The sequence below is a fragment of the Pollachius pollachius genome, assembly GCF_949987615.1.
Source record: "Pollachius pollachius genome assembly, chromosome: 14".
In the NCBI taxonomy this organism is placed as follows: domain Eukaryota; kingdom Metazoa; phylum Chordata; class Actinopteri; order Gadiformes; family Gadidae; genus Pollachius; species Pollachius pollachius.
Window position 1 is genome coordinate 20602504 of NC_136947.1, and position 72089 is coordinate 20674592.

The following is a 72089-nucleotide window of genomic DNA, read 5'->3' on the forward strand; positions in this document are numbered from 1 at the left end:
AGATTTCTGGCTTTGATTAAGGTTTTCAGGGACAGAGAGTGAAGGTGTTGGGTTACTTTAAGCCTTTCCGTTGTAGTACCAAATACAATTATCTCGGTTTTGTCCTCATTTAGTTGAAGGAAATTTTGGCACATCCAGTTTTTTTGATCAAAAGCAGAGATCGGAGTCTCAACAGACACATAGGATCGAAGCATCATGATAACAACACCTAGAAGGATTTTTATAAAGAATATATATTGTTATCAATTAATTAAATTGCGATAGATAAAGCTGTCTGCAGATAACTTAAAGGATAACTTTGGGATTATTCAACATGGTGTTATTTTCCCGTCATTTTTGCTCCAAGGGACTAATGCGGACAACCATCTCTGAAACCTCGAGGTCAGCCAGCCACTATCCACAAAATGGGCTGCAATGGAACTATTTTGGGCCACATACTACTGACACACTACACCTCCCCTCCGCACCCTGCGTTGGCTATGGGTGGCCTCCTAAATTTTATACAAGTCACTAGTTCTTACCTATGCTGTCGCTAATGGGTCAGGCCCCCCCCATACAGGATATCTTCAAGCCTTAGACCCCAGCCAGTCCTGCAAGCTCCATGACAAGCCATTTCTACTCCTTCACTACGTGAGAACCCCAGCAACCACTCAACTAGATCTTGATTGTTTGCAGTCCTGGCTCCACAATGCTGGAGTGAGCTCCAAACGGACACTAGAACAGCTTAATCCCTGCTCATATCCCGCTGCAGGCTGGAAACTCCTCTGTTCAGACAGCCTCTTGGTGAATGAAAAGTGGAAAGGAAAAAATATTAAAATAACTCTCTTACAGTCTCTCTGTCTCTATCTCTTGTTTATGTATTGTAGCATGTAAAGGCAGTTGATTCACTTATTTTTTGTATATAATATTTCTGTCACTGTTTAAGGGGTTCAACTTCATAGTTGAATGCACCGCAAGTTGCTTTGTAATATAATGTTATGGATGGAAATTCCTGAAACATTAAGATTTCACAGCGATATATTTCTTTTAGCAAGACTTTGTTTGAGCCAATTACAAACAGACTGGATCAAGCGAAAGGTAAATAAAAGAGATGAATAACCCTGTAGGGATCAACTCCATTCTGTCGTCAGACACACAAAAATTGGCATTGGCAAAAACAAGCCGCTTTAGAGGACGTACATTAAGGGGCGCTATGCCCCAAGGAATCACTTTGCAGCCGTTTTGCGGATTATGACTTCAGTGTTCTTGCTCATTACTAGACAAACAAAAAATGTTTTGCCCCGTATTAGACCCTATAAGAGGAAAACAGGGTCTGGGTTGAATAATCCAGAGGTTATCATTTAAAATAACTTGAGCAACAAGGTCAACAGGCCTATCCACCGCATGCTTAGACAGAAACAACTCTCCCCTCCCACCTGTTGATTTTCTGCAGAGCAATTCTGAAGGTAATAGTATGAGCCATCGCCATGGTACCCAGAGTTAATCGCCATGGCAGCAGACGAGGGCAGGCCCATCATCTTTAGCAGGGGCACGTTGTTGTTGAGAAGGACTGATACTTTGCTCTGATACTGAAACAAAATGTTACAACTCGTATAAAACAATTAGACATAATTAAGTCATTGACCATCTCTGCTTTTGATAAACATTATTTTTCTCTTTAAAATAGTCATCCTTGTGGAGTTTGTGTGGTCGGTGGCTAGTTTGAGCAGCCTGATTACTCTGCGGCTTGGTAAGGCTGCACACTTGTGGTGCATTGACTAATCTGGGCATACAGGATAAAACAGCCATCACTCCACACAGTCAGGGGGAGTTCTGACATATCAGCATGTAACGCCGCGTGGTTTACTGCCCTACATTGGTCACCGGTTTGGTAGTTGAACCTGCCACATACCGCCCAAGAGGCTTTGCTGAGCTCCGCCACAATCAGGGCACAGGTAATGAGTGTGAACCAGTTTATTGGCTAGATTTAAAAGTGGATCAGGCTGCTGACATGTCCCTCCAGAGTGTGTGTGGGGATGGCAGGGTTATCCTGTGTTCCTTGATTGGTCAATGCTCCACAGGTGTGTGGCCTAACCCAGCCCCAGAGTAATAGGGCAGACTCTTCAACCAGCCACCCATAACACACACTCATAACCATCCTAAAAAAGAATGAAGTGTTTTTCATCAAAAGATGCCGGCTTAACAGCACCGTTGTGTACCTTGGTTTTAATCAGGACTAATGAAGCCTGTAGTGTTTTCTTGTCTATCGCCATGGAAACCCCTGTCTCAAGAGCACCACGAGAGGTGACCACAGACCCTGAGAGCTGCATCCTGTCTGGACTCCCCCACTTCTACAACCAGAACAAGACGTCACGTTCGATAAATATGGTGAATGAAATCCATGATAAAAGAATACTTTCCCTGTAATCATTCACGTGCACACACTCAAACTGCTCTGTGGCTGCCAGAGGAAAGCAATGCCTTGATTGCGACCACAGCTGCACTCTACCTGTACAACTGTGCAGTTGTTGTAATACACCACTGACCCCTGCAGGCCAGGGCTGGGCAGGACGCCCCCCGTCACCCCCAGTGTACACTGGCCTATGTGCAGCAGGGCTTGGCCAGCATATCCCCGCTGTCCAGCCCCGGCCGACACAGACAGCCTGCCGTGTCCAGGGATCTCGTGGAGGAGAAGCACAGACATGTTTTGGCTCAGCTGGCCTTCCACCCTCAGCTCTGGTGCGGCCCATGCACTAAGACGTAGAAAACCCTGTTCATTGCCCAGACCAGTGTCCACCATGGCTGTCCACACGCCCTGACTGTCCTCTGTCACTGAGCCGTTCAGACGGGCCTGGGGGGGTTAGAGAAGGCGAGTTACATTCTGTACATATCTACAGCAGTAAAGTAGTACTACTCGAATCCCCTTGAAACAAGACGGTCCATCTGGAGGGATTTCCCACACTAGTGTTTTAAAATCCTCCCTTGCAGGCCTTTGTATCAAATGTAATTGCTCTCTGATCATTGTTTCATTGTTTTATAAAATATGTATTATTATTATTGTATTTTACATTATGTGTATGTAATTTACTACTTTATTTATCTACTTTGTTTTTAATGTCAAGTGATGGAAAAGTGCTGGCCCAAATACCGGTCCGGTCCATGAAGTCCGATTCAATGCTATTCTATTATATTCAAAGATCCACCTTAAGGGGTCTCAAAGCTTAATCGCCCTAAAAACGTACCTGCAAGAAGGGACATTTAGACTCCATAGCCCACAGCCACCTCACCCTCCCTTTCGTCCAAGGGAGGGCTTTAACCCCCAAGTGGCAGGACCCGCTTCTGATCAGCAGATCGGCGGTCTCCCCAGGGGCGCCGGGACCAGAGGCCTCCACTGCGGTCCTCAGGGGCAGGCCTCTGCTCCTCAGCTTGGGGAAGGAGTGTGTTAGGGCCCCAGAAAGGTGGACGGGCCTGCAGGTTTGCCCAGCCAGATCAATGGAGGCCTCGAGGTCTTCCAGGCGGAGGGCGCCAGCCAGGGTCAGCTGACAGGGTCCCATGGACAGGTAGCCGTGAACATCAGAGGACACGGGCAGAAGGGTTCTCTGGGGAGCGATGAGCGGGAGACATTCTGTGTGTTGGATTTGTGTTTGTGGGAACACACAACCACACTCACACTTGCTCCCTTACACACACACACACACACACACACACACACGTTTGTGCTTGTGTTCATTGTGATATGAATAAAGGCACAAACGTTGCACTCATTCATTACATGCAGCCATGCATGTGTTTTGTTATTAGTACTGTAAGGATTCACTATTATAATAGACTTGAGCCCTTTACAACTTGTTGGTTAATTACTTTTAACTCACACATCAACAATCATCTGCCACTCAACACATACGCTGCATTTTATCAATAAATTAGGTAATAAGACATTTATCTAGGATTTGTTCTGTCATGTTGAAAATGGCAAATGGACTCAATTGCTCTCTAATAATGTGTGAGGACACTGTGTACCTCAAAGCGTGGACAGGATAAAACATCGTTAGGTAGTTAGTTAAACAGGGTTAGGTAGTTAGTTAAACAAATTACTTATAAAACCAAAACAGGTATTTGTTGCACAACATAACTACGCCCCCTACCTGTAGAGCTGGGCAGTATTGGCTGACATTGAAAGCATACGCCGACTGGCCCTTCTGCATCTCATGAGACCTGCTCTGCCCCAGGAGAGACCTGAAATGGCACTGCCCCAGATCCAGCCCCAGCTCCACCCCACCAGGGGGGATTACAGCTGAAAAGGCCAGGACCAGAGCCCTGTGGGTGGGCACAGCCTGCATCGGTGCTGCCTCCATGGAGTGCTGAACGGACCCTCGGAGGCTCAAGTGAGGATGGCATTCTAGAGATAGACTCAGTCTGGCCTTCTCTTCGCCAATAGCCTGGATTTGGGTGTTCAGAGAGGTGGCACAGCCTTTTTGGAGAACTGAGCCATTTATAGAGAATTCCCGTGGAGTAGGAGTCTGTGGAAATTATATGTTGATGAAAACAAGGAGGGAATAAAATAAGGACACGCCTGCATTCACTTAATATATTATTATGTATTTGAATTTAAATGAATACATAAGTCATAGTCATAGAAAATATTTTTCCTATTCTTTCCTCATGAAATAAGGGAAACACGGACGCGTTTTCTCAATTTCAGATCTAACGTTCAACAAATGGTGAACATAGACCCTCCAAACAGTCCTCTGGTGGTCTGCTCCCCTCTAAAGACCAACACAGAGCACGTATCTCTCTCCAAGCCCCCCCGGGCCTGGCTGGATCCATCTAGCATGCTATCCAATAGCCTCCCAGCGGGGTAAACCTCCAGCAGCTGGGTGGGGGCTGTGCCAGAGTTTGGCTCAGACTCAGGCAGAGGCAATCCCCCCTTTAGCACGGTCAGGGAAGGCATCAAGTAAAGTTTTCCTTTATTGTCCCTTTTTGGGGGCAATTCTTTCTCTGCTTTTGACCCATCAGGGGGCCAGTGAACACATACACACACACATACAGAGACCTTGTCAGAGGTCACTCCTCTGAGCACACCCAGAGCAGTGGGCGGCCGCAGTGCAGCGCCCGGGGAGCAGGTGGGGGTTTCAGGTGCCTTGCTCAAGGGCGCCTCATCCGTGGATGAGGACGTAGGAGAGTGCTGCACAACTTCTCCCCCCGTCCACATTTTTGCCAACCGGTCGGGATCAACCCGGCCACCCTCCGGTTACCGGTCCAACTCCTTAACCAGTAGGCCACGGATGCCCTTCAATAAAGACCTCTGTCTTCCAGAGACAGAGGTGTTGTTCAGGAGCTGGGCTGAGACCTGGAGGTCCACTTTCTGTGGGACGACCCTGGCCAGCGAGGCCCATTGGTGAGCCAAACTCCTTCTCAGCTCCGCCTGGCGGTTCTTCTTCAGAAGCACCCACAGCAGACACTGAAGGATGTCCTGCTGGTTCTCCAACAGCAGAGAACTTTTGAGGGCGTCCTCCTTGGCTCGTGTCTGGATGATGAAGGAGGTCCTATCCCTGTCCTACACTTGCGTCCACTAGGGCTGTCCCCTGAAAGTCAATGATTTGAATCATCAGTCGGGAAACCCCGCAGTCGACTCAGAGAATCTGAGTCGACTCAGAGAATCAGAGTCGACTGCAGGGTTTCCCGCCGTCTTCCTTTATTTATTTATTTTTATTTATTTTTATTTTTTTTCCGTCAGTGAGTGGTGTGCATTAATAGCTCTAATGATAATAATAAAGAGAAGCTTTATTTAGACACTGTCCATGTCACTGTGGCGATTGATTCATTGTAACTTTGTTTGACAGAATCTCGCAGAGGGAAGCAGCTGTCTCCCCTTACATTATTGCTACATTTTCTCTAGGAGCGCAGTCAGTGTGGCGACACAGCGCTGTGTATTCTTTCGGGCTCAATAAATGCAATCAGATCGTGAACATGGGGCTCATATAGTGGATTATCCACTAGCCTATACATGAGCCCCGTGGTCATTATCGGACCGCATCATGGGCAGGGGCCTAATTAAAACCCGACAGGAATAAGTTGGCTACAATTCTGACGAGTTTGATTGACAGAAAACTGTTCAGGTGAGAACGTAATGAGCGCAACGCGCAAGCATATATAGAAGGCCTATAGCCTACCAAAACAGAGTGTTGATAGAAAGAAAACTCATTTTTTAAACCTCCAAAAGACCTGCCCCGCACGACCGCCGAATAGTGGAATCTCTGGACTGAAAAGGCAGATTTTATTCGACTAAGGGGACAGCCCTAGCGTACACGCCAGCCTGCCCAGCTCCTCACAGCATAAGTCAGCATCAAACTGTAGCTGACAACACCCCCCCGACATGTGCCCAGACGTGACACCATCTGGTCAGCCTCAACTGACACCTGAGCTCTCTCTTGTGCACACCCCCAGGGGTCCCGTATCCACCAAGAAAATGCCATACACCCCAGCCACCTCCGTCCTCACCCCACACTGTTGCTGGCTCTCCAGCGATCCGCCACCAACAACAGTCCCAGGGCTCCAGCTCAGAGGCCTGGGTCGCAGCAGGAGCCTGAGGTTGGAGTTGATGGGCAGGCCCACTGATGTGAGTAGGAGCCTGAAGAATGGCTTAGTTTAGCCCGTAGCTCGGCCCGATCAGCAGGGCCGATGCAGCCTTTGGCTTGTGCGTCAAGGCTAAGGCAAGCTATGGCAAGGCCGTAGCAAAGCCTACTTTGTGGACTAGAGACGGAGAAGGCTCGTACCTCAACTGAGTGGCTCGCCAAGCTTCCATAGCATTGACCTAAGAAGCGGTCCGTGGAGGAGTCGCTTGTGCAATTCGTCTGGGAAAGCAGGAAAGTTTGTTGTTTAAAGAATGGAGGCTTGGAGTGAGGTTGGAGGAGGCACGGCCCCTTGGAATGGCTACATTAGACAACATGGCATGTTCTGACCTCAAGATTATATGATAATGCAATCTGAATGTAATGAGTACATGTATAATTTATCAATCCTATCAAACATATATCCTCGCTTAAAACAATGTAATTACTATATTTACTACTTAAATATTTTAACAGAATTACAATAATCTCAGTGTAGAGTAAATGTGTAGATGGTTTTCAACAGGTTTCATGTGGGATGCATTTCACCTGCAGAGATGTGGGTAGAACTTCCCTGAGTTGCCGTATCTGTTGCCATAGAGACACAGATACATTCGCTGTGTTGTTGTTCCTTGTCGCAATAAAATGAGCATCCAGCTTTTTTTGCTCCTCTATGTGAAGAACCAGGTCTCCGAGGACTCTGCCCTCCTCTCTCTGTGGAATTGGAAAGGGACAGGGGAATAGGACAGTGTAGTGATTAGGGTGTTGGAGTCCTACCCGTAGGTACTGGGTTAGATTCCCAATAATAACAGCATACCTGTAGGCATCCTAAAGCAAGAGGCCACTAGAGCCTCCTTCTGGTCCTGAAGGACATGAATCTGAATTCTCCGTAAATCATTTAGGTTAAAGGCCTAGATGAAGATCCCACATTATTTATTTTATTTTCATTCTTAGTTTGTTGGTGGAGTCCACTGACACACCTGACATAATGGTAACTGACTCAATCATTAATTCACATTAGTTAACTTACACACCTTTAGCAACAGTTAACTAAAGGTCTAGTTATCAATTTACTAATGTTGTTCATGTTTACTAATGTCTGTTACTAGTGTCTGTGTTAACTAAGGTACTGATTTATGCATTATTTTATATGATTAATACTAAACAGAAGCTTAAGCATAGGGATAAGGGTACTAACCCCAACACTACCCCTATAACAACACTATGCTTATTACTGCATTAAATTAATGTTTAATAATGTACCATTCATGTAGAGTGCTTTCAAGTTGCTTCAGATAAAAGCATCAAGCTCAAGGTCAATGTAGTTGAAGTGTTTAAGCAAGTGTATATTTCCAACCACCTCCTAACGCCCAGCCAGCAGGACTCACCAGGTAGTGTGCTTCAGCCTGCATGGAGTTGGGCAGGCCCCGGGTGGCCAGGGCCCCGCTCTGGTGCTGCAGCCTGGAGTGGAGCTCCCAGCCGGGGACGACTTGGCGGCCCATCCTGGCCCAGCTCAGCTCTGCCTTCAGGCCCTCGGGCCCGGCCAGCAGCTCTGCTAACAGGGATGCTTGAAGTCCTCTCTGGTTTCTCCAGCTCACCTTGGCACTGTTGTTAGCAGGTACGCCTATAGGTACACGCCAAGGGAAGGAGAGTTACTATATATATCAGGGCTCCAGAGTGCGACCAATTTGGTCGCACATGCGACCAAAATATTTAAGGGTGCGACTAATATTCTTTATAGGTCGCACTGGTGCACCTGACGCTGCCCGGGTGAAAAAATAAATTTCCTTCGCAATCGCATCATCTCTCTGTGTTCTCCTGTAATCGAACTCACACTCATGGTTAGGGATTGGGATCGAAACCCGGTTCTGTCAAGGACCCGGTTCCAAATCATTAACGTTTGGGCTTTTTTTTTTTTTTTTTTTGTCCCGTAGGTCCTGTAACGTAATGTTGTGTCCCTCGAGTCGCGTCACGGCATTTAATTCAAATCAATACAATCACTGCAGCGTGTCCACCAATGTTTTTGAATGGAATTGTAAGCAAACAGGTATTACAAGTAAAACAAGTGAAGTCTGGCAGTTAACTTTTCTCGCGAGGGTGGCTGAACGTGCGAAAAGGGCGAAAATCATTTATTGTAAAGGGGGGAACACAACCTCAATGGCCAAGCACACAAGCATTGTGCATCAAATAAAGACCAAGTGCAGTACCTTCGACTGTCTCCAAGTTGAAAAGACTCTGTCTCCTCCTTCTCCTGTCGCACCACAGACGGGCCCGTCTTAATCATCCACTCAAACTACGAGCGGTAATCGCACACACAGACATTGTCGCTAGCCACGTCAGTTAACCTCATAAACTTGAGGTTCCCCAGGTTTGGGAAGACCGTGATCACTCTCGCAGCAAAAGGCTTACAACACTGCCCTTATTATGTAGAAATAGTCATATCAAATTAAACATGAGAAACTCCGCTGCAAGGATTTTTACACACACCAAACACAACTCAAACACCAAGCATATTAATTAGACAAATTAGACAATTAAAAATAGGCTGGAGTTTAAGACGTTAAAAATAGTAAACAAAAAATTGTGAAATCGGTAATCAGCAGCATACAAGCTAGATATCTTAAAAAGTAAATAAAGTTTTAGATGTGCTGCGTGATGATGTGTTGAGGTTGGCTCAGTAAAACGACCGTCATCATGATGCGTTCAAATGTAACATAAAGAAACGGTAAATTGAGGTTTTTGGTGAGAAACATGAGTTATACTGTTTAACTCATGTTTCAGTATTACTAATACAGTTGTATAGTGCTCTAATCATTTTAGTTTGTATAACTAAAACTACTGATGTCAATATTTATTAAGAATTACATATTTAATTTAAAATGCAATTATTTATTTCCTAAATATTTTCCTCATCGCTAAAAACGCTTCGTATTTCCACCAATTAATAGAAAAGTATCGATAGTGGTATCGTTAAAGACTCGGATCGTTAAGGAGTATCGGAAATGGTATCGATATCAATAAATATTAATGATCCCCATCCCTACTCATGGTAGGATCATATCGTGGTCTAAACCAATAAGAGAAAGAGCTTGGTTGGTTCTTTGCCTCTGATTGGCTCTGGTCCTGTTCACTGCTTGTGTTTTTTTTTCAAATTGCGAACGACCTAAGCGGCAGAGTAACTGAAACGGATAAAGAAAATAAACGCGACAAAAGAGGGGGAAAATTAAGCGAGGTAAAAATGTTTTTTCATTCAAAAAAACTATGCCTACTGTTCCAACCTGCCCTACTACTGAGAGTAGTTATTCAGAGAGTCTGAATTACCCGCCCAAGAAAGTTATGGAGAGTTATGGCGTTAAAGGTGACGCAATGAAAAATTTGGTGCACCTAAATTTTGTGCTGGTGCACCTAAAAAAAAAAGTAAGGCGCACCAGTGCAACCAACGCATAAAGTTAGTCTGGAGCCCTGTATATAAATATAGCTAAAGGCCTCTATAGCAGGTTTTATCTAAAAAAAAATTTTCCATTCACATATTTTCCAAGTTATTTTTCCATTGTTTGATTTGAAAATTGCGTCAGGTACTGTAAATGTTTATGTTCCATGCCAACAAAGCTCTGTTGAATCAAATTTAATCTGAAGAGAGGGAAAGAGACAGCGAGGTTGAGGGAGTGAGAGCTAAAGAGAGGGAAACAAGGACAGAGGGAGAGAGAGAGAGAACTTGAGAGAGAGCGAAATGGTTTGGCTGACCTCTAGCGCTGAGCAGGTCAGAGGAGTGAGAGAGGTTGGCGTGGAGCACTCCCTTCCCCCAGCTGTTGAGCTGCCGGCTGGCGTTTAAACACAGAAATTGGTCCCCATACTGAGCATACAGCCTGTAGCTTGCCCTGCACCCCGGGCCGTCCCCTGCTGTGTCATCCTCATCTTCCTCATGCTCCTCCTCCTCCTCCTTATCCCCATATCCAGCCCTCGTGTGTCCATGTTCTTCAATGTGCTTCATCTCCACCAGGTACAGGGCCTTCATCACCTGGAGTCTCAGCTGTCCTGGAAACACACACACACATACACACACACACAAACATACGCTATGACACATTCAAACTGAATAACTTCCTAGTCTACTTGATTAATAGTATAAGTCTGATATGTATTCAAGTATGCAGACTAGAATTTTCCCCTGTGATTAAACTAAATTGGTTTGTTGTTCTCAATTGACGCCCCCTATGAGAATTATGAATCCCTTTGTGCACCGCTATGAACCTTCCTCCTTCAGCCCCACCTTCTGTGAGTCCCTCCATCTTGCTCAGGGCACCCTCCAGCGCAAGGGCTGTTGGCAGAGCACTGAGGCCCACCAGAGAGTGCCTGAGATCCCCCGTCACAGAGAGCTGAAGCCCCTGGGTGTGGTTCAGGAGGCCCCTGGCCTTGAGCAACAGGGCCCTTTCCCCCTGGGTGTAGGAGCCGAGCACTGAAACCCTGGGGGATAAGAATCAGCTGTCAATGGTCACTGCTTGGTTGGAGACTGTCCTGGAAATATTAATAGTAACTATAATATACAATTATTTAGAAAATATATAATTATATATAATAACGAGTCAAATGAAAATGATTTTTCTATACATTCTTCTTGCACCTAGAGATATCTCTCTTTTCCTCTCTAATTTAAAGGTTTTAAGATAGTTTTCATTTGCATTTCCAGTGCAGCCCCAAGTCTGATACTAAGGCCACACCAACCTGCTGACTTCTTTGTTGTGTAGATTCCTTTAAAGGTCCTATGGCATGAAAATCTCACTTTATGAGGTTTTCTAACATTAATATGAGTTCCCCTAGCCTGCCTATCACCCCCCAGTGGCTAAAACTTGCGTTCGGTGTAAAATGAGCACTAGGTATCCTTCTCGCCTTTGAAAAAATGGAAGCTCAGGTGTGCTGATTTGGAATGTGGCCCCATATGTCGTCATAAGAGGCCAAGTTACCTCCCCTTTCTCTGTCTTGCCCGCCCAGAGAATTTGGCCCGCCAATGAGACAATGAGCTATGACCGTGCGAACGCCACATGTGTATGTATGTGTGTGTGTGTGTGTGTGTGTGTGTGTGTGTGTGTGTGTGTGTGATTACACACACTGTAAGGCAAGTGTTGTACAAGTCTTTGTTATTTGGATAACCGTTCTGCTGTTGGTGTTATTGCGCATAACACGTCGGTTCTTGGACGTCTCTGTTATTTCCACAACAAGATCCCAGTTTCGGGTTATCTCAGCCATGGTTGAGAAGGAATTGGGGGAAAGGTACTTTGGCTTTGACTCCCTGAAGTACATGAACTGCGACATGCTGCCTGCCGCCCGCTGCCACGAGGCACCACTGCCGCGAAGCACCTCCGCCCGGCAGCGGGCAGCCGGAAGCGGGCAGCGGGCAGCCTGCAGCGTGCGGATCAGTCTACTTCAGATTGATGTTGAAGTGGAAGAACCAGAGACGCGGAGAAACCAACGCAGTCGTTTTTGATTCATCTGGAGGCGCACACAGCTTTTGGCCGTGATAAGATGTATTATATGATATAGATATCTATGTATTATATGATATTATTTAGATATAGAGATCCAGGACTGTAACGCAAGTGTTGTACACTTCTTTGTTATTTCGATAACCGTTCTGCTGTTGGTGTTATGGCGCATAACACTCTCATCTCTGCTATTTCCCTAACGAGACTCGTAGAGGGGGTTATCTCAGCCATGGTTGAGAAGGAATCGGGGGAAAGGAACTTTGACTTTGACTCCCTGAAAAACATAAACCACAACATGGAGGAGGAGAAAGGGATTGTTGCCCGTGATTGTCTCCCGCTTGAGCCCCGCTTCCCGCTGCCGAGGGACCACTGCCTCGGCGCTGCTCGCTGCAGGAGGCGCTGGTGCCTAAGCACTGACCGCTGCCCACTGCCCGCTGCCGAGGTGGTGGTCCCTTGGCAGCGCGGCTCCCGCGGGAGACAATCGCGGTCAACAATCGTGGTCAACAATCGCGGGCAACGATACCTTTCTCCTCCATGCCGTGGTTCAGTCTACTTCAGATTGATGTGGACGTGGAAGAACCAGAGACGTCGGAGAACCCGACGCAGTCGTTTGAGATTCATAATATCGTCTGGAGGTGCACAAAGCTTTTGGCTGTGATAATATATATTATATGATATAGATATCTATGTATAATATGATATTATTTAGATATAGAGCTCCAGGACTCCCGCCGGAGCACCCGGAGTGTTCTAGAATATTTACAGAACTGTAAATATTGGCGAGGCTGTGTGCGCCTCGCCATTGTGATACATCCACTGTAAACAGCGCATGGTACCGTGGCCGCAAGCTGCTCAGGGCCACACCCCTGCACTCTTCCTTGACCCGCCTCTCTCCTCCACATTTGCATTAAAGCTACAGACACCGAAACGGCGCGTTATGGGAAAGCTCAATGTACGACTTGCTCGTAGTGGCTGTAATTCTGCACCACCGTAGACTTTTGGGAACGTGTTAGGGGCCCACTAATATCTATATTAAAGCATCCATAAAGTAGCATGCCATGGGACCTTTAACTGTCTCGCAGCCTTGCAAATTCATCTAAAAGCGCAAGATTTGGCACAGATGTTGCTTAGGTCATACTGAAATGATTTAGCTAGGGCGCCGGAGCCAGCGACCCTCGGGGCCAAGATGGCGGCCAATCCAATATGGGTCTGTCCTACAAGGGTTCCGACTATAGCTTTTGAACCACATGAGCTACAAATGCAAACTTGATGTATTTTTTAGCTTAATTGATCATGGGGCACACCTAGGAATGTTTATATTTATGATCCAGTATATCTGGACCCCTTAATCCTCCAAATCCAATATGGCCACCACCCGAAAAGGGATTCGGCTGCATATTTTGAACCAGATGAGATACAAATGTAAAGTTCACATATATTTCACCTTTTCTGGCTATGGGAAACACAAAAAAATATTTATATTTATGATTGGGTATATGTGGAACCACAAATCCAATCTGACTACTTTATGAAAAAGGTTTTTGACTACAACTTCTGAACCAAATAAGCTACAGATGAAAACTTAATGTCTATTTAATTTTATTTACCATGACACACACAGGAATGCTTACATTTGTGATTGCCTATGTTTAGACCCCACATTTGCATTTACAAGAGAACAACTACCTGACAATTCATACTTTCCTAATATTCCCAGCAATTTTTCTAATTGAGAATGTAGGAAAGGCATATATGAGGAAGTGTCAGAATTCCAGCATAGATTTGGGCAATATTGAGCAAATATTGAGAATACTAGTTGACTGTATGGACTGTGGTGTAGCAGCTGTGAAAAGGATGTTATTACATGGTCTAGTTTTAACTCACACCTTTTGAATAATGACACAGTGAAACACTGTGCTGAGATAGAAGTGTATCCCATATGCAGCCTCTGCATCCATGATGAAGCATGCAATGGCGCACACAGAGCTTGCGTGTTGCTGACGGATGTCACAATCTCTGTGTTCGTCAATCTACCTATCGAGTCTTAAAAACAAAATGGCGTCGACGGGTGATCTACTGATGGTATAGTGTGTATAAAATGTATTTTTTAATAAACAATCTGTACACTTACAAAGTTCTCAATGCCTCGTTTTATATGTTAAGACCCTTATTATACTACCAAAGACGTGTCGGGCTACTTTTAGCCTTTTAAGTGGTTTAAAATAACGATTTAGTTTTTACCTTAACCAGTGCCCCCATCGTTCTAAGTTTATAGTGTTTTGATAGAATCGGCTATAAACAGCCAACTGAAGAAAGCGTCTATATACGTTTTTTGTGCTCCAAAACGAACGCTTCAACTCGTTATCATACAAAACATATCCCAAATCCATTTTACACCGGAATTACCCTTTAATTATTCAAGTGTACTACACATGTGAGGGTGCTTGTACAAACAATGATGGTAGAGACGATGAGTAATCCGGTAATTGTGAGTGATAATGTTAATTCATGTGAGAGACCTTGAGAATTCACTGCTGTTTTTTATGTTATTGCTGTTTTTTTGTTATGCTAAGCAAACCTTTAAGAGTTTTGGACAAATTTACTATATTATTCTTTTAACAATTTGACATAATATAAATATTGCCTTGCAATAATAGTTAGTAATAATAGTAATAATAATAATAATAATAATAATAGTGTCTTATTCTTTCATATATGATTACCCTTTGAATGTATTCACCTGTGGTACACAGGTGATTTTCAACCACATTCTTGAAAGAAAAAAGGTTACATACTTACACAAGCGTAATATAAATATGCCAATGGACTTCCTGTGATCAATAAACATAAAATAGACACCACATCCTCATTTGTAGTGCATTTGGTTGAAAATTTGTAGCCTGAATTTAGGGAATTTGGGCGGGTCCTGATATACCCAATCATAAATATCAGTATTGGCAATGGGTTTCCTATGGTCAAAAAAGGTAAAATAGACATCAAGTTTGTATTTGTATCTCATCTGGTTCAAAAGCTATGGACGAATCCCTTTCAGGCGGCGGCCGTATTGGATTTGGCAGCCATCTTGGTCTCAGGGACCATTGGCTCGAGCGCCCTAACTAAATCATGTCAGTATGCCCTCAGCTACATCTGTGCCAAATTTGGTGCATGTAGATGAATTTGCGCGAACAATGGGGTGTAAGGCCCCAAACTACAGCTGAAACTTATTTTTTGGACAGTGGCCATATTGGAATTGGAGGAATAAGGGGTCCAGATGCACCAGGTCATGAATATTAACATTCCTATATGTTTCCCATGACCAATTAGGCTGAAAAATATGTAAAGTTTGTATTTGTTACTCATGTGGTTCAAAAGTTATGGCCGGAACCCTTTTCAGGCAGCGGCCATATTGAATTTGGCCGCCATCTTGGCCCCAAGGGTCACTGGCTCTGGTGCCCTAGCTAAATCATTTCAGTATGACCGGAGCTACATCCGTGCAAAATTTGGCGCTTTAGATGAATTTGCGTGAAAATGTGCTTAAATCCCCCCACTGTCACCTTTGTTTCCTTTGTTGTTATTGCCCACGATGTCAAGGTGTCCCTATAAGAATCATGTACACCCATTGTCTCTTTGAATGTATGATTGGTAAACTGCTGCCTGTATCTTCCCATGATCAGGATCTAAAATTAAATTAAATACTTTGCTGACAAGATGTGTCCTAAAAATAAGTTATCCCTTCTCAGAGATGGAGGTGAGGACTAGTGTTGTGTTATTTTTGGTTCTGTAAGCTAACTAGGTGGAGTGAACTGAATGTGGCAGTCCCCCCTCCTAGCTAGTGTTGAGAAGGAAGCCACTAGATAAACAAGGCCCATTGGTTTTAGGGTGAACCTTGTTACCTGGTTACCACCGATCCATATTAGAAACATCTCACAGAAGGGACAAATGAGTAGAGGAGGAACTACCCAGCATCCAACCAGAAATAAATAATATAATATAAATTGTGAAAAAGGGAACCAATTAGTCAATGAGAGGGTGTATGAGTGAATAAGTAAAGAATAAAAGACTGCAGAATGATGGAGACTGATGAACGAGTAAATTTGTGGAAGACTGAATGAGGAATGACAACGAGTGACTGCGTGAAAGAGTGAATTAGCAAATTAATTCATGAGTGAATGAACTCTCTATTCATTCCCACACTTATGAATAAAATAAATGCTGAGGTCAGAAAACAGCTAAACCCCTGACGTACCAGTGCTCTGACAGGTTAGCGGTCATCTGGAGGGCCAGGTCCGCTCCGGGGAACAAGCTCTGGGAGAGGTTGAGCTTCAGCCCCACAGCTCTGTCCCCCCCGCTCAGGGAGTGGGACAGCTTGGCCCCCAGACGAGCCCTGTCCTTCCCATCAGCCACCACACGTATGCTGCTAAAGCCATGCCCCGACCGCCATGTGTACAGCATGGCGGTCACCTTGATGGACAAAGAGGAGGACCCATGCTAGTCTGGACAGCGGGAAGGGTTTCTCAAGCAAAGGTTCTCACGTAAGGATATTTACTATGATGAAATACATGTTATAAACTTAATGTTTAATAAATACTAGATATAATTATATACATTGTTGTCATGAAGGTAATATTCACACAAGATGGTTTTCTTTTCTCAAATCAAGAAGAAATATTCCTTATTTATATGAATAGATATTTTATACATTACTATCGTCAGACAAAGTAATGCTATTTCAAACACATAAACAAACAAAGAAAGCATAAATAAAATAAGCCAATCACCCACCTCTACAGTTTTGGGGATCTTGGATTTAAAGGGATGACTGAGAGAGGAATACAGCCCAATTACTTTGGTGGTTCCATTCAGGTGCAAGGAAAACTGAAAAATAACAATAACATACAAAAACACATTTATTAACCCATCGGTCCCCCACATGTTCCTAACATGTTCAGGATGAGTAGTCCTCACCTGGCTCTCCTGTCGCTCTACCCTCAGCCTCCCCCTGGCCAGGTAGTCTAGAGCAGGGCTGTCCGTGGGGGTCCAGTGCACATCTCCCTCCAGCAGGGCAGAGGAGGGCAGCTGCAGCTGGAACAGTAACAACACCAGCAGATTAAGACCAGTTGGAACAAGTTCCAGTTGGTGGTCTCCCTCGCTATGATAGTAACACATACCACTAATTAAATGATTAAGAAGAAAAAAGAAAGCACGTCACAAAGACATTGGGAATTTTGTGTAGGTGGTTGGGCTACTGTGGTTGTTGGGCTGTTCAACTCCCAGCCAAAAGTTACTGTGTTCGATCCCCATTGGCTCTCACCCCTACAGAATTGTTAGTGACATCTGATATCTGAATTCAAAAGATATTTAGTAAAACTGTCTGCTCAAATATTAAAGATCTCCTATTATACTACTTTACTGGTCTTAATTTCTTATTAATGACTCCTATAGAGCAACCTGACAAGAATCACAACACAAAAAACGATGTAGATTTTCGGGAAACTCTTCCTCTCATTCTCAGTCAACACTCGGCTTCATCCTTCTCTGCCCCCTCGCCCCCCTCCTGCCAACCCCTCTCTGTTGTGATTGTTTACCTTCCAGAAGAGCATGTTGCAGCATTACCATACATGGAAAATCCAGATTGTTCTACGTAGATAAATCCTGTGGGGGGACGTGCGACGTCTGGCCTGCAGGGGGAGTATGGGCAGGTTGGGAGCGCATGGGATCGGCTGGGGGGATTGGACCTGATTGCGAGCAGGTGTTCGCACTCAGGCCAATCAGGGAGTGTGTACTTATGTGCCTGCTTTGTGTTGTAGGGAGAAAAGGAAAAACCCAGGAGCGAACGGACCACCGAGATCCAGAGTGAGTGGAACCTACCCGAATCCACAAAGGGACGGCTCTGAAAGGACCTTTTTGTTGTAGTTTGAGTGTTTGTGTTTTCCGTTAAAAGCAAATAAACCGATCTCCCGCTGAGAGAACGACAACTCTGCCTGCTCGTATTCCTTCGAACCCGTTAAAGTGACTAAAGCAAATTTTCTGTATATTTGCTGTATTGTATGGTTATTTTGCATCTCTCGTGTGTTCTCAATAGAAACAGATTTCGATAGGCTTTTTCCTCTGGGCTGGTCTACCTGGAGGAGGTGGGAGAGGTTGGCTCGGACCCTCATGCCTCTCTGTCCAGGCTTCTGGAGAAGCTGCCCATGGAAGTTCATCTTCTCCTTGCTGCCCACCCGGAGCCTCCCCTGAACCTCCCTCTGGGTCTGTGGGGGTGAGAGCATCAACCACTGGGTCCTCTGACTGGATTAATCATGAGTCATTGCTGATGGTCTACCTGGTTGTTGAACATGGTGAAGCATAGCTCTGAGTCAGTTGGAAGCATGTAAGAGCTGAATGGGTGCACCAGAGCCGAGCGAACCTGAAACAAACAAAGAAAGGATGAGCTCAGTATGTCTCACTATGAACGTTTGGCTCCTCCAGACTAAGCTAAAAAATTTGTGCAATTTCATCATTTTGATTTGGTCATTTTGGTCTAAACTCACAAAAGGTCTTGGTGGTTTGTATCCCAATGTGAGTGTGTGAATGACCTCGCCGCTGCTATGAAAACCCGCTCTGGACTCTAAGATGTAGAGATCCTTGAAGTGGTCAACAGTGAACGTATGGCGAAGGAGTAAACTCTGGGGAAAGTTCTGGAACGGCTGCCTATTGTAGGAAATGTTGAAGTTTTCACAATCAAGTGGATGGACCGTATCCTTAACATTACAATCAAAAATTCCTAATTGCAGACCTGAGCCGCAAAACGGCAGTTTTCTGGTACATTCTCAGGTCCTTCTTCAGTTCCTCCACCGTTCCTTCAAATTCCAGCTCTGTGGGAGAGCTCTTGGGCTCCCAGAAGACCATTTTTACCACCACTTGGCTCTTTTTCAAGTTCTTAAATGAAGTCAGTCGACCAGTGACAGGAGAGAAAGCAACACAGCACTGTTAGTGGAGCTCTGCACAAAACATCAGTTAAAACAGTAAAAAGGTTGTTTGAGAGACTAACATGTAGCATACGGCCGCAGGTCCTTTAATCAGAATCAAACCTGGGTTCAAGGTGTATTGACTACAGGGTTAGCACACTAGGGGCCATATTTTAACGGTCTGAAACGCAAGTGAGAAGCACCAAGCGCAAGTAGCTTTGTGGGCGGTTCTATGGCGGTGTCGCTATTTTATCGGCGCAAAAATGACTCTTGCGCCCGGCGCAAATCTAAAAAGGGTTGGTCTGAAGTAGCCTCATTACCCGTAGGTGTGGTTTGGGCATAACGTGCAATAAACAAATGAGAGTGCCAGCTCCCATCCACTTTAAGAGCCATGAGCGCATTTGAATCTGACAAGTTCATATTTTGACAGCGCATCTGCAGTCTCGGATGAGACAGATTCACATGAATTTCAAACTTCAAATGGCTCAGTTTATGGCCAAATAATATGGCCTAATTCACACATGGAATAAGGCTTTCTTCCACAACTTCAGTAATACTGAGTCCTCAAATCAATTTTGGCATAGAAAACTTAACACACATATGATATGCGGTAACTGTGGTTCTATTTAATGATATACGCAATACATTCTAAACATTGTTTCTTATCAGTATTATATGCATTATCGTTATCAACTTGTGTTCCTAATATGCATGTGTCCCCCTGTGTAATATACATTGCCATGGACTGTATTATGCGTTACGTGTTTAGTTTGCGTGTGTTTAAACAGATGGACGCACACACTCGCGCCCGCATTCATTAATTCTTTTTAACACTCACTCGCGGTAAAACAATGTTTTCTCACGATTAAATACTCATCAATCCTAAAAGTTATGGGCATGTACACGATGTCTGTGTCAAGAAAATATGTGTTTGCTGTACGGTGTTTGCAGATGCATTGATTTAAAAGTACAACTTATTACCGCTGTATTACAGCTGTTCTTTCCCAAATAATTTACCAAGAATGTGTGGCTAGGTAGATGAGAGAAGCAAAGTGTACGCGCGAGGTGCACGAGCAACATGATGCATGCGTCCTTAAAATAGCATCTGAACAACACGCCACTGACTTTAAACCAGGTATTTCCTGGATTGTGGCGCAAGTGGTTTCTGAAACTGCAAAATAGCACCAGGGAATGTTTGCGCCAGAACACGCCTCCTCCTTTCGCCGAACCGCCCCTTGGGGCGCAAGATCATTCCCTAGTTTACCGACACGTGGCGCAGGAGGGAAAAGAACGCTCTGCGCCAGTTGCAAACTAGCAACGACACATGCGCCAGTGATTAAGTCAATTGCGCCGGATGCAAGATAGGGCCCTAGGTGTTAAATCCAATGTTTTTAAACACCAATAGCCAGTATGGCATCGCACTGTTTCCACAATGACCATCCCAAGACAGAATAAGGTTGACCTCCTCCAGCAAACCTTGTCCAGGGTGTTGAGGGCCGCCGAGAGGCTGAGGTTCTGTCTGCCGTAGCTGGACACGAGCTGCAGGCCACGGCGGTCCCTGCTGCCCTCCAGGGACAGCTGTCCTTGGAGGGGGAGGGTCCACATGGAGCTGAGGGTCCAGGAGCTCTTCACCCCCTGCTTCCCCACTACTCCCCAGGCACCCACCTATCCGAGAGAGGGGAGGGCGGAGGACCACATTGGTGAGGCGGTTAAGATGGAGGGCGTTTTCTATTTAAATTACACATATTTCTTTGGTGACTATATTCAATTTATGATGTATATTGGTGTATATATTAGATTATATATTTAAATATATGTATCCATATTTCACTTTAAGTTTGAGCTAAGCCCCACTTCCCTTATAATATGGCAAATGGGATCGTTTACTGAGAGGGATGTGAATATAAGTCATCCCTTGCTGCTCACTTTGACATAGGCGAGCGTTGGCGTGTACAGGTGGAGCCGCGCCTCCCTCTCCCGCCCGCAGTCCTTGTAGAGCGCCTCCAGCGTCAGGCCGCGGACGCTCAGCCACTTGCGGGCGCTGAGCTCAGCACTGAGCTGCAGAGTGTGGCTCTGGTGCCGGCTCAGCTTGTGGGCCAAAGAGACGTACAGCCAGGGAGTGTCCATGTTGAAGGAACCTGCGGGGATCAGTGCCAGGCAGGGACTTACACCTGCAGCAGGGGACTGTTCTACCGCAGCTTTTTACAATACTGAATATCTGAACTAGAAGGTTGCTCAAGAACAAGATACACCCTTCCACGAGTCATCTATCCAGGGGATTCTTCTCCTCAAATTGGTTCATTCTGGTTCACAAACGCTTCTGAACCAGAATGTCTTACAATCAACCAATCACTGAAAACAGAGGCCTTTTCTCTTCTTTGTACCTTCCCACTTCTTGTGAGTGGCATCTCCGGGGGGGCTCCTCCACTGCAGGCCGGCCACCAGGGGCAGGAGGTCGTTATAGTGCACCTTGAGGTGTGTGGTGCTCTCAGAGCCCCGCCCCTTCAGGTGGGAGTGCAGCAGATGGGTCCTGTAGTTCAGGTGCTTCTCTGGCAGGAGGAGGCTGAACTGGGAACACCGGCAACATCGTTGTCGAGATAATATAATAATACGGAAGTTAGACAGGCCTCTTATTGTCAGTGAACTGGTTTGCTGGATGGATCTCAGTGTGTTCACTTATGATGTATGTTTATTAGACACATATTTTAACCAATAAGCAAACAGATTGAGGCAGATCAAAATGTGTGTAATTTATACAATTACACACATTTTCAATATATGATTAAGATCAATAATCAGTCTGGTTGGGTACAGAGTCCTGCTACTCCATCTCTTGTTGTCAAAGAAACAGTGAGTCAAATGTTTCTCTATATCTCTACGCTCTCCGTCCATGGCTGACTGGCCTGCTCACCTCCATGGTGTAGCTGGTGTGGTTCTGGCTGGTCTGGTTCTTGAAGGACTGGCTCAGGTGTAGCTTGCGCTTGTTGTTTACCTCGTCCCAGTGCTTACCATAGCTGGCATCCAGGCTGGAGCGGGCGTGGCTGTGGCTTTCCTCGTTTCTCACCACAATCTGGGAGACGCATCCAAACAGCCTGCTCCCATCAAATATCTTTTCAATCCATAGACTTAAATACCAGGGTCGAATAGTATTGGTGTAGCGCAAGATAGTGTAGTGGTTGGGGTGATTCCCAGTCAAAAAGACCCTGGTTCAGTCCCTAATATCTGCACACTACCTATAGGCATCCATTAGCACGACGTCTACCCTACCTTTGCCTTAATGAGATGTATCTCAAAGACACTATAAGTTGCTTTGGGTCAAATTGTCTTCCTAATACTCCCTATGATAAAAGAGTAATGCGTTCCAGTGACTTGTAGCCATGTATGAACATTCAGAAGATCCCATTGACAGTTAATGGAGGAACTATCAACAGTTCTTTGTTGTGAGAAGATGAATGTGGTCACCTTGTGGTTGACTGAAGCCGTGTTGGAGCAGTGGAACTCATGCTCTGCTCTCATGGTGGAGCTGAGGTCAGAGGTCGCCTCCCTCCTCAAGCTCTGAGACATGTAGCACTCCTGACGCAGATGACGCGCCTCCTCTGGGCAGAGATTAAATCGTGACAACGTTAACAGAATATACATGTTGGATCCCTGCTGTAACCGTCCCTCCCGCCTGTCTTATCTCAGCTAACCCATGGTCTTCAGAAGGCTCACTCGCTCACCTCCGACACCGTATTTCAGCTGGAGCGCAGAGCTCCAGAGGGGGGTCTTCTCCTCCATCAGGCCTAGCACCCTGCTGCCCAGCACCCCGGGTAACAGCACCTCTCCTTCCACAGAGTACCTCCTCCCGCTCTCCTCGACCCTGCGCTCCAGGGCCACTTGACACAAACAACAAAGTCACAGTCACTGTCCCAGTTAGCAGAGTGTTTGATTCACAGCCCAAAGGTACTGGGTTCAATCATCAATATGGGATATGGTTAGTGACATCTGAAATCACACCAATTTGTTAAGTGCCTTTATTTGGTGCCGTCTCCGTTTTAAGTTCAAAGTATATCATCAACACAACATACGGATTGAAGTTGAAATAGTGAAGAAGATCATTCCCTAAATTACCGACGCGTGGTGCAGGAGGGAAAAGAACGAGAGATAGGGCCCTTGTAGCATAAAGCCAGGGCCGCTGTTGGCCGTTTCGGTGCCCTAGGCGAGCCGGGGGGGGGGGGGGGGGGGGGGGTGCCTCTTTTTATATATTAGGTAAAAACATATAATTGCCGAAATTGAGTGATAGATTATGCAATTAAGAAAAAACAACGGTGGGCCTCTTCATCACTAATTGATATATTTTTTTAATTCAATAATGAAATAATTTTTTATTTTTTTTAATTTTTTTTACAAACCATAATTTTTGGTGCCCCCCCCCCAGGTACTTGGTGCCCTACAAACTCTGCGTACTCTGCGTATAGGGAGCGGCGGGCCGGCATAAAGCCACGGTATGTGGTGCATTTCATATGCAACACCTCTCATTATAACATAACATAATACAAAAGTATCACAAATGGATAATATTCCCCCCTCCTTCCTAGAAGTCTCAGCCCACAACATAGTTCTTTACATCTCATATTGTTTGAATTTGTGCTGAAACAGGGGGTTCAGTTACACTTTAAAATAAGAAGATTTAGCATTAAATTATTTATTTTTAAGTACCTTGGAGACATAACGGAGATGTATTTCAGATGTAATCGTCCAAGTACCTTGAATCGTTAGGGTCTCTCTAAAAACATTTTTCCCGACGGCAGAAAAGCTAATCTTCCTGCCCAGCCCCCGCGTCACGTTGGCAGAGAGGATCATAGGAGGTGTGCTGGGTGCCCACTTGGCCTCCAGGTGATATCGGCTCCTTTGTTCTGTCAGCAATGTTTTCGAATCAACCGAAGCCTGCAGGGACATATAATTAGTAACATACATTTGGATTTATAGTTTTAAAAAAATAGATCAAATGCATGTCTTCAGGATATAACATATCATGCAACTCACCATGAAATAATAGTGATGAACACCATCTAGTGAGAGCTCCACTTTTGCTTTTCTGGTATTTCTCTCTTGAACAAGTTGCCCTGAAGAAACCAACAGTCATGGCTTATTTAAATGAAACCAAACAAACGGAATCACTAAACAACATACAAACTAACTTTCAATTACTTAAAAACTCACTAACTATCTAACTCACCAACTAAATAACACACTAACAAAAAACAACAACAACTCACTTAATAAACTAAAAATAACAATTAAACAAGTACAGCATAGAGTAATTTGAAAGGTTTAGGTGTTCTGGACTAACCCTTTATGAGGATCGTCTTCAGGGGGTGGGAGACCTTGAGCAGCATGCGCTGGGGCTGGACGACCAGGTCCAGAGACATGTCCCTGGGGATGGAGGACTGGGGCGTGGCAAGCAGCAGGTGGAGTGAGGCCTCCCTGGGGAGCCACCACCCCGGCTGAGGTCAAGACGGTTGTGGAAGGGGAGGAAATGATGAGTCAAGCGACTCATAGAAACTCATCAAATCAAATTCTATTTCATCTAATTTAATCAGATCTGATCTAAAGTAATCTTATAAAAACTATATAATAATATAATATAATCTAAAGGAATGAAATCTAATGCAATTAAATATTTATAAAGTTTGCAGTGAAACTTTTATCAGTCAAATGTATTCTTATCTTATCCAATCTAATACAGATGAATATGGGCAATCTACTATTGAATATGGGTATTCTATTCTATTCCATTCTATCCTAGTCAACTTAAATGTAATAAATACATTAAAGTTCATTACTTTATCTCCAGCTATGGTTACATTTCCCCCCAAGCTGAGCTCACTGTACCTGAGAGAGAAGGGAGTAGGCAGCTTCCATCAGGTAGTAGTGCAGCCCTCTGTCCAGCTTCAGAAGCCTGATGGACATGTGGGTGGGGCCAGGGGGAGGGAGCCACGCCCCTGTTGCGGGTGCCGGGTAGGAGACATTGAAACACATCTGCCAGCCCACCATCTTGGACCCTGCAAGCGAGCACACATTAGGGAATCAAACCCAGAACCTTTCGGCTGGTCAAGTCAACCAATAGCAATTTCTATGTGTATTGGGCAAAATAGTCAAGATCATTGCAGGAGCTACGTGGGATGTTAAATCAGAAATAGAGAAATGTACAATGATAAAAAAAATATTATGAAAGTAATAATATAAAGATTAAAAATAAATATTAATGAGCAATATGCTCAGTAATGATGTTCGCATTAATTTGGGATATTTTGTATTAATTTGATGTTTTGTATTAATTTGATGTTTTGTATTAATTTGTGTTTCCTAAATAAGCACACTGGGAGCATAAGCAGCTTTGCTCACATAATCTTCCCATGGTTTCCCACTGGCCAAGGTTTTCTTGCAGTGATATTTGTGTAATTAATGGCCGCCACTCTTTGTTTAGGCACTGCTTGTGTATTTAACAATGTTTATCTGATTGCATATGAGATGGTCTGCAAAAGGTCTTGAACTTTAGTGGTACACCTAAAGTTAAAGGTTGGGAACCACTGGGCTAGGCCAAAATGTTCTGGGATCAAATCCCAATGTACGAAGTCTGTCTGGGGCCAGCCTCATTCAAGATGCCCTAACCACTAGTTTGATGACGTCACAACCACGGGGCCCCGGTGCGAGGTGTATGTGCAGGGTGCGATTTGCCGGTGGGGATGGTGGGGATTATCCCCCCCTCTGGTTTACACGTCCTACCCTCTGCTGAATTATTTTTATGCTCGGTGGGGATAAAAATTATCCCCCCCACCCAAAGTATTTTCACCATTACATCGTAATAATTAACAACCAAAATACACAGGGTCCGTCTTCATTTTGAAACATTTTAAAATGTTTCTCAAAATTATCCCCCCCTCTGGTTTTTTCACAAATCGCACCCTGTGTATGTGGATGTGTTTATCCTGATGGCCCATTTGCAGGGAGGGATGAGGTCATGAATTACCAAAACATGTATGCAGAGAAATGTCAGTCACTTTGGTTACTCGCTGAATGCCTCAATAGTAAGGAGTAATGTTTACCGATACTGTATATATCTTGATTCTATCTACAGAATATAAAGACTTACAGGTCTTTGGGCTGCAGCTGGTCTTCTCCTGGCGAGTCTTTGGACCTCTCATCTCCTCTCTGTGGTCTTCACTCACTTGAAATACTCGCGAGCTGAGACACAACCATTCATAAATACTACTGGGTGTACAAATATAGCAAAGTTAAAATGAATAGCTAAAGCTCATAAGTAAATATTAAACACTATTATCTATCCATGTTTAACCTTCACATTCCTTTTGAGGCCAATCAAAAGTATATTGAAGGGCTACAAAAGGAATACAGTAATTCAACAAGTCCTAAAGTTTATCGTCAACAGAACACCAGACATGAAGGCCCCTCATGGATTGATCATGCTGACTGTAAGCTAACCTAAGGCGTTGACAACCAGAGGGAAAACCAGCCGGACTCACCTGAGAGAGAGGAGGTCCATGTGCTCCTCTAGCGTATTGAGCTTGACCCGGAGGTCACGGCCCTCCTGCAGCTGAACGCTCCCGTCAAGACTGGTGGAGCTGCTGAGCTCTGAGGCCCACTCCACCCCCGCCTGGCCCAGGGCCCCATCCACCCCCATCCATCCAGACAGGCCCACCAATGCACTGTGGACACAAGGCCAGACACTCAGGATCACATCAAATAGCACTCATAGCCCAGCTGGGAAATCAGATGGCCCATTATGAGATGATGGATATATATCTATACCACCATGGTAGTAAATGTAGTGGGTTCAATCCCTGATGTCCAACCCAATGTGGTTCAAGGCATTCCTGGGCTCCTATCCTGCGCCGTAATGAATGTATTGCAAAATAAAATTGCCTTCCCATAAAATCATCTGAAGTGCTTGAATTAAAATCATCTGAAGTGCTGACATCCCTGTGTTTGCATGGATGATACTACCTCAGCTGTAGTATTTTTTTCAGGAGAATTTCAGGGTACAAATGTCAGTATATGTTGTTCAGACATAGGGCCCATCTGGAAAATATCAGGAGAATATCAGGACACGTATGTCTGAAAGCAGATTATGTGTGTGTCAGTCAGTTGTAGTTTAACCTGTCAACATGCTGCTTTCAGACATACGTGGAAGTCCTGATATTATCCTGATGGGCCGTATATCTGAACAACATATCCTGACATTTGTACCCTGACATTTGTGCTAAATGGTCTTCGGTCTGCATTTTTGAGTGTTACCCTAAACGATGATCAGACTGTTGCCTTTTGTTCTGAATGATGAATGATTTTAAAATATTTATCACAGCTGCACGCGTATATAGATTATTCTTTTTTTATTATTATTAATTACAACAGTTAGCTGAAGATTATAGGGTCCCGGCGTAGCACTCCCTGTTCTCTCAGTTAAACACAGAAATAAACTACATTTGATCCAGTGTTCGTTGTAAAAAATGGTCTCTCGATTCTCCATGCTGTCTGTGGTCAAACCAAAACAAACTACAGTGACAGCGGCCGCACTTATCCTGCCTCTTACGAACTTAGACCCTATGTCATATCCCGCCCCTTGTAAGCCCACCCCCCTAAACCACCTGGAGATTCTGCTGATGTCTGAACGACACTGATGTCCGCATATATAGCATCAAGTCTGAATCACCCTCTCTCCTGATGTAAAAATGCTTACAAATGCGGAGGACATTTCTGAAAACGGCTTATAGTTAATGTCAAGTTTAATGAAGGCACCATAATGATGTTTACTTCATCAAAGTGTTAAACAAGCTACATTATAGCTGAGATGCGCCATTGGTGAAGTGGGTTGTTTATTCACATTTGGCCGCAACATTGGTGTGTGCGAGCAGTTCCTACACTCTGACTTGTTTTTATTGAGTTACTTTGGCTTAATGAAGCCCGCCAGAGAGAGGTGGCTGGGGTCTCTGTAGTTCCCGCTTCCCTTCAGCCGCAGCGAGAGCAGGGAGGTCATGTTGATGGCTAGGCGGATGGGCATCCCCGACAGAGATGGCATCACCAACTCCTCCGCCATCAGAACTGCCCGGTAGCTGAGCTTGACTTCCTGGCCCTGGGAGAGAGGGGGGTATAGATCAAGGGGCTCCACCGACGTTTCCATGCTGTGACACCACCTGTTGAAGTGCTTTTGACAATGGTCATTAAAATGAAAAAACATGAGATATGAGAGAATATGAGAAATACATCTAAACAACTTTCGTATTTTTCTTCAATATATGAATCCCCTTTTCCGGCTTTCAAAACAATGACCCATTAAACTGTCGAAGATTGTAGCCCATACACAAATGTTTCTAAAGATAAATAAGAAAAGATGTTGACGATGGCCATCCTGCAACCTGCGACCTGCGACCCACCTAGTTGTCGCACCAACGTGGAAAACCCCAAGGTATAGGAGGTTCCCGACAGAACCAGTTGGTTGAGGAAATATATTATGGGACTGATTGGGATAGAGCATGTATCATACAGAGCCTCCACAGAGTAGAAAGTTATCGATTTGGATTAGATTAGATTAGATTAGATAACATTACATTACATTACATTATGATAGAGGAGCTACCTTGAGCAGCCTGAAGGCCAGCCCTGCCACCGTCATGGACAGCTGGTTGAACTGAGTGTGGAGGTCGTCGCAGGTGAACACGCTGATCTCGTTTCCAAACACCTTCACGCCGACCCAACACTTGGGAGAGCCCTCACTGGCTCTCCGGCCACCAGTCCACTGGGAACACAAACACACACGTACGACTCAGATCCCCTAGCTGTGGTCTATCACTTTTATTTCAACATTGTTCAACAGTTGATGAATACAATTTAGATCCAGTGTCTAGTGTTCACCAAGAATGGCATCAAAAATGCAATTATACTACACCAAAGAAGTCATTATTAATTGTTAATCTCACCATGGCCTTGGCTCGGTCTAGATAGCTGCTGATGCTGGAGGAACAAGCTTCATTTCCCAGACCATCATCACCGTCTCCACTCTCTCTTCTTCTTTTGCCTTCCCCGTTCTTCGACTGCGAACGCTCTCTGGTCCCCCCGGCGGGTTCTCTCTCAGAGCCGCGGGGCGGACGACCCAGCAGCTTCTTCAGGATTGGTTCTGCGTTCTCCACTCGAAGGTCCACCTGGAATGGAAACAACCAGAGGATGTTTCCTGCTCTATTCCATCAGAAATATCAAAACATATAGAAAAGTTAAAAATATATATATTTTGATAAATACATATATATATATATGTATTTATTTAGTAATTTAGCAGATGCTTTTATCCATTATAAGCAACTTGAATAAATTTTTGATACATTTAATCAAGGAGCAGCAAGGTTGTAGGCATCTTGCTAAAGGATGCTTCAAGGTCGGCTGCAGAGCTGACATTAGGGATTGAACACATTTGGCTATGGGTTGATCGGAGAATCTGCTAGCCATTTCACTTCCCTGGCCATAGCTGAATAGACAATAACAAGATGACAGGCAGGGTGCTACCTACTTCCAGAAGGTTATGTGCTCTGCCATGCAGATACACCGTCAGGTTAGCCATGGCAGAGCGCGGGAGGAAGGATTTGGGGGAGAAAACCAGTGATCCTTCTAGGTTTGCAATGCCCATGCCTGAGACACACTCACACACACAGACACACACACACACATGCAAATTGGTAGTAAGCATTATTGTAGTGAACCACATCACAAATCCACCATAACAAAAAGTGAATCCCGTTACCTGTGGCAACAGTGTAGTCGGAATAGGACGAATATTTCCAGAACTCCGCTTCAAAGTCTTTGCTGATGATGTCATCAGGTAGGGCCTCCATTAGAGTTTGTTTCATTGGATCATCACTCTTCAGGACCGCAGTCAGGTGACTCCATACAAAGGAACCGACTAAAGAAAGCACAAAGTATCTTAGCATCCCCTTAACATCTCAAAGACTTACTTACAAATACAAATATCAAATGGAGAAATGATAAGCTCAGCATTCTTTTTCAGTTAGAGAATGATCAATAAAATAGAATCAAAGTAGGGTAGGTCCAACTCATGCATCTCCTTTAAGAAGAAGTAAAGATTAAGTTTTAAATCACTTCCTCAAACCAAAGAGAGGGAATATTTAAGTCATATAATATGATTATCAGTAAGGTCAGTTGAAATCTTAGCGAAATAGAGCTTACACATGGATCTGTTAAAAAAAATGAGAATATGAAAATATTACATATTTCAAATTGTATTGTTTACAATCACACATTGTGCTTATCTGAAGATTTTCCTTTTCACATAAACTATGGATTTAAAGGAATGAGTTTTAACATTCAAAGAAAAATCAGAAATGTCTGTGTTTGAGTTTCATGACATAAGGGTCTGTGTTCCCGGCCCCCTGCTGGGGAGGGGCCAGACCTTGGCTGGAGCTCTCGTTGCCGAGGGTCACCCTGACCGCCCGCAGCGTGCGTGGATCAGGGCAGCGCATGAGCTGCTGGTATGCAGCGACCCGGACCTCTGCGTCCTCCTGGGAGGAGCGATACAGCTGCAACAGCACTGAGCGCTGCAGAGGAAACCAGCTGTCAATCAACGGTGTCAGACAACCCTCCACACCTCTTCTCCTCCTCCTCTCCAATGACCTCTTCCACCCTTCACCCAGATAATCATGTGATCTGGTTTTGAGGGGTGTTGACATAAAACACATTGACCACATGGACATAGCGACCAGAATACTGTTGTGGGGAATTTAGATTCAATTGATAGATGGAGCTGGATGAGTGGCTGATAAATAGGTAAGTAGATAGATAGCATGATAGACAGGATCCTCAGCGCACACTTATTATTGTTGTTGTTGTTGCACTATTGTCACTCACATCAGTAGTACAGGGCATGCGTCTGAAGGAGTGGATGGCAGCGAGTTGCAGCTCTGGGGCCTCTGAGGAGCCGAGCACACAGTGGCTCAGCATTGATACCAGGGCCGGGGCCGAGAGGCCTGAGTTCCCCACAGCTTTCAGAATGTACAGGAGCTGCAAGAAAGACAGAAATCAATGTGGGATTAGAAGGAAGGATTTCAAATTCAGAACATCTTGAATACACAATAGGGCACACAAACACGACCGGAGAATGAAGCTGAAACAATACATTAATACAACAATCAACTGTTATGGAGTAAGAAAGGAGTAGAAAGGTGAAAGGCACTTTATTGTGTACCAAGTATCAAACACTTCCTTTGAGCATGTTTGAGTGAAAATGTATCATATCTCATCACTTCAAGAAGCAGTAGGCAATATTCCAGCAGCTAGCTATCTGTAAATACAATGTTCTGCAAAATAACTCAATTCTATGTTTGCCTTACATTACATTGATTACATTTACATTTAGCGACTTAAAACCATTCATTCACAGTGTCAATCATTCATTCACAGAGTCAATCATGCAGGAAGACAGCCAGCTCTTCGGGATCAGTTAGGATGAGGAGTCTTGGCTCAGGGACACCTCGAAACTCAAGGGGCGAGCCGGGAATCGAACTAGTAACCTTCTAGTTACCAGTCAACCCGCTTTACCTCCTGAGAGTTAAAGTCACCCCCAGCAGTAGGCCTGCTGTTCCACCAGCTGGACAAAAAAACGTTTTTGGAGGTGTCCACTAGTTCAATTCTTTATAAAGTCATGTTTGCCCTTCTCCTCCCAACTATGCTGATCTGTTCGTGCACAATTGGAAATTATCTGGTGGCAGGGGCTTAAGCTTAATCTTGCAGGTTGGAGGTATTCCCTCTAAAGTCCTGCCTCCTTCAGTTAAACTCCTCATTATAATGCATGGGCAAGCAAAGAGTTAGAAGAGCTGTTTCTATTGCGCTTTGCATTTACCTCTGACACTCTCCTCGGATCCTTTCCCCCACATCCACTGCCTAGGCTGTCCTGCAGCGTCTGCACAAAGCTCTGGACCTGAGGAAGACTGGTGCATGGGCCAGTGGACCTCCGACACAGAGCATGGACCATTGAGGAGCCTGCCAGCAGGGCCCGGGGACGCAGCTCTGGGACTTCCAGCAGGGCCTGGCATGGAGGACCAGAGACACAGTGGATGCAGTTGGTCTCTTTCATTATAAACAGCTCAGATGAGATGGACTTCATGATCACAGACAGAGATGGTCTGACAGCAGATGACCGAAATAAGAAAGAGACCAGAGGTCTACAAAAATGTAAATCAGAAAAAGCTAAATATACAAAAGACATACAGGAAAATATATCTGTAGTGTATACACAACATGAGTGATAGAAATATAAACATAGAATGCAAATGTATGTAAACATTTGTAATGTAAACATTATTGACAGATTATGGTTAACCTCTCGCACCTGCCTCCACCTGTTCATAAGCATGTCACATCAAATGTTATACGTATATACACTTATATATTCAAACGGCATCATGAAGAACTCATCAGTATCAGTGAAATGGTAGTCCTGTTGCTCCTACATTGATGGAGTTGATGATGAGGGGAGACGGGTGGGGGATGAGGGCTAGGCTAGTGAGGTAGGACTGAGCCTGGTCCAGATCCAGGTCTCCTCTCTGCATCAGCTCGGTCAACAGCAGCACACAGCTCTCCGAGCCACATGCTGGGAGGGCTGACAGCAGCGGTGGCCTGTCCAACAACAAAGAATAGGACACTAGGTGTGAATCAATGTAGGGGAATAGAAGAGTTTTTACAAGATGTTATTTGAATATGGTTTAATGATTTGGTAGCACTTGAAAAAAAGGTGCCACAATAAATAGCAAACTAGTCATTACCTAACCATTTGTTTTTTTTCACTGACCACAGAGTGTCGCTGGTAAGGGTTAGGGTCGTGTGTTTGGGTTAGGGCCGTGTGTTATGGTTAGGGTTAGGGTTAGGGCCGTGTGTTAGGGTTAGGGCCGTGTGTTATGGTTAGGGTTAGGGTTAGGGTCGTGTGTTAGGGTTAGGGCCGTGTGTTATGGTTAGGGTTAGGGTCAGGGTTAGGGTTAGGGTTAGGGTTAGGGTTATGGTTAGGGTTAGGGTTAGGGCCGTGTGTTAGGGTTAGGGCCGTGTGTTATGGTTAGGGTTAGGGTTAGGGCCGTGTGTTAGGGTTAGGGCCGTGTGTTATGGTTAGGGTTAGGGTTAGGGCCGTGTGTTAGGGTTAGGGCCGTGTGTTATGGTTAGGGTTAGGGTTAGGGCCGTGTGTTAGGGTTAGGGCCGTGTGTTATGGTTAGGGTTAGGGTTAGGGTCGTGTGTTAGGGTTAGGGCCGTGTGTTATGGTTAGGGTTAGGGTCAGGGTTAGGGTTAGGGTTAGGGTTAGGGTTAGGGTTATGGTTAGGGTTAGGGTTAGGGCCGTGTGTTAGGGTTAGGGCCGTGTGTTATGGTTAGGGTTAGGGTCGTGTGTCAGGGTTAGGGCCATGTGTTATGGTTAGGGTTAGGGTTAGGGCCGTGTGTTAGGGTTAGGGCCGTGTGTTATGGTTAGGGTTAGGGTTAGGGTCGTGTGTTAGGGTTAGGGCCGTGTGTTATGATTAGGGTTAGGGTTAGGGCCGTGTGTTAGGGTTAGGGCCGTGTGTTATGGTTAGGGTTAGGGTCAGGGTTAGGGTTAGGGTTAGGGTTAGGGTTATGCAAACAACTGATATTTAATTAATGATGAAAAAATGATTAACTTGTGCCAAATAGATATTTTAGTAACAATTATCAAATATTAAAAAAGGGTTAGGTAATGACTAGTTGGCTATATATTATGGCACCTTATTATAAAGTGTTACCAATGATTAATTATTATGATTTATATGCAAACAAATATATATGTGCAAAATATATATTCAAAACCAAAAAAACAATCATGTATATCTAATAGCTAATTGTTGTATACTATTAACTGTATGCAAGTCCTGTGACGGAAAATCAGTTAGTTTTTTAATTTTATAAGCTTTGTTTCCTTCAGGTTATGTTATCTGGCCACCCATCTGTTCACTGGTGATACCTTGTTCCAATTTGTTAACCTGTTCCCTGGGGTGAACCGGTCACAAGAACTCCCTTATCTGTACCAGAAATACTACTGCATGTACTATGTGTATTCTGGGCTCACTCTGCTAGAGAGGACACTAGTGTATTCAGACATTGAAATAGGTTAATTGTCTACAACTATTGTGTGCTTTTCTGCATTTAGAAGTTTCATCTGTCCTAGACGCAAAATCTCATAAAGAAATTGCCACGACAGTACATAAAGAGTTAGGTCCCATATTAGTATGACCAGGTTTTTTGTCTCAGGAATGTCAAGATCAAGTAGTGACCAGCCAGATGCAGATTGTAAAAAATAAATAAAAAATGCTTTGGGCTTAAATGCATTTACCGTACAGGATATAGATTAACTCAAGACCAAAAGACATGTATATGTGCAATTCAATTGGAAATGAATTCACTCACCAGTCATCGCGACAGTTGAAGGAAGACTCTTGCCAGAGCATCTTCAGTTGAGAAAGAGACAGCTCTTTCAACTGGAAGACCAGCTGAAGGAAGAGTTGGGACATCTGACATGGCCCAAGGTAGGAGATTGTTAGGATGGACTAAACAGTCTACATTAGGATTTATTGTGAATTTGATATCAATCCATTATGCAAAATGTTTTGTAGCTCATTAAATGAAAATGTTTGGACAGAACTGTGAATTATTCCACAGTTAATCAAGTCATCCACCTTTTATTTCCCAAAGAATAAAACTTTTACAGAGAGCTATCTTGGTGTAAACCAACTTTTTGAAGGTTGGCTGATTCAGCTTGACTTGGACCTCAAATACAAAGCTGGATAACTTTCAACACCTCCCAGACTGAAAAAAGTCTCCAGGGGAGGCAAGCCGCGACATATGATGAAAGGTATACAAGTGGTTCGGCAAAACATTGACTCATTGAGAGTTTACCCCAAAAAATCCCTGGAGCAGCCAGACTGGACAGTATCTTGCTTTGTCTTTGCTTTATTATTCCATCTCTGTTATCATAATTCAAGGAAAATCATGCATACTGTTAATTAGAATACTGAGTCATGGAGCAAATGATTTCTTACAACGTTACTGACAGTGAATGCATTTATAAATTATTATAATTAATTAATTATAGATACTTATTGCTGAGCAGGTAGGGTTATGCTGCAGACATCGATGATTCAAACTCCAAACCTTTCAGCTAGGACTCATAACCCTTACCAGTCTATCCTGCACTCTGTAATACATTATCATCATGTATATTCCATTGGATGAGCAATTTGATCCAAAGAGTCATACAAAATGTTAAAGGGACCCTATTTTACCACCAGGTGTGAGTGTGATTATCCTTGACATGTCTTTCAACAGCATCCCTGCCCTGTGATTTAGTGACATCACAAGTGGGAATGATTTAGTGGGTTCAAATCCTACCTGTTGCTGATCCCGGGTGAGACCACATAAGAGGTTGATGCTTTCGCTGGCCTGCTGGCGTGTGGACAATGGGCTTCGACGTGGTCCTCCCTCATGGTCAAACATCAGGCCTGTCAGCACACCTGGTCCCAGTGATTCAGAATCTGAACAAGCGGGAGGAGAGGAGGAGGAGGAGGAGGAAAGGAGGAGGAGGAGGAGGAGAAGGAGGGGAAGAGAGGTAGAGAGGAGGTGGTGACGTGGAAGAGGAGAGGAGGCGGAGAGGAGAAGGAGGGGAGAAGATGAGGAAGAGTGGAGGAGGAGGAGCGGAGGAGATGAGGAGTAGGAAAGGAGGAGGAGGGGAGGAGAGGATGAGGGGTCCTTTGGTGAACACAATATTGTTCACTAAAGGAACCCTTTGATGTTGTATACCTGATGAGTATTGGGAGATACTCAACAGGTATACAACACACACAGCCTGCAGGTTTTTTCATTATGACCCGCAAGGTTGATGCCGATATTGTTACGGGGACAGGATAGTCTAGTAGTGTTTAACTCCCAGTCAAAAGTATTTAAGGTTTGAACCCAAAGGCAGGAACTCGACATGTTCCACATGGAAAATGTGGGTGTTGAAATGTGGTTGTGACAGGCTTTCACCCATGTCGGCAGGAAACTGGAAGTAAAAATAAAGTATGTTGCTCTGGATGAAAGCATCTGCTGATATATTTAGTAATTTGGTAGATGCTAAAAAGTAGTAAATAGTAACAGCTGTTAGAATACATGGCTGGCTACAAGCAATCAGCAGCACATTCACCTGACCCGGGAGCTGAGTCCGGCTGGGCTCTGAGCAGAGACAGCGTGGACAGGGTCTGGGTCGTGACCAGTCCTGCTCTTCCAGTTACGATTGAGACTGTTTCAGTGCAGTTGACCTCCGCCATCACTTTGGTCTTTTGCATTCGTTGAGCACATTGGAGCTTGGAGTCAACTGTCTGAAAACAAGCAGACAAAATGGTTGGGTTAGGAAGAGGTCTCATTTGGGGGTTTCATATGTTAACATGATGTCAATGCAGATGGTAGTGTTAACTGCAATGAGACTAGTGATGATATTACTAATGATGGCTGAACAATTAGAATTTTGGTTTACCAGAAACCCCTCAAAAAGAATCTCATCATTAATAGTATTGTATATCAGCCTGATAATGCACCGTAACAAAGAATGGCAAAAACCATTCAACCACAAAAGCAATAAAAAGCAACCTCAATTGCACCAATTGAGCATCTTCTAAATCTTCCCTGTCAACTTCCGCCAATCTCACGATGGCACTTTGTTTTCTCTGTGTGGTTACTCTTTAAACTGATTGGTAAGGATGAGTCTAAAATGAGCCCTCAGTATTTGGACTTTGTTTTGAAATAAGCCAAGGTGATCAACTCACGGTATCCTCGGTCAGCGATACAGAATGGGACCAGAAGTCTGACAGTCGGGGCTCTTGACATTCCTTCAGGTCCCTTGTCTTGATTAATACAGATCCTCTCTGTTTATACCTGCTGTGGCAGGTACCATAGACATCAGTCTAGAAGAAGTGACATGAAAAAACAACGTTAAACAGACAGACTGTGAAAGTAACTAGGACGCCTTCTTAGAATTCCTTGATTTCTTTAATAGAATTTAACAAATCACGTGAAAATATCAGTTGAAGTTTTCTCACCTCTTTCTCTTTTTCCTCTTTGGAGGCTGTGTGGGAGGTCTGGAGCATACTCAGTAGAGCTCTCTTGATGTTCATGGCCCACACCTGCTCGCCCTCCTGTGGACACAGTGCAGTGACCTTTCCCCTTCGGAGAGAGAACTTGAGGCGCGTTCCCTCCAGAGACTCCCTGGGGGAGAAAGAAAAACACACCATCCTCAGTCCCTGAGGGAGGTAGGACTTACAGACAGACAAGCCCTGTTGGTTCTGCTGAACAAAATTATTTGGGGCAGTGCATTGCACTTGACACTAACAATGACTATAGGATTATTATTTGATGTATGTCATATGTATGGATCGCAACAGCACCTCAGACTCTTGGAACGCAGTACAGAGTGCTCATTCTGGGAGGAGATCCTCTTTATCTGTGAATTTCTGATCTGGGATGCAAGAACACATCAAAATAACACTTTATTAATCACAGGGTTGAAATTCAAGTGTTATTACAGCAAAACAGTTAAAAGGACAGTACAAATCAAACATGAGGAAGAATAAAAGTGGAACATGAGCACAATAAATGTTTGGAATAGAAGAAACCGGAGTGAAAACACAACAGCGTGACCTCTCTCTTCCTAACGATTCTAGCTCTATGTCGAAGCTTTGTGGGTTTGAATCCCCTGCTGACCTTCAACGTTAAATGGCACTTGGAGATAGTTTGTATGTCGACCACAAAGTCCAGGGCCAGACCGTTCCTTCCCGAGTTGGCGCCGCGGAGGGTGGTGGACATGGCTGTGCTGTACCTGTAGCTGTACCTCACCCCTCTCTGATAGGACAGCTCTGGGGACAAGGACCCTGTGGACATGATGGGCCACTCACAATCACTCAAGTAAATCAATACATATATTCACTCCATTACATATGAATGAAAAAACATAAACGTGGAAGAAATAAAAGGATTATTATTTAACGTGCAGTAAATATGATGTCCACGATGGTAGATTCTCACCAGGACAAGCAGCGTCACAGAGATGATTCACCATCTGACGGCCCTCTCCTAATCCACACATAACAAAAATAACGGTCAAACATCCCTAACATCTATAGATATGTTCAACCTCAAATGTTTCCTTCATCTAAAGGAATTGGTGCTGTTGCTCACATGCATATCCGTCTTCTGAAATGAGTTAAGTTACTCCACACACAACAATAACGTATAAATAATAACAGATTTAAAAATCTATGCCCAATAGTAATAGAAGGTCTGTTAAACCAAAACACGTACCATGCAGAAGGAGAAGAACAAGCATGAAATAAAGGCAGTGAAGTAATGACAGAGACTTAGCAGCCATAGCAGCACTGAGTAGCTGCAGCCCTCTCTGCCAGGGACTCCACATGTAAGTAAGGTAAAGTAAATCCCAGCACTGTTCACAGCCAATGAACGACCCTGCGTGTGTGTAGGCCTTCAACGGTGACCCAGACGGTTCCAAGCATCCAATCAGGAAAGCCCTTCCCAATAAGAGTTACAAACACACATGCACTCGACCAATCAGTTCACACATTAGTGGGCCTCTATTGGGTCGGGGGTCTAGGGGTCTGGGGGAGGGGTCTTCTTGTGCCTGGATCACTTGAATGCTATGGCCATGTCCAAAAAGAACAGCACAAGTCATACTTCAAACAAATTAATCATTTTAAGGAGATCTAGATGCTAAAGTAGGAACGAATAGGAGAAAGAATGAAAAGGGGAAGGAAATTAAGTAAGAAAACAATACAGAAGATGGGCAATTACGAAGGTGAATTGTAACAATTCACATTAAAAGTTCCACTTTTTTTAAATGTTTGATATATTAGACACACAAACATGTTTGACAGGCAGTTGCAACCATAATAAATGAATCAATGTATGTAAAGTTTTACGAATTAACCATCTTGCACTGAAAAAAGGGGACACTTTAGAGGAAAAAAAGAAACCAATTGAAGGGAGTAAACACTTGAAGAGAGGGACATCTAGCCTGCGTGTTTGTTGACTATCTCGATTTTGTCGAGAGGGAGGGGAGGTTGTCTGTGATATGGGAGATACAAAAAAAAAAAACTGTCCAAAAAATACGCTAGAAAAACAAACTGTAGTCAAAGAGTTGCATGCCACACGTTTTTTTTTCAGAAGGAGATTAGGCAGATAATAAAACAAAATGTGTAATTCCTACGCCCTCCATACGTCAGGCCTAACCTCGTCCTGCGACCAAATGCTTGTAAAGGGGTTCTCCAAATGTGCATTACTAGCGAGACAGAGAGAGAGAGAGAGAGAGAAAGAGAGAGAGAGAGAGAGAGAGAGAGAGAGAGAGAGAGAGAGAAATAGAGAGAGACAAGGCCTAAGGTCGACTGCCTTTGGTCTGAAAAGCAGAAACCTAGACTTCATCAAGGAAATCCGAAATACAGACTTTGTCATCCTCCAAGAGACCTGGTGTAGAGGAGATGGTCCCACTGGCTGCCCTCTAAACTACAGAGAGCTGGTGGTACCATCCACCAAACTACCAGGGGTGAAACAAGGAAGAGAATCGGGAGGTATTTTAATTTGCTACAAATCCGAACTCACCAACTCTGTTAAATTAATCAAAACATGGCAATTCTACATCTGGTTATAGATAGACAAGGGACTTACCGCATCAGAAGAAAACATCCTCCTATGTGCAACATATATCCCACCACTAGAATCCCCATACTACAACAAGGAAAGCTTCTCTATACTAGAGGAGGAGATCAACCACATCCAGGCCCATGGTCATATTCTAATCTGTGGTGACCTCAACGCCAGGACAGGACAGGGGCCTGACACCATTAGCACACAGGGAGATAAACACCTACCAGGAGAGGGGGCCATCGCCTCCCCAAAGTGTCCTGCCAGATATAACTATGACAAAACTACAAACAAACATGGACTACAACTATTACAGCTGTGCCGCACCCAGGGACTGTAAATCGTCAACGGTAGATCCTGCGGAGACCCCTATGGAAGATATACCTACAGCTCATATCTCGGCAGTAGTACTGTAGATTATTTGATCACAGACCTTAGCCCTGGGTCTCTCAGAGCTTTCACAGCCCCTTAACACCACTATCAGACCACAGCAAAATCACATATAAACAAATGCTATAGATGGAAGGAGAGCAGTGTCGAAACATATCAGAACACCATAAAGCAAAATCACATTCAGACACTTCTAGATAACTTCCTAGACCAAAACTTTCCGTGCAACAACGAAGGGATCAACATGGCAGTAGAAAGCCTTAACAATATATTTGACATCTCAGCCTTGGAATCAAACCTGAAGGTCTCAAACAGTCAAACTAAGAACAAAAACAACTTTAACGATAAATGGTTCGACGACAAATGCAAAAATACTAGGAAAACGTTGAGAAACCTGTCAAATCAGAAACATAGGGACCCAGACAACAACAATATCCGTCTCCATTATTATGAGACCTTAAAACAATACAGAAATACAATAAGAGGAAAAAGGGACCAACATGCTAGGAACCAGATAAACCAAATTGAGGAATCCATAGACTCAAACAATTTCTGGGAAAATTGGAACAAACTTAACAAACAAACATGGGAAGAATTAAGCATTCAAAATGGAGATTTATGGGTAAATCACTTCTCCAATCTCTTTGGCCCTATTGTAAAGAACAAAGAACAAACACATATACAAGATAAATTACAAACACTCGAATCAGTTATTAAAGATTATCAGAACCCACTAGAATCTCTAATCACATTAAAAGAACTACGGGACAAAATAAGTTCTCTTAAACTAAAAAAGGCATGTGGTGTTGATGGTATTCTAAACAAAATGATTAAATATACAGATCTCAAATTCTAATTGGCAATTCTAAAACTGCTTAACACTGTTCTTAGCTCTGGGATCTTCCCCAATATTTGGAACCAAGGACTGATTAGCCCAATCCACAAAAGTGGAGCTAAATTTGACCCTAATAACTACAGAGGGGTCTGTGTCAACAGCAACCTCGGTAAAATTCTATGTATGATTATAAATAGCAGACTCCTTAACTTCCTGACTGACAATAATGCCATAAGCAAAAACCAGATTGGCTTCTTACCAAATTATCGTACAACAGACCATATATTCACATTAAGCACCCTCATTGACCACAAAATAAAACAAAACAAAAGCAAACTATTCTCCTGCTTTGTAGACTTTAAAAAAGCCTTTGACTCAATTTGGCATGATGGTCTGTTGTTTAAATTAATAAAAAGTGGTGTCGGAGGAAAACTTACGACATCATAAAGTCCATGTACGCAAACAACAAATGTGCAGTTAAGATAGGAAAGAAACACACAGACTTCTTCCAACTGTGCCGGGTTGTGAGACAGGGTTGCAGCTTGAGTCCACCCCTGTTCAACCTATACATTAACCAACTAGAAAGGAAATTAGAACAGTCTGCAGCCCCCGGCATAACACTGGTAGACACCAAAATCAAATGTCTGCTGTTTGCAGATGACCTGGTGCTGCTGGCCCCAACCAAAGATCTAGGTGCTGCTGTAGCAGCACCTAGATCTTCTCCACAGCTTCTCTCAAACCTGGGCCCTAACAGTGAACCTTAGCAGTGGCGGACTCAGGGGGGCGGCAGGGGGGGCGACTGCCCACCCTGGTGCCTCCATGGTTGAAAAAGTGCCCTCAAGAGTGGTGAGTACGAGAGAAAGTGCCTCATTGGCTGCCCTTTACATGTGAAAAAAATGAATGGGTGCCCTCTGGTGCCCCCTCATACAATAAATTATGACGATGTGCCCTCTAGAGCAAGAATGTGGCCCTTTTATTTTTTCGCCCCTGCCCTTCAAACACTCTGAGTCCGCCACTGAACCTTAGTAAAACCAAAATAATGGTATTTGAAAAAAGACCCAGCCTCAACCAATACACATTCCACCTAGACACTGTTACTCTAGAGCAAACAAAAAATGATACCCACCTCGGCATAAACATGAACGCCACAGGAAATTTCAACAAAGCTGTTAATGACCTGAGAGACAAGGCAAGGAGGGCATTTTATGCCATAAAAAGAAATATCAAACTAGACATCCCAATTAAGATCTTGCTAAAAATATTTGACGCAGTGATAGAGCCCATTGCGCTCTACGACTGTGAAGTCTGGGGCCCACTCACCAACCAAGATTTTATAAAATGGGACAAATATCAAATTGAAACGCTTCATGCAAAATTCTGCAAATCAATACTAAAAGTCCAAAGAAAGAAACCAAATAATGCCTGCAGAGCTGAATTAGGACGATATCCAATCGTTATTACAATTCAGCCATAAAATTGTATAACCACCTTAAGGAAAGCGACAGCAACACACTCCACAACAAAGCTCTTACCCACAGAGAGTTACACCCAGAAAAGTGTCCCCTTAGCCAGCTTGTCCTGGGAATCTGTCCAACACACAACAACCAACACATCAGGCAAAACCAAATTATAAGAAAACAAAAGGAAAAGTATTTGGCACATTGGAAAGAGTCCACCAAAAACCAGAGTAAATTGGCATGCTATTTGTCCCTTAACAGAGACTACACCGTGGCAGAATACCTGACCAACGTGACCGACCCAAAACTGAGGAAATCCAAGACCAGATACAGACTCAGCGAACACAGCCTGGCCATCGAGAAGGGACGCCACAGACAGACCTGTCTCCCAAGAGAAGACAGACTGTGCTCCCACTGCAAACACAACCAACTAGAGACAGAACTCCACTTCCTGACTTCCTGCCAGTCATACGAAGACATCAGGAATACACACTTCCCACGGACACACTACCCACTTCCCACCAAGGCATGCAAGGACTTCAAAGACACTCCAGATGCTCACAAACTGCCATACCTTTTGGGAGAAATACAACAATGTGCGAACGCAGCAGCAAGATTCGTCACCTGTTGTGATGAGAGAAGGACATCAAACTCTCCATAGACACATCCCCCTGGACTCACTCTGCACACAATAATTGCACTAATCCTCTGTAATGTAAATACTGTGTATTTAGAGTGTATCTTTAACTTATCTGTTTATATGAGATACTGTATTTTTTGTAATTTTTTATAATATCGCATTTTACTTTTTAAAGTACTTTTATAGTGTATATATATACATATACATTGTATATGTATATATATACTATAAAAGTACACTAAAAAAAACATTGTATATGCATAGATATTTTGTATTTAAAGGTTCATACTTATTATTATTATTATAATATATACCTTACCTTTTTACTTTTTATTTTATAACGCTGTTTATTTTATTGTTCACCTGCTTTGGCAATGCAAATGTATATTTCTCATGCCCATAAAGCTTTTTTGAATTGAGAGAGAGAGAGAGAGAGAGAGAGAGAGAGAGAGAGAGAGAGAGAGAGAGAGAGAGAGAGAGAGAGAGAGAGAGAGAAGGGGGAGGGAGAGAGAGGGAGAGAGAGAGAGAGAGAGAGAGAGAGAGAGAGAAGGGGGAGGGAGAGAGAGAGAGAGAGAGAGGGAGAGAGAGAGCGAGAGCGAGAGCGAGAGGGAGGGAGGGGGGGAAGGGAGGGAGTGGAGGAGAGAGCGAGGGAGAGAGAGAATACATTTCGTTACATGTTTCTGAAATTGCTTTGTCTTATTCATCTTCATAACGCTATATGTATTCTCAAGTCTTACTCTTAACATGTTTTTCATTGTTTTCGTTAAGGTAACTTTGCACTGGGTACTCTCAGATTCCCCGAGTGGTGTAAGCATGGAACTATTCAAGAACACACCACGCCCACAGGAGGTACGTAAACGGAAATGACGGTGTCGGTAGACCGGGATAACGCTCTCAACGATGATCCTCTTTCAGTCTACGTCAGCGTGCGTGGAGCCTACACAGTCTGTTCTGGGGGCGTGTGTTTCACCGGCTTTTCAGATAGTCTGAAACAATGAATAGTCAGACGATGTAAAGCACGCGCGTTGGGCTCGTTACTTGAGGACGTTTTAGCAAAGATATTGTTTTTCCTTTTGCTCGCCGCTATTCGAGTCTGTATTTATCAGGAACTATCAAGTGGATCTATACACTTAATGGCAACGAAGAATTAGCAGTAAACCCATTTTCTTCGACGAGTTTGATAAAACGAGGTCGAGCACCGACTAGCCCCTCCTCGCGACTCACACAAGGCGTCATTTTATTTGTTCCCGACTAGGCTAACAATCTGTCGCCAAAGCCAAAGCAGGAAAGCAATGGCTGCCTATTCTGATTATTTTGCTGCCGAGTGTCTGGTGTCAATATCCAGCGGCCCCGTCCTGCATAGACCCACCCCGGTCGTCCCCGCCACCCTGCCCGCCTCGGCGGGCCTGCTAACCCATGAGCCAGAAGGGTCGAGCGAGGACAGGGAGGTGCGCGAGACGCTGAGACTCGAGGCCACCAACATGATGACGGTGGCCGGGATCCTCACCGACCTCCACGGCAAGTTCCGCCCCATGTCGGCCTACTCGGAGAGCAGCAACTCGTCCTGCGGGGAAAGCGGCTACACCACGTTGTCCGACTCGACCACCCCCACCATGACCCCGTCGGCCACCCCGGTCCCCGGGCCCTGGGGAGGAGGGCCCCCCCGGTCCCCGGTCAAGCGACACCAATGCACTTTCGACGGATGCGACCGAGTTTACGGCAAATCGTCCCACTTGAAAGCACACATCCGAACCCATACAGGTAATGCAGCTCGGTGGCGTAGACATCGTGTCGCCCTAATGTGTTTGGGGGAATGCCTAGTTTAACACGTTATTTTTCACGGTAACATTTCTTTGTTTTGGAGGGATTAGTTATGGAAGCTGATTGGGTGGGTACCTTGCGCTGTTTACCCGCGTACAATCAGTGCAAAACAAAGGGGGTAGAACAACTCAAACAGAGGGCTCCTGACGAAGCCGTAAGTAACAAAAGAACAGGGTTAGACGTACAGAACAGCGATCTTCCTCTGGGACACATTTGCATGTGAAGTGTAAGTAAGATGAAACCCAACATTAGGCTGCGCTGTCACTGGTTCAGTCAGCATGTGTTTGTTTGCTACTCAGCCTACCCAAGCTCATTTATATATACTTAATCAGCCCACCTCGTGTAGTAATGGGGACAATCGGGTAACACAATGCTTGCTTTGTCAGACTATCATAATTATGTAAAACCCGCGCAACCCCAGCTGTATCAGTTGTTTAACTGCGCTAACTACACAAAAAGTATATTTAATAGGAGCAGGAAGCCGCGGGGTGGTCGTCTCGGGCTGAGATGTTACTTGGGACGGTAATAAAACGCCGGGAACGCCCACGGAGAGTAAACTAGCAGTAAGGAAAAACCCCACGGTCTGGTGGAGTGGTCTGGCACTTCGACGTGGAACAGGGCAACTCCAGACTTCCACTAAAACGACTAGTTATGTTCAATATTCAGAATGTATAATTGAAATAAGATATTTGAATATGCTACCGCATAACTAATAAACGCATAATAATAACACTTTTTCCGTTGACTTGTGTGCTCGTAAAACACTTTGTCAAAGTTGATATTGTATTTTTAGATGTATTCATTTCTGCTTACTAAACTAGTGTGTTGTGATATTATCAATATTTCTACTAAACCATCCTCATTTTCTAAGTGTATATGCTTATTAGATGTGTAATGGAGGTTTCATAATCTCTCTGCTGCAGGGGAGCGGCCATTCCCGTGCACCTGGCCCGACTGCGAGAAAAAGTTTGCCCGCTCAGACGAGCTGGCCCGCCACACCCGCACACACACAGGGGAGAAGCGCTTCCTCTGCCCACTCTGCGACAAGCGCTTCATGCGCAGCGACCACCTGATCAAGCATGCCCGCCGCCACCCCGACTTCATGCCCTCCATGTTGGGGCGAAACAAGGGGGCTGTCACCCCTTCCTCTTCCTCCCCTGCTCAAGGGCAGGGCAGTGCTTCGAGCCACACTCTCATATAGGCCAGTAACCGGTGCGGGGGGGGGGGGTCTTCGTGGGTCACAGCAGCACAAATGGGGGTTTAAAGAAAGTTAACCAGCTACAATCAGATCAATGGCTCGGACCTAGCATGTACACGTGCACACGAGAGTAGCACTGGCTCACCCTCACTGATGAATTTAAGTGACCACTACATGCCTACTTGACAGAATCTCACTTTCTCAGAACTATAAATGAAACAAATAGAAAGACACACAAAAAATTGCAGGGATTCTGAACATTTTCTGTATAAAGCTGCACATCACACACATCAGCCAAATTATTTCCTACGATTTATTTTATAATGACATTTTTTCCCCCCTTCCTGTAGTGCCCTCTACTTTTGATTAGTAACCATTTTTTGACGTTAGATAGTCAGGCAAAGAAAAAATGGAAGCTAACTAGCTTTCATTTTCTTTTAAGCTTTGCTTATTCCATAGCCTACGTTTTATTAGAAGTGGCACATTCCATGTTTGTTTTAACTGTAGCCGTTTCTTTTGAGTTGAATTATTAACTGCAACTGTAAAAGCCACGTCTTTAAAATATTTGTCCTGTTAAAAAGCCTTGGTTGAAGGACAGATCTCTTGGTAACTCTGCCGCAGGGTACTCTATAGAACAGCCGTCAGCTCTGCCTCCTTGTAGATCAACCTATCATCATGAAACGATGACCCGTTAAACACATGGTGGTATTCTGCCTAACACTGATGCAAATTAATTTACGCTTTACGCTTTTTAATGTAGATGAACGGTAATGCTACTTGCCGCGAGTAACATATGATTAATTGTAGTCCTTACATTAGGGTTTGAGTATATGCTTCATAGGATGACACTGCTTGCAAGTGTGTGTGTGTGTGTGTGTATATGTCCTTATTCACATTTCTGTAAGCAAAAGAACTGGGCATGCAAAAAAAAAAGACTTGCATTTTATATAAAACAAAGCTGGCACACTGGCACCCCCCCCCCCCCCCCCGCATCATGGATGTGAAGGCATGCAGCAGAATGCATTGCTGGAGCAGGCAGTGTCTTTCCTCTTCATGTTGCATTCAAAGAAGGATCACGCATAAGGCAAAGAAATTTATCATTTGGAAATTTCCCACATGATATTTTTAGGCTTTAGGATATTGGGATTTGAAATTTCAGCACGGTCTGCCTCTATTAAGAAAAGACAGTCCCTCCAGAAAAACGTGATTATGCGATCGCATAATCAGCCAAAGTCTGCATATTCATGCAGGGGCCGCATTTTTTCAAATATGCCGCACTTTCACCGCATAAATTGCCAATTTCCGCGCAAAATATGTGGGGCTTGCATGATTTCATAATTCCCGCATTTTCATTGCAAAAAAGTCACATATATCTTAGCAGAAAGTTGAAAAATATTGCGTTTACTTCACACAAGAGCAGCCATTTCCCCCTGTTGCCATCGGAACGTTATGAAGTGACGTCATTACGCGACGTGAACGTCATCGAAAAGCAGAATTTTTCGCAAGTTACCGCAATTTTTGAAAGTTCCCGCAATTACATTTTGGCCGCAACAATCACAAAAAAACGCCGCATTTTTCTGGAGGGACTGAAAAGAAAATATTGTGCCATGTGTACATTTGATTAAAACTGGATTTTTTTTTCTTGTAATTGATTTTGGCCATTCCCCAAATATAATCATCCACGTGTTTGTTTTTTTTGAAGGAGGAGGGGAAATGCCTCTTGAGAAAAGCGATTGAGTTTATCAAGCAAACCTCTTGACTAAATTACCATATGAAAGTACATACTGTGTCTTGTCTGGTTCTGGCTACTGAGACGTTTTATTTCGCCATTGTCTCCACTGTTTGTACTGTGTGACTGACTCGTTATTTCTTTATCTCAGTGAACAACACTTCAGGAATTTCGGAAAGCCTTAAAACTTCGTCATAGCTACAATGTACCATGTTTACAGCTACGGATCATGTTACAGGTATCTGACCCTCGTTAAGGGGGTTCATTTACAAATTCTCATATGCAATATCGCACTTTGTTTTCTCACAGGTGTTTTTAAAATCCTATTTCGGCTCACTAGTATGATGGCTTGCGTTGTTTCTATGCGCAAACACTGTGGCGTTCTTTTGATAATGTATATCAATAATCAATGGCTTATAAAACTGCCTTTGTAAAAGTGCTTTAGAAGATGTGGTAAAAAGAAATGTGGGAATTTTTTATTTGAATTGGGTTTGTTTCGTTCTTTGCTTGTATTTAGTTATTGGTGCCAACAGTGCATCGTTATTGTAGTTTGTGTGTGGCTAGACATGTTTTTGCTACATTTATTTAGTGTTCCTGGACGACTTGTTTTTTCTACAGTAACATTTAATGGCCGACTGCTAATGTCTTCCTTTTATATCCCAAATCAAACAAATGGCTTCATTTATTCATTTTGCTGTATGGTCTTTGTGATTGAGTTAACTAGATGTGTACTCATTGAAATTAATTGCAATGCGAGGGAATGTTTTTCTACACACACGTTTTTCTTTCCAACTGTAAAATCTGTTTATAGTTCTTGGTCGCTGCTGGCAGTAACCTCGAGCACATGGACTCTGTAGACACAGTCAGAAAACAAACAAAAATTTATATATCACTATTTCCATATGTATTCTTTACCAAATGAATCTATTTCCGTGTACCTGTTTTTATTATTTTGCAGATATGCTGTATCTCCACATATTATTTGTGGATCTAAAAGCTATATCAAAAATAAGGGTTTACCTCATTCACAAAGTGGGGCCTTGTCTGGCAACACTCAGGATTATCAATAGAAAGGATTCCCTCCAGACTTGATTTGACTTAAACTCATTGAGACTTTGGTTTGAACTTTAATTTTTCCTCTTTCTTATCAATCGAGTGTTCACTGTTAGACCAATGTTTTATAGTGTATGCTTTTCTGTTTCAAGCTGTTTATTTAATATTGAGTGATTTCTTTTTTTTATTTTGTGTGTCATACACATCCATAAGCTGTCTCTCTTCTGGTATATCTGAACCTATCATCCAACCTCTTCTAGCTCCTCTGGGTACTCCAGCTTACTGGTCCCAATTGCACATTCATTTTCTTGGCAGATTTGTTGCATTAGCTGCGTCTTTCATAAGCAAGTGAATTATCGAGCTGTAGCAGGTTTACTCAAGGTACTTATTTGTAAATGACAGGTTGATTTTGTTTCTTTAAACCTGCTTGATGTTGAAGAAATATCAGAGTGATATTCTGAAGTTCAAAGTTTAATCGAGGCTGAAAGGGCTCCATCTAAGTACTTAATGTTACTCTGTATCATTAATGCATCATTGATAATGTTAAAATCTCATCTTCATTGACTGGCTTTTTATTTTCATTTTCCCAACTGATATTTTCTTGATACACAATTTCAGATATGCACATTGTACAGAATGCTTTTTTTAAATTGAAGCCTAATATTTACATTAAAAGAAAAAATATTTGGATTCTCTTGTCAAAGCTTTAGTTATCTTCCATACAAGGAACTGTGGAACTTAGTACTGAAACATGCCGTCTGGATGTGAATACTTGGGTGTCTTACATTTCGAGGATTGGAGTGTCAATATTTCCGGTGCTGCACCGATGTACAAGCATGGCTTTCCTTTGATTATGCTGATTAATTTATTACATCGTCATTTGTGTGGTTAAATTAATTGTTTTCATAACAAATTTTCGTGAACTATTTTTAAATGGTTCCTTTTGTTTGCTTGGAATTAAACTACCAATGCTTTTTTTTTCATTTTTAATAAACTTATGTTGGGTATTTGGGGCTTATTTATTTAGAAATTGTTTCATTTGGGATTAAGGGACAATGTTGACCCCCATAAGACACATCAGATAAGCAAAGCAAAAATAAACCTGGACAACTCAGCCCTACTTGAGAATAGGGAATTTACAGTTTTTGTGTGTAAATTACAGACATGTGATCGCACTTGAGCGAACTATGGAATCGTTATGATATCCATTCTCGTAAGGGGTTAAAAGTTCATCCCTGTTGCCACTGGGGGGCAGTGCGTGCCCCTCCCTCTGTGCATTGGCAGTCGCTGCTGGTTCCTCTGTCAGCTGCCAGGGCCTCGCCCTGTGCTAATCGTGACCCCTCTCCCAGTACGTAACCACGGCCTCATCGTCCCAGATGTTGGAGGTCTCAGTGTCGCTAATGTAGTGGCTGGGGAAGAGCAGCAGGGAGTCCGCGGAGAAGGCCCTTGGGTCCACCGCTCAAAATGTTGCAGGTAGTAAAAATAGGTGTCGGGTGACTAAAAGGCCCCTCTTTTATTTTATTAATTCATTTTTTAGTTGTGATGTTGACTGTGCAGCTGTTTTAAAAAAAGCTATGTTGTCACACTTAAGTATGAGTTGTCAGAAGCACTGATTGGTTATGTAGGAATTAGTGTATTGACTTTGGGTACTGGTTGAACATGATGGGCAGGAACTCGTCGATTAGGCAGCATCTTGCTAAGAGGCTTGAGTCAAGAAGCTTGCTAGCCCCCTTCAAAGACAGGGCGTAATCCAGGGTCCAGTAGGAGTAGTCGGGGAGAACCAGGTCTCTGACCCTCGGTACTTGGGCTTCTGATTTTTCACTTGTCGCCACTTGCTACAAGTCCATGTAGCTAGGCATGAACGGAGAGGAAGCACTTTTTTAAAGGTCCCATGACATGCTATTTTATGGATGCTTTAATATAGGTATTAGTGGGCCACTAACAGTATTCAAAGACGTTCCCGAAATTCAGCCGTGGTGCAGTTACAGCCACTCCGAGCCAGTCGCACATTGAGCTTCCCCCAAATGCGCTGTTTTGGTGTCTAGCTATAATGCAAATGAGGAGGAGCGAGGCGGGTCAAGGAGGAGGGTGGGGGTGTGGCCCTGAGCAGCTTGCAGCCACGGTACCATGCGCTCTGTTTACAGTGGTGTATGGCGAGGCGCACACAGCCTTTAGCTGTGTTCTGTTAATATTCTAGAACACACGGGAGTCCTGGAGCTCTATATCTAAATAATATATTATACATGGATATTCATATCGTATAATACATATTATCATGGCCAAAAGCTGTGTGAGCCTCCAGACGATATTATGAATCTCAAACGACCGTGTAGGGTTCTCCAACGTCTCTTGTTCTTCCACGTCCACATCAATCTGAAGTAGACTGATCCACGACATGGAGGAGAAAGGGATTGTTGACCGCGGTTGTCTCTCGCCGGAGCCGGTCAGCACTTAGGCACCAGCGCCGAGGCGGTGGTCCCTCGGCAGCGGGAAGCGGGGCTCAAGCGGGAGACATTCGAGGCCAACAATCCCTTTCTCCATGTCGTGGTTCATGTACTTCAGGGAGTCAAAGCCAAAGTTCCTTTCCCCCCAATTCATTCTCAACCATGGCTGAGATAACCCCCACTACGAGTCTCGTTGTGGAAATACCAGAGACGAGAGTCCGACGTGTTATGCGCCATAACACCAACAGCGTGTACAGCACTTAGTGTGTACGCGTGTGTACGACACACGCGTTACAGTCCTGGAGCTCTATATCTAAATAATATATAATACATAGATATCTATATCATATAATACATATTATCACGGCCAAGCTGTGTGTGCCTCCAGACAATATTATGAATCACAAACAACTTCGTCGGGTTCTCCGACGTCTCTGGTTCTTCCACTTCCACATCAATCTGAAGTAGACTGAACCGCGCGCTGCCAGCTGCCCGCTGCCGGGCGGTGCTGCTTCGCGGCGGTGGTGCTTCGCGGCGGTGGTGCTTCGCGGCGGTGGTGCCTCGCGGCAAATGGCGGCAGGCAGCATGTCGCAGTTCTTCAACATAATTCAGGAAGTCAAAGCCAAAGTTCCTATCCCCCAATTCCTTCTCAACCATGGCTGAGATAACCCCAACTACAGTCTCGTTGTGGAAATACAAGAGACGTCAAAGAACCGACGTGTTATGCGCCATAACATCAACAGCAAACACTGTGTGTAATCACACACACACACACACACACACACACAAGTGGCGCTCGCACGGTCGTGTCTCATTGGCGGGCCAAATTCTCTGGGCGGGCCAGGGAGAGAAAGGGGAGGAGTTTAGATCCTTATGACGACATATGGGACCACTTTCCGAATCAGCGCGCTTGAGCCTCCATTTTTTCAAAGGCGAGCAGAACACCTAGTGCTCGTTTTACACCAAACGCAAGTTTTAGCCAGTGGGGGACCATAGGCAGGCTAGGGGAACTGATATTTATGTTAAAAAACCTCATAAAGTGAGATTTTCATGCCATGGGACCTTTAAACATTTGTTATAATAGCATATTATTGTCCGGTTGAGTGGCCATGAGGTTAGCAGCGTAACTTCGTGGCTCCCCGACCCTGATGCCGTAAAGCACACTTTCAGAGGTTTAAATGATTTAAAAGTGATGTGATTAAGGCGTCGATATGCCCAGACAGAAACGGAAAACCACCGTACAGGCGAAACATCCTACTCCTCCGGCTGAGGAAAATTTAGTGGACGAGACAGCTAGCCTTATTGAGCCTAAGGAATTGACCCAACAAGTGGTAGGCGAGATGGCTGATTTACAAATTATACTCCAGCAACTGAGAGACTTTCGCCGGGAGAATGGTGTCGCTCTCTGAGATATTGAAGATTTTAAAACAACTAACAGAGTCGACGAGGTTGAAAAACTGAATGTCCGAATCAGAAGTAAGAACGCAGGTTGTGGAAGAAGCGGTATTAGAGGTGCCGAAACTACAGGAAAAACTGGAGGCCAGGCTAATAGATCAAGAGGGACGGTCAAGACGGGAGAATATAAGAATTCATGGCATAACCGGGGGCTGAAAATAATTAAATTAAATAAAAATAATAACGATGGCTGCATTTTTGGAAATGTTGAGAGAAAAGCTGGGATTTCCCGCCTCCACCGAACTTGAGCTTGAACGAGCCCACAGGTCCCTGGGCCGAAGACACCACTTTGAGTCCCTCCCGCGATCTATTGTGGTCAAATTTTCCAGTTTCAAAACCAAAGAGGCATATTTAAAGTTGGCCTGGCAGAGGAAGGGGTTTATTCATCAGGAAATTACGACTATACACATATAAACGCATATACACAGAGGCAACACGAGTTCTGAGGGACAACAAACGGTGCTTTAAAACACCGTTCCCAGCCAAGCTGAGGGTACTTCATGAAGAGGAGACCTACAACTCGGCGGTGGACGCCAACGGGGACCTGTTGAGGCGAGGGCTCACAGTACCGGTCTAGAAGCCGAAAGTGAGCTGGGCCGACAAGAGGTTGATGTGGCATACACCTCGGGCTGCAAGAGAAGATAAACCTGGAGAAGCCTTGCGACAGGGATACTAAAAGAAACTTGAGGCTTTAGAAGAGATGAGTTTAATACTCTGTAATTTATGGTTTAATTGCTGGACTTTCACTACTACGAGGTAATTATTTTTTTGACTTGACCTGACCCGGCTCCCTTAAGGTCGCAAAGAAGACCTCTTTACCATACTTACATTGTATAAGTATAACACGCATTTTGTTCATTGCTTTGTTCTGTTCGTGTTCATCTTTCTTTAAGTTCAAGTTGCAAGGGGGGAAGGCAGTGGTTAAAATGTCAGTAATGGGTGATACATCAGCTCCAGTCAGGGTAGTTACCTACAATGTGAATGGTGTTCTAAATCCTGTAAAAAAGGATATCAGCACGATAGCAGTGCAGGGGTGGTAGCGAAATCACTTTTTTCAGCTGATGAAGTTACTAACCCCCTAAGATAAATTGTGTTTTTGGAATCTGCTGTGAATCTGCTTTTAGTCTGGTAGGAAGGGGGGGTTCCCATGCACCCGAAAGGTATATTTTTTTAACCTAGCTTTTTGTAATCCTTAAGGTGTCTAGTAAAGGAATTTTGATGTTCCCCACGCAATTTTTTTTCCCATGTATGATTTTTTGTACCATCTTTTGTGTCCGTGATGGATTTTCGGATGTCAAAAATGAAAACTTTAAATCTACATAGATCTTGAACAATATATTCTACGGACACAATCCACCCCATTTTCTCTTCGTCTTTGCATGAGGAATTGATAGAGATAAACACAAAATAATGTAAAAAATCGGTGACATTGGATCACTGGAACTCCTCCCCCACGGACACTATTGAAATATGTTTTCAAACTTTTGTATGTTTGCAGTCTTTAAGATGTCTCATAAACAAATTTTGATGATCCCCACTTGAAATATTGTCATATGTATGTTTATTCCGGCTATATTGGTTGCTACCCTGGATTTCCAAAAAACGAAAAAAGAAAATATAAAATCGACATAATGTCTTAACTGTACATTATGTAATGACAAATAACCTTATTTTCTGTTTTATTTTGGCATAAGACATTGAGAGAGATGGTAGTGACATGACTGGAAGATGTATTGAACATACTAAAAATATAGGCTAATCAATAGGCGGAATTGGGCAGAATTGGTCCAAAGGAACATCTCCATAAGGAGTTATTTTTCAAACTGTTATATATTTTTAATGCTTCAGGTGTCTGGTACACATATTCCACAACCCTCCTATTATGTTCCAATAAACATACAACTTCGATGTTTGGGGTCATTTTCACCTGAGCAATGTAAACATGCAGAAAATTATTGTAACTGAAAGTGTTAACCAAGTTTCTCTCTCAACTACTTTAGGCCTTTCTACTGACCATCTTTATATCCCAGTAAATAATATATGACTGCCCCCAACCTCTCCTTATACATCAAGTATCATATATATGTGATGGTCAGTTCCAGTAGGAGGTCAATACTACCGGCCTTCTGTAGACCAGTGCTGTGTTCCAATATCCATACTATCTATATACAATATATATATGATTGCGAAATATGCAAATCACTGTACCATCTCATTAAATTACCTAAAATTAAAAACATGATGTTTGTGTTTGCAGGGCTTTATGTTGGTATTCAAATATAGTTATATATTGTAAAATATAATATAGTTAAAATGCAGATTGTTTATCTTGTATATGACTGCTAGCATATCTGGTGGGGCCTGGAACCATTTTGATGACATTAGCTGCAGTCAGTCTACCCTGTCTTGTAACGGGATCAGCAGCTTTCCATTTTTAGATGTCATTTCAGTTCTTGGTGGTTGAGATATGACAAGGGGGTATAATTGTGTTTGAGAAACTACAGGAGGGTCAGAATGTCCTATGTCACTGGCTTTATTCTCATCAGAGGAGGATGCTGCATAATCAGGGTCCTCCTCAAAATTATCCTGTGTCTCAGAAACATCCTCACATATATTGCTTCCACCCTGAAAAATCTGTAACAGAACCTCAGTGGCAGAAAATCAGCAGTTGAGGCACAAATGCAAAGAGGAATGTTGAATGAATTATGAAAGTTCTCGCGGGAACTATGTTTGCCCCACCCCCCATGCTGCGAGGATTATCAGAGTTATTGTGAGAACTGTCAGAGTTCTTGCGGGAAATATATCCTCCCTCTCCCTTTGCTTCTTGAATGATCAGAGATCTTGTGGGAACTATGTTTCCTCCACACACACAAAGAAACACACACACACACACACACACACACACACACACACAGAAACGAATGTGTAGGTGCCCTCAGTATTATCCAACACAACAAAACCAAGTCTAAGTCAAAGAAACACAAGAAAGAAAAAAATAGTGAGTCTGAAGAGTTCACTCCTGCCTCAAAGAAATCCAAGAGAGATGATGGTATCAAATCAGAAGACCATTGTCCTAAAACTTGTATTTTACATGTACATGCAGATTGCACACCATTCAGTAAAATTAACGGATCTGCAACTTTCAAGCTGGCTCTGCTACACAGCATTTGTGAGTGGCTCTTCTGAGGAGCTGTTCTTTGAGCCAATCAAGAAGCTGAAGCTGAAGACTATGGATGCCTCAAACAAAACAGTCAAGCTCACTGCCTCCCAAGGAATGGTATGAGACCCAATCAAAATTATATTACTCACATACAAGTCCCTTCATGCTCTGGGCCCCCGTTACCTCTCTGACCTCCTCCACCCCTACAGCCCCCTGCGGTCCCTCAGGTCCTCTGACAAGGACCAGCTGGCAATTCCCCGCTCGAGACTCAAGACCTCTGGGGACAGGGCCTTTTGCGTGTCCGCCCCCACTCTGTGGAACCAGCTCCCCCCCAACATCCGCTGTGCCCCTTCCGTGGAAACTTTCAAAAAGTACACGAAAGCACACCTTTTCTCTGAGGCCTATGGCCTCTAACTCACGACCCCACCCAGCGCCTTGCGCATTTTGCACTCTCACTCACTTGCCTACAGATACACGCTCACCTCCCACTCTTGTGAAGCGACCTTGAGTATCCTGAAAGGTGCTATATAATTATTTTTTATTATTATTATTATTATTATTATTATACTCCTTATATAGAAAATGTAATTGTTGCCATATTTGACATACATGGCATACTGAGGAAAACAGTATTGTTCACCTGTTCATCTTTGCAGGTATTGCAGTACCGTGAACAAAGTGACCTCGTCTTCATGCTGCTCATCAAGTCACAGAACATGGATGAAGCCCTCAACCTTGATAAGCTGATGCGGTACTCACCCTTCCCAGTTCCTCCCAGCCTAGGCACAGCTGATGGGTTCTTCAATAGGACCAACAAGGCTGCAATGCTTCACTACTTGATGGACGATGCTCCTGAAGATGTGTCTTATTCAAAGGAAGCTGTCTACATCCAGGATGGCAATGCACTCTTCCATGCCTTGATGAACCTCCCACCAACGTTTGAGGGAACTTGTCTCCAGTCCCTTGACCATATGGTGGCTAAGAAGCATTTTGTCATCTCAACGGACTCCTACCATGATGATTCGGTCAAGGCTCAGGAGAGATTGCGTCGCGGCGTGTCCCAGCGGTACATCATAGGTGGTGCTGCAACAATGAAGCCGAGTGACTTCAAACTCTTCCTGGCAAATGATGAGAACAAGACACAAATCTGTAAACTACTACTTGAGGTGTGGGGCAGCAAAGCCCCTGCATCACAGCTGGAGAAATGTGGAACAGCAGTGGTAGTTGTTGAAGGTAAAGCATATCAGCTTGAGTCATCTGGTGGCAATGTGAGTATATTGACATGTATAATTCACATGTGAGCCTTTCTCACTATTCTTTTTTTATTATAAACTTTTGGAGAATATTAAGCCTAGCCCAGTCATGCATGAGAAATTGATAAAATGGTTCCTTACTATATACTATCACACCTTACTCAATAACTTGTTTCAGGTGACCACATGTGAGATACCTCAGCTGGAGTCGGGGCCGTCGGACTGCGGGGGAAAGGTGGACAGTTGTGGGGGCGCCCAAGGCAGAGGGGGGGCCCATGGGAATCAAAGATGAAAAAGTAAAAAAAGCTTTTTACTTCTTTTGAAATTTCTACCACCCCCTAGTGGTAGGAGCCGCACATTGCCGCCAGGCCACGTGTTCACGGGGGGAGACGTTACAAGTACCTTTAGAGCAGTATTACTCATTGCGCGGCTCGCAAGCCACATGCGGCTCGCCAAGCCTCTATTTGCGGCTCGCATGGCGGTAAAAATATACAGTGATATGATCATGCAGTGAATACAGATAGTTAAAAAAACAATACAAACAATTATTTAAAAAATAAATCAACAGCGGCATTAAAAGGTGGAAATATAGCCTTGTGTAGAAAATATTTTTAAACTTGCTCGGCTCTACGCTGACAGCGGGGTTGCCAGATTGGCGGTTTTCCTGCATAACAAGAGAGAATGTGCTCTTTGGATGGACTTATTCTTATAAACTTATTCTTCAATAGCTTCCATGTTATGTGACCCAGTGTCTCCACATTATTCCAGAAAATAGCACACAGTCACACAAGTCTTAATTTTCCTCTCAAAGTGCACCAGATTGATGCATTCCAGGTTAAAAGGTACCAAATTTTCTTCCGGGGGACATGCCCCCGGACCCCGCTAAGGACCGGGTTCCCTCCACAGTTTCACAAAATTCAGTGGGAAACACTGCTTCAGGGAGGACATATTATTAAGCAGGCATACTTATTTATGACTGGATTTATAGCTTTTGATACTTTGCGGTAAAAATGGCTCTCCTGTTGACGTCGTCCTGTCAGTGCCGCTCTCCTGAAAAAAATAGTGAATACCACTGCTGTAGAGGCAAAGCGAAGGTTGGGCCTCTTAAAGAGCAGCAGAGTAATCCAAAGTATCATCTAGCCTTCAGATGAGTATTTTTATTCAGATATTCTGTAGCATGTAAATGCTGAACATTAATGCTGAACATAGGTATGGATACATTAGGACTTTGTAATACTATAATTATTTATGTGCTCAGCATTTACATGTGTAATGTATGGCCAGGCCCGTGAAAAATCAGTGAACAACGTGCACAGCATCATGCTGAAGAAATTGATCGGAGAGGATGAGACGCTTACCACCAGATCCAAGGTGGATCTGTCCCGGCTCCCCCCCTGTGGAGACAACCTGGATCCACATATCAACCGTGTCAACCACCGTCTGGCCATCTACAAGAGAGCAGCTGCACTGATATTCTGGTGTCTCAAGCCCCATGACCCTGGCCAAGGCTGGGAAAAGACTGAAGAGGGTACCAGGCCCGCCGCTCCCTATACGCAGAGTGCGTAGGGCACCAAGTACCTGGGGGGGACACCAAAAATTATGGTTTGTAAAAAAAATTAAAAAAATAATTACATTATTGAATTAAAAAAATATATAAATTAGTTATGAAGAGGCCCACCGTTGTTTTTTCTTAATTGCATAACCTATCACTCAATTTCGGCAATTATATGTTTTTACCCCCCCCGAAACGGGCACCGAAACGGCCAGCAGCGGCCCTGGAGGGTACCCTGGAACCAGTGTGGTCTTGTGGCCCTATCCTCCTCAATTCACTCATTGACTTGCTGGAGAAAACAGTTGAGGAGATGGATGGAGATGGTGAAGAAGACGAGGAACAAGAGATAGTTTATGAAGACCTGCTGAATGATGAATAGACATCATTGCCCCTGACCTTTCGACCTATTCGAATCACTTTAATTTCAGTTTATTCTAATGGGGATTTTTTATATCCTACATATAGCCTAAACATATTGGACTATATGAGTGCGTTTCTGTTTTGTTTCAATAAATATTATACTAATATAACAGTTTGAAAAATAACTCCTTAAAGCCTATGGGAGATGTTCCTTCAGACCAATTCTGCCCAATTCTGCCTATTGATTAGCCTACATTTTTAGTATTTAGTTGTGTGTTAATGTTACATACATCTTCCAGTCATGTAAAGACTGTAAAAATACTAAAGTTAGAAAACATTTATCAATAGTGTCCATGGGGGAGGAGTTCCAGTGATCCAATGTCACCAATCTTTTACATTATTTTGTGTTTATTTGATTTTTTATGCACCATAAATCATCTAATCATGGCAATCCTCATCTCTATCAATTCCTCATGCATATCCGAACAGAAAATGTGGTGGATTGTGTCCGTAGAATGTATTGTTGAAGTTGTTCAATGTTCAAATTTCCCTTTTTCACACCTTTTTTTTTGGGGAACACCAAAATTCCTTTACTAGACGGATAGTTTTTTGTAATCCTTAAGGATTACAAAAAACTAGGTTAGAAAAATATACCTTTTGGGTGCATGGGAACCCCCCCTTCCTACCCTACTATTTAGGCTCATGGTAGGGATATTGTCGATATTCTATAATATGGTGCTGGCTATCGTTGGAAAGGAGACCTTTTAGGCTTTCATTTAAGCCCAGTACTGTATCTTTTTGTCAAACACAGAGGTCACATGACTTCTTCAAACCAGATATAACACACATTTTCTTACAATTGCCGCCTAAACTGGATGCTTTCTTTTATCCCTGTGGCATGAAAGAAAACCAGGGACACACAACTCAACAACTTCAATACTCAAGGCACTCTGATGATTCAGAAAATGCATAATATACCCATACTATTTATTTGTGAGAGCCTTAAATTAGACTTGTGCAGCCAGCACAAGTCTTCAAAATAGAATGAAGCCAATATAATGGACAAATAGAATACCCTATTAGTCCAGGGCCAAATGGCCTATTTATTTATATTACAGTTGTAATAAAAGTAATTGTTTCAATAGTGTTGTCAACAAAACACTTGAAAGTGGTTTTACAAAATGTTTGTAACGGAATGTTGATGGATTTTGAAAGTTTGACAAGGTTTTGTCAGTTGGTTGGTTCAGTTGGTTATAACAACACTACCAACTATGCCATCTTCAATCAACTTCCAATGAGTTCCATGGGTATTAAATGTAAGTACAAAATACTTTTCTCTTGTGCTTGGGAATTGATTGGGAATAGACAGAGGGAGAATATACCTATAGCTGTACCTGTAACAGTAGCTAATGTTAGCTTGGTGTTTTTTGCAGGCTAGCTAGCTACATCAGTTGGAATTCTTCCAACATTTCCAATACAAGAGGATGGAAGTGACATCAGGTTAATCTTATGTTATGAGGGGTTGGGTTTCAAGATCCCTTGGCATGCTACTTTAAGAATGTTTTTATATAGCTGTAAGTGTGTTAAGGAACAGAACGCGGAGACCCAAGTGCTGGACACAGGGAGGCGGAGTCAGGGCGAGGGCAACGGAATTTATTGACACAAGCAAGGCGGGTAGTCAGGCAGGCGGGGGGTCTGGTGCCGGGCGGTCGATTGGATAGGCAAGGGCTCGACGATTGACGGGTAGTCAGGCAGGCGGGGGTCCGATAACGGGTAGGCAGGCAGGCAGAAGGAGAACTAGAGAGGGGGAGAGGGGATTACTAAGGGAGCAAGGAATCGGGGCAAGACTGGAACAGAGCTGGTAGGGCGATACTAACTTGTAGCAGTAAACGACGAACTAGCGCCGGCAGACTGGAAATCCCCGACTGAAGTAGGGTATGGTGATTAGCGTATTACCGGCAGGTGCGTCGAGGGGATGAGGACCAGAAGCCACCAGCGGCCACTAGATGGGGGTGTTGGACCGCGTAGCAGGACGTAGCGTGACAGTACCCCCCCCTCGACGGACGCCTCTCGGCGGACGCCCCCCCACAGCCGGGTGATCTCGGAGAAAGTCCCGGATGAGTGCGGCATCCAAGATGTGGCTCCGGGGAACCCAGGAACGCTCCTCAGGACCGTACCCCTCCCAGTCGACCAGGTACTGGTGGCCCCGGCCACGGCGCCGCACATCCAGGAGGCGACGGACCGTCCAAGCCGGATGGTTGTCAATCATCCTTGGAAGGGGTGGAGGTGGGACGGGGGGGGACAATGGGCTGGTGGAGACGGGCTTGACCTGGGAGGCATTGGATGCACCCGGAGGGATGGGGGGAGCCTGAGACGAACGGCACTGGGGTTAATGACTCTCGATTTCGAAAGGACCGATGAAGCGGGGGGAGAGTTTGGGAGAAATCCCCTGTAAGGGGAGGTCCTTAGCCCGAAGCCAAACTCCTTGTCCGGGGGCATACTGGGGGGCCGGTAGACGACGCTTGTTGGCCTGTAGTTGAGAGCGGGAGGATGCACGGAGTAGCGCAGCGCGCGTGCGTCTCCATGCACCGGCATCTGCGCAGATGAGTCTGAACGGACGGGACCGCTATCTCTTCCTCCAATTCAGGGAAGAGGGGTGGTCGGTATCCCGGGGAGGCCATGAACGGAGAGAGCCCTGTGGTTCACCAGTGTGTTATGGGCATATTCAACCTAGGGCAGCTGAGAGTTCCAAGAGCTGGGGCTGGCGTGGGTGATGCAACGGAGTGCCGCCTCCATCTCCTGATTAGCTCGCTCGGATTGACCATTGGACTGGGGGTGAAATCCGGAGGAGAGACTGGGGGTGGCGCCAAGAGCCTTACAGAATGACCGCCAAACCTGTGAGGTGAACTGGGGGCCTCTGTCAGAGACTATGTCCGCGGGAATGCCATGCAGGCGGAACACATGTCTGACCAAAAGGTCTGCGGTCTCCCTTGAGGAGGAAAGCTTGGGGAGCGCGATGAAGTGGGCGGCCTTAGAAAAACGATCAATCACGGTCAAGATGGTGGTGTTGCCCTCGGACGCGGGTAGACCAGTGACGAAGTCCAAGGCTATGTGGGACCAGGGACGACTAGGGATGGGTAGAGGCCGTAGTAAACCAGAGGGAGGACGAGTTGAGGTCTTATTCCGGGCGAAGGTTGCACACGCCAAAATAAATGAGCGAACGTCCTGGTCCATGGTGGACCACCAAAAACGCCGCCGGATGAAGTCTAAAGTGCGGGTGATACCTGGGTGGCAGGTGAGCCGGGAGGAGTGTGCCCAGGTCAGTACCTTGGACCTTGCAGCGTCAGGAACAAACATACGGTTAGGGGGGCCGAGACCGGGATCCGGCTGCTGCCTCTGAGCTAGACGAACCGCGGACTCCACCTCCCAGGTGAGAGTGGCGATGAGACAAGTGGGTGGCAGGATGGTCTCGGGGTCTGTACCCGGGTCCTCAGGGGAGTAAAGGCGGGACAGAGCATCCGGCTTGACGTTCTGGGAGCCGGGACGGTAGGTGAGGGAGAAGTTAAACCGACCAAAATATAAGGCCCACCTGGCCTGGTCGGGAGTTGAGCCTCTTTGCCGACTGGATGTAGGCTAGGTTGCGGTGGTCAGTCCAAACGATCAACCAATGTCGCCACTCCTCCAAGGCAAGCTTGACCGCCAAGAGCTCGCGGTTGCCTACATCGCAATTTCGCTCCGGCGGGGAAAGCCTTCGGGAGAAGAAGGCACAGGGGTGGAGCTTGTGGTCGGAGGAGGAACGCTGGGAGAGCACCGCGCCCACTCCGGTGTCCGAGGCGTCGACCTCCACTACGAACTGGAGCGAGGGGTCTGGTTGAGTGAGGATGGGCGCAGAAATGAAACGCCGCTTGAGACCATGAAACGCCGCTTGAGACCCTGAAAGGCGGTCTCCACCTCCGGCGTCCTTGCAAAGGCGCTCTTGGTGGAGGTCAGGGCCGTGAGGGGTGCTGCGATTTGACTGTAACCGCGTATAAAACGACGATAAAAGTTTGCAAAGCCAAGGAACTGCTGCAACCTCTTGCGGGTTGCGGGAGGAGGCCACTCGGCCACCGCAGAGACCTTGGAAGGATCCATCTCTACCTGGTCCTGGCTGATTATGTACCCCAGGAAGGAAATGGACGGGACGTGAAACTCACACTTTTCTGCCTTGACATACAGCCTGTTTTCCAACAGCCTCTGCAGGACCTGACGGACATGGACCCTGTGCTCCTCCACGTTCTTCGGAAAGATCAGAATATCGTCAATGTAGACGAAAACGGTATGGTTCAACATGTCCCGGAGGACATCGTTAACCAAGGACTGGAAGACCGCGGGGGCATTGGTGAGCCCAAAAGGCATAACGAGGTACTCGTAGTGGCCCAATGGTGTGTTAAAAGCGGTCTTCCACTCGTCGCCCTCCCGAATACGGACCAAGTGATATGTATTGCGCAGATCCAATTTGGAGAAGACGGAGGCTCCGTGGAGGGGGACAAGGCGGAACTGATGAGTGGCAAGGGATATTTGTTTTTTACCGTGATGTCGTTCAGACCACAGTAGTCGGTGCAGGGGCGAAGCGAACCGTCCTTCTTGCCGATAAAGAAAAACCCTGCTCCTACGGGTGACGAAGAAGGGCGGATGATTCCAGCGGCGAGGGATTCCCCGATGTACTCCTCCATAGACCCGCGTTCCGGGCGGGAGAGGTTGAACAGGCGGCTGCTAGGGAGGGGGGCTCCGGGGAGGAGGTCAATGGCGCTAAGGGCGATGAGGAGGCAAGGTCAAGGCGTGGGACTTACTGAACACGGCCCCAAGGTCGTGGTACTCCTCTGGGACGGAGGACAGGTTCGGAGGTTCGGCCACGGACTCGAGCTCTGGCGCCCGAGGGGACTGAGCGGACCGCAAGCACTGAGACAGGCAATGGGTACTCCATGACAAGATTCGGCCTGTTCCCCAATCGATCTGTGGATTGTGGGTCCGAAACCAGGGGTAACCCAGCACGACCGGGGAGAAGGGGCTGGAAATCACCAGAAGAGATATGGATTCGTGGTGATTCCCAGAGACGAGTAGGTTGATCGGAACGGTGCGGTGCTCCACCCGTGTGAGTGTCCTCCCGTCTAGCACCTGGGTCTCGATTGGGGAATCGAGAGGAACAGTGTCAATCCTCAGTCGCCGAACCAACTCCCGATCAATGAAGCTCTCATTTGCGTCCAGAGAGAGTAGAGACTAGAGTCCAGGAGGATGGAGAGCTGGAGGGTTTGGTCCCGCCACATAAGGACAGCCTCGAGGAGGGGACGGGAGACTGAGGGATTATGGGAGGTACTCGCCAGGATCCCTCGGGTTACTGGCGAGCCCGTTCGTTTCCCGAGAGTGAGGGACTTCCCGCTCGGAGATGGCCTGATAGTCCACAGTAGAAACAGGCTCCGGCGCGTCTACGGCGTTCCCTCTCCTCAGGGGTCAGGTGTGTGCGTCCAATCTGCATCGGTTCGGGGGAAGGGGACCGCACACAGCGGGGAGGAACGGGAACCGGGGGGAGGGACCGAGGTGCAGCTGGAGGCTCGAAAGGAGGAGTGGTGAACGTGTGTGAAACCTTCTCTCTGCGGCGTTCTCGTAGGCGATTGTCCATGCGGATTGCGAGAGCAATCAGGTGATCCAAATCTGAAGCCTCCTCCCAGGAGGTCAACCGGTCCTTGAGATCGCTGTTAAGCGCGTTCTGGAAGACCCCCTGGAGCGCCTCCTCCTTCCAGCCGCTCTTGGCCGCAAGGGTCCGGAACTCGACCGCGAAGGAGGCAACGCTGCGGGATCCCTGGCGAAGCTGAAGAAGACGTTGGGAGGCCTCTTTGCCCCGGACCGGATGATCGAACACCTTCCGCATCTCCTCAGTGAAGGCCTCATAATCATAGCAGACTGCGGAACCGCGCTCCCACACAGCCGCTGCCCATGCGAGAGCCTCGCCCCGAAGCGTGCCGATCAGGTAGGCTATCCGAGATCTATCGGTAGGGTAGGTCTGGGGCTGCATCTCAAACACAAGGGAACACTGGAGAAGGAACAACCGACAGGATCCCAGGTCCCCTTTGTAGCGTTCGGGGGCTGGAATGAACGGCTCCCGGGGGGAAGCCGACGAACCCGGAACTGGGACTGGTGGTTCTGTAGTGTCGGGGGGCTGAGGGCGGACAGCTAGGGTCAACTCACGGAGGGAGGAGGTGATATTTTGCAGGACCTAGTCGTGTTGGCCCAGAAGAACCCCTTGGCGGGAGATCATTACCCTGAAAGCCTCTGCGTCAGCTGGGTCCATGTTGGCCAGTTCGTACTGTTAAGGTACAGGACGCGGAGACCCAAGTAGTGGACACAGGGAGGCGGAGACAGGGCGAGGGCAACGGGATTTATTGACACAAGCAAGGTAGTCAGGCAGGCGGAAGGAGAACTAGAGAGGGGGAGAGGGAATTACTAAGGGAGCAAGGAATCGGGGCAAGACTGGAACAGAGCTGGTAGGGCGATACTAACTTGTAGCAGTAAAGGACGAACTGGCGCCGGCAGACTGGAAATCCCCGACTGAAGTAGGGTACAGTGATTAGCATATTACCGGCAGGTGAGTCGGGGGGATGAGGACCAGAAGCCACCAGCCGCCACTAGATGGGGGTGTTGGACCGCGTAGCAGGACGTAGCGTGACAAAAGTGGGCCCCTTATACTAATTTCGATCATATTTTTATGACGCAGAAGTCTTGGTTGAATTAATTTGATTAAGTCAGAGATAATTGTATGTTAAATGTTTATCTTTTTTTTTGCTGATTTAATGCATTGTAAGCACCTCTGTGTTGTAACTGGCATTGATGCACAAGCCTATAGTTACGTAATGTTTGAAATGAAATAATTGACCTGGGGACCTGGTTTCGACTTTGTATGTTGTTTTTGTTCAGTGCAGTAACCTGAATGCCATTTTGAGTCTTTTCTGTATGGCTTGATTGTTTGCTATTCAAAATAAATAAACCTGCATTTGTGATAACTTGGCTGTCTTCTAACTACTAGTTGTATGCTGTAATGACGTAACTAAATGTGAAGAGGTTGCAACTTTAGAATAGGGAACATGTTTGGGTTAATAAGGGTCAAAGTACTTGTGAGTTAAATATGAACAAGACCCCACTTTAGAATAGGGAACATATTTTGAGTTAACAAGACTTAATTAATAGTTAATACAGGTAATATTTACCACTTGTAGTTTTGCGTTGTATTCAATAAGAATAGACAACTAATTCAGAGTAATAAAGAGGTAATGACTGTTCTTGTGCTATTGCCCCTTTACAAGGCCCCAATGATGCCTTGGTTTTAGCATCATTACTCATATCCAATAAAGGCTTTTTTTTTACAGTAATTAAACAACAATTAGGAGGTTATATAGGGTGAAATCTTAATTAATGGAGTAGTAAGGGTAAACTAAGGTTATGCAGAATAAGGTATTAATATGTGTCTAATAATTACTAATAAGGCCGTGTTCACATCTAGCATTTATTTAAATCTGCCAGCGATTGTTTTGCATTATATTCCTATGGAGCAGAGCGTTTCTGGAAAAAGTCACAGCCGTTTTTTTAAACGCCTCTCCCAGCGTTTTTTTCTGCCATACGGACCGTTAAAAAAAGTTGAAAAAAGTTCAACTTTCAGGAAGAAAGCGGCCGACGTCAGGCGTCTTTTTGGCAACTGACCAATCACAAGCGGAACATTGACACTTCGTCATGAAGGAAACTCTCAACTGTCAAAACAAGAAACAATGGCGGTCAAATCACTCAGTAAAGTGCCGCTGTAGCGATTAATAGTTTTAATTACAAAACATGTCGAGATCTACGATATGTCTAATGGGCTCTACCACAACACCCACCACAAAAAGTCTACATGGAAGCAGATCGGGTTCATCCTTGAATGTCTATGTAAGTATAAAAGTATTTTCAACTTTTCCGGTTTGTAGCTTACAGAGCCGTTTAGAGTGGTAGGTTATGTCGTTTGAGACGGTTGATAAAAGTCATCTGGGAGATAGTTCAAAGGAATAAAGATTATCTGAATAGCAGTTACAGTGCACACCAAGCAGACCTCGACCCAGACGTAGCTAACTGTTGTTTAACTATCTACATAGAGGAGGCCTGTCAGGCTAAATGGAAGTATTTAAGGGACATGTACCAGAGGCAGAGAAAAGAGCAAAAAGGATTCTTGGAACCCCACGTCCAGGACAGAGAAACAGCTAGTAATTACTCTAGCCCTCAAAAAGAAACTACGGAGACAGCAGAGAGTATATTAAATTCCGTATATGAGAGTGGAGAAGGAACCGCAGGAGAGAGTGAGGTAATGATAAGAAGGTTAAATCAAGAGTCATTATGTCAAATGTAGCTCAAGCTGTAGGATATTGCAGTAGGTGATTTAAGACAGTAGCCTGCTGTGATTCTATGACACTGAAGGGTTATATCTGTTAACAAGTTAACAAGTCTTAATGAATGAAATAGCTGTAAATAAATGATTTGAATTAATAACATCCATTTTTTTCCAATAAGTTAATATTTGTACATTATTTAATTCATGTGATCGCAATATATCAAAACACTGTAATATATGTATTTGCTTCATTTTGTACCTACGATATTTTATAGATCTTTAACTACCTATTGTATTCATATGAATCACACTATTTCAAACATTTTGAGATTGCCAACACTGTTTTATTATGTCAATAACTCAATTGTAAGCATGATGGGGTGTAGGGGCTGTGGCAAGGAATCAGAGGGTGGGCTAGTAGTCTTCAGGTGATCTTCCAGTGCAGTCAGAACCTCTGTAACCTGCAGAGACAAACCATGATGTCAGCATAATATAGTATTCCCATAAATGCCGACTGGATAAATTGAACACACACGCACACACCCACACACACACACACACACACACACACACACACACACACACACACACACACACACACACACACATACACATACACATAAACACTCTCAGACACATCCTTTGCTTGCATACTCCTTTATAATCCTATATAATTAAACATTGTCTGTAATTACGACAACTACAACTTCAGTGTGTGACATGTAAATGAAAAATTGAAATAGGAACAAGTCACCTTTAGAGTAGAGCATACACTGCAGTATGCATCTGCTAAATTCAACATTCAACAGCTTTTCTCAAAATTGCCTCTGCACAAAACTGGCAAGTTTACCAACTCCCTGAAAATAAACAAAAACATGAACATTTTCTTTGCAAGAATTACACTCCTTTTCAGTGTATTTTCTTTTCAGTGACTGGTGTGGGCTTGGTTTTTTCTGCAGATCTTCTCAAATCGGGGCTGCAGCTGTGAGACTGCCACTCTAATCTAATTTTCAATGTCCAGCTTTGATCTGTATTTTGTCTTAATCGAGGCAACTGCAGAAAAATCTATCTCACACAAGTAAGATGTGGCAAAAGGAAGGAGTGTGGCCAGAGCTCTCCTGCCTAGCAGGGGTAGTCCTTTTCTTCTCCAATCCAAAATGCAGCTAATGTCTTGGACTTAAACTGCAGCCTCATTGCTGAATCAGTTGTAACATCAATGAACTGTTCCTCTTCTGTAGTGCTAAAGTCAGCAGCTGGTGTTGCACTGAAGGGGTCTATGATCATATTTTGCAGGATCCTGCACTGAGAAATACCTCTGGAAATGCTTTTGTAGGGCAGACATATGAGTTTTCATACATGGGATCAATGTGTTCTGGAGCTTGTTGACTTCGATGAATGATTTCAGGTTCTCAAATGAATCCATATTCCCCTCTTTCACCCGCTGCTCCCACATCTCTAGTTTTCTTGTGTATGATGTGATTTTATCTGCCAGTTATGGAAGGTGTGTGGTGCTGCCCTGCATCTGCAGATTTAGTTCATTGAGTTTCTGAAACATGTCACTGAGGTATGCAAGTTTCATGAGGAAGTTGTTGTTGTTAAACCTATGGGCAAGTTAATTTCCCTCTTCCTCAAAGAAGATTCTGATCTCATCCCGCAGTTCAAACACCCTGGATAAAACCTTCCCACGTGACAGCCATCGGAACTCGCTGTGAAACACAGCTGTGTAGGCGGATCCCATTACCTCGCACAGCGTGGAAAAAATCTGTGATTTGACGGGTCTTGTTTTAATGTAGTTTACAGTGCATCATTCAGCTCGGGACTCAATTGTTTGGATGCTAGCGCCTCTCGGTGTATCATACAGTGTGTCCACTGCACATTGGGGGTTAGGCGCTTGATTAGCGCTTGCAGCCCCTCCTTGTTTCCCTGCCATTGCCTGAGCCCCATCTGTGCAGATCCACACAGTCCTCCCATTTCAGATCAGCATCTATCAAGTAAGAGTCAATGATTTTGAACAACTCATCTGCAGTTGCTCTGGTAGTTACACGTTTGCAGTAAAGCAAATCCTCCCTCAAATCTTCGCCATCAATGAATCTGACATATGCTATTAATAAACAGTCTTTGTTACTGTCAGTAGCTTCATCCGTCTGCAGAGCAGAACAAACCAATAGGCTTATCTTTGTGTTTGGGATGTCTCCAAGTGGCGTCTTAACTTGTTCGGCCTCATACTGTCAGAATTTTATATTTTGAGACACATAACACACTGCAGTCTCTCTTCATTATCCACCATTGTACTGGTGAAACCGAGGGTGAGATATGCCTCATCATATTTTCTTGTCTTTGTTTTGGTAGTTGAGGCATTTGGTAGAGATAGACCGATGTTTTTTTCAGGGCCGATACCGATACCGATTATTAGTAGTCAAGGGGGCCGATAACCGATATTTGGAGCCGATATTAATTCACAGAAAAGGGTACACACACACACACACACACACACTATTCTCTAGCCATCCCCTCATCGTGCTTACCTGCAATAAAACTAACTGAATTTTACTCTCTCTCTCTCTCTCTCTCTCTCTCTCTCTCTCTCTCTCTCTCTCTCTCTCTCTCTCTCTCTCTCTCTCTCTCTCTCTCTCTCACACACACACACTTCTTACTTTTATCACTGACTATTTCCATATCAATATCAGCAACCTTGTTTCAAGTGATTAAACCGTTAAAAAACACTAAATAGCCTACAGCATCTTCACTTTAACAATCAGTGTTTATCATAGGAACAGACAGCTGCTGCTAACGGATTGTGCCTCACAAGCTGCGTTTCCATCCCCCTGATTTTATGCGAATTTTGAAGCATCGAATCAGTAAACGGTGATAGAAACACCAAAATCTGCATAAAAATCCTCCAATTCGCAAAAAAGTTTATCCGCTCGCTTGAGGTGTTTTTTGAGAAATGCGAAAGAGAGTAAATACGCAAAATGGGAGATGGAAACACACTTTTCAAAACAGCTGTGACGTAGCGAACATTGAACACAGGACTGACAACGTCCTTCCGATTTCCGCATAACGACCGGCCATAGCAACCCTGCCGACATCAACTTGTAGCGTCAATATATATATATATATTTTAAGCGTTTGTATACATAGACATCCTATATCATATATATATATATATATATATATATATATATGAAATAGGATGTCTATGTTTGCATATCTTTTAATTATACCGTGTCCATTAATCCCTGATATATGGACACGGGGAGTATATATATATATATGTTATATATAGACCCTAGAGTATCTGTGGTAAAAAGGCTGCGAAGAATTTCGAATTATATATATGTACAATGTATCCTTTAAATACGTCCATGGAACAGATGGCCAATGTCAATAATAGATACGTGTGGACCGCTGAAGAGGTAAAACTTTTCCTTGCTCTCATCGAAGAAAAAAACATTACAGCTATTTTAGATGGAAAACAACGCAATTCCACTATATATCAGGACCTAAGAGAGGATGTTATCAAAAGGATACGACAAGCCCTGGAATGTGTGCAGTTTTTCGCTCCAACCACTTGATGGAAACGCACCTAATTCAAATTTCTTTTTAGCGAACTTTCTAAAGATTCGCATCACCTTTCAGATGGAAACGTGACTACAGTAACGTTAGTAGTCGTGAGTTGTAGAGTTTTGCTACAGTCTGCTGAGCATCTAGAGCCAGAGAAGGAGAAAGCGGACCGCTGGGCTAACGTTACGCTGAAAGCTCATCAGCCTTCACCTTAAAAACTAGCTGTCAAACTCAAGGCCCGCGGGCCTAATCCGGCCCGCGGTGTAATTTAATTTGGCCCGCCAGATAATATCTAATGTCTATCAGAACTGGCCCGCCGGTTTATCGCATTTCAGCGTTAAAACTACAAGTCCCACAATGCACTGCCGCTGCGCTGGTATACGTCAATCGAGGCCCGCAAGCGCGAGCCCAGCCCCCACTACCTGTAGCGCTCTAGTCTAGAATGTTTACTGCAGCAGCCGCATACTGTTTATCACCTGAAGCAGCCTAGGTTTTTTACCTAACTTTTTGTTAGCTACCTGTCGCCTTCCCGGAAAAAAAAATGGCTAAACGGAAGGTGGACATTGAGAACAGGGTTTTTCAAGAGAGGTGGGAGGCTGAATACATGTTCACCGATATGAAGGGCAAACCCATCTGTCTTGTGTGCGGAGCAGATGTGGCTGTCACGAAAGAGTACAATTTAAGACGGCACTATGAAACGAGACATCAAGACAAGTACAAGGATATGAACATTCAACAGAAGCTACAGTAGGTAGTGGAGTTGAAACGAAGTTTGATGTCACAGCAGACTATGTTTGTTAAAGCCAAAATACAAAGTGATGCTGCTGTAAAGGCCAGTTTCATTGTGGCGGAGGAGATTGCTAAATCCGCCCGGCCCTTTACCGAGGGAGAATTTCTAAAAAACTGCTTGTTAAAAGTTTGCGATGTCTTGTGCCCAGATAAAAGACAAGCCTTTTTAAACCTCAGTCTGAGCAGGAACACCATTGCTGATCGTGTATGTGAGCTCTCCACCAATTTACAACAACAGCTGACGGAAAAGGGAAAA

General features: G+C 44.5%; 1 protein-coding gene across 1 annotated transcript; it reads left to right on the forward strand.

Moving 5' to 3' along the window:
- The first annotated feature begins 44063 nt into the window (after positions 1 to 44063).
- Positions 44064 to 49869, forward strand: LOC307086434 (Krueppel-like factor 13). Its single transcript, XM_079751646.1, has 2 exons — positions 44064 to 44830; positions 45814 to 49869. The coding sequence occupies exons 1-2, from the start codon at positions 44362 to 44364 to the stop codon at positions 46089 to 46091; spliced, it is 747 nt and encodes a 248-aa protein (XP_079607772.1). The 5' UTR covers positions 44064 to 44361; the 3' UTR covers positions 46092 to 49869.
- The last annotated feature ends 22220 nt before the right edge of the window (positions 49870 to 72089 follow it).

Coding starts and splice junctions, on each gene's coding strand:
- LOC307086434 (XM_079751646.1), top strand. CDS start 44,362: ATGGCTGCCTATTCTGATTATTTTGCTGCCGAGTGTCTGGTGTCAATA. Junction 44,831..45,813: donor ACACATCCGAACCCATACAG/GTAATGCAGCTC, acceptor TCTCTGCTGCAG/GGGAGCGGCCATTCCCGTGC.